At 45.1% G+C, this 61633-nt stretch overlaps 2 protein-coding genes across 2 annotated transcripts; both read right to left on the bottom strand.

Moving 5' to 3' along the window:
- Positions 1–15296: 15296 nt before the first annotated feature.
- On the bottom strand, positions 15297–15629 carry LOC124684788. Its single transcript, XM_047219039.1, has one exon. The coding sequence runs from the start codon at positions 15627–15629 to the stop codon at positions 15297–15299; it is 333 nt and encodes a 110-aa protein (XP_047074995.1).
- A 781-nt stretch (positions 15630–16410) lies between these two features.
- On the bottom strand, positions 16411–23250 carry LOC124660824 (GDSL esterase/lipase At4g26790-like). Its single transcript, XM_047198665.1, has 2 exons — positions 22828–23250; positions 16411–17094 (listed from the first exon to the last, which is right to left on the bottom strand). The coding sequence occupies exons 1-2, from the start codon at positions 23248–23250 to the stop codon at positions 16411–16413; spliced, it is 1107 nt and encodes a 368-aa protein (XP_047054621.1).
- Between the last annotated feature and the right edge of the window lie 38383 nt (positions 23251–61633).

The raw sequence follows: 61633 nt of genomic DNA, 5'->3' as shown, positions 1-61633 counted from the left end.
CTAGAGTAAAGTCTCGCCTTGGTACTCAAATACCTCGTGAGTCAATAAAAATACAAAATAGTGCTAAATAAAGAAGCTCTGGGGCTGATACTTGCCAAAGATTACATATTATTGCCTTGGTTTATAAACCTCGCACTATATAAATACAACGAAATAGTCACCGAAAATACTTGAGGGCTAGACAAATATAGAAATGTGATATTCACTTTACAATATAATCACAATCACGATTTATAAGGAAGAATTAGTTACCAAAGGAAAAAGTTAGTCATGGTTCAATATATTGTCAAGGGTAATCCATGTCTTCTTCGGGAGCGGCACCAAGAAAATCAGCATAATGTCCATCCGCAAAAAGTCGGCATCCATACGAAGAAGGTCTTCAATCATTTCCTCAGCCTATGGGTGAAACCTTCGTGTTAATACGGTCGACACCAACTCTTCGGCGCCGCACCTTCTCATGGACTTTCGCAACAACCCGAGTCGATCAAGTTTTGAATGGCAGATCCGAAGCATGATGAGAGCAAATCCGGCGCCAGCTACCGCTTGAGCTTTGACAAAGTCATGGATCTTGTGGGCATCCTTAAACTTTTCCATTAGCTCGAGAAGAGTCTTTGGTTGAGCGTTTCGAGGAAACATGGAATTATAAACCATAGACAAGGTCTTGGTACAGAAGTCAAGGAAGTCGCGAGTTTGGGAGGCGCGATCTTGAAATCCGACAATTTGGCGGGTCCTTTCCGGGTAGCCCGTAACGTAGAACCATGATCAAGAGAAAGGTTAACAAGGAGGTTTGTCCTAGTATTTACCCTCTCTTCTTCGGCAACAAAGATCAGCAAAGGGACCTATTAAAACAAAAGAGCGGCAAACTTTAAGAAGACGTAGCATGAAGACTGAAGATATTGAAGACGAAATAGACATACCCGACATATCCGCACCGGCCTCATTCATTAACTCGAGCATGAAATTTTCTCGGTAGTCGCCTTTTTCCGCTTCGGATGCAGCAATTTCCCTAGCTGCTACGGCCTCGCGAGCTTGCCGTAGCGCAATTTCTTCGGCTTCGGATGACTTACGACACTTTTCCATCATCACAAGTGATTGCTTCTTCACGCATCGAAGTTGGTGCCGAAGTTCATCCAATTCTTGCGGTAAGGAATCTTTGACAAGTGAAGCGTCGCCAGAGTTCTCCTTAAGTGAGAAGAAGGCGAAATATTGGAGGGACCAGGAGCTGATGTATAATTGTCAAAAATTAACCGGAAAAAAGAAATATTTCGACATCAATCACCGAGCAAAGATAGATTTCCATTCATCTCCAAAATATATACATGTCTATTACAAAAGAAGGACCTTCTAGAGACCTATCGAAGCGCTTATCGCCAAAAACACTACGGCGACAAAGCCAAAAGAAAGAGGTACGCTAAAAAGAAAAAGCAAAGAGGCATTCAACTAGACCTCCGGCTTTGATGAGCTAGGAGTTGCGTGACGTACTGGATGCCGAGATAAGCCAGGATTTTCTTCGTGTTGGGTTTAGCTGCCTTGATCAAAGATTTCCACCTCGACTGTTCTATCTGTTCAGTATCTCCAACTTTCGCCCAGTCGATAGTTTGTTGGCTATCAGCAACCAAGGCAACAGTATTTTCCACGGCAACCTTCATATTCTCATGACGCACTCTCAGCCCAAGATCTTCAGAGGGATTGAAGCACTTGGCGAGATTAAGGAAAGTTGCGGGTTCCTCTTTCTTTGGGAAGAAATAAGGAAAGAGCCGCGACAGCCCTCGCTTTAGCCTGATCAATGCCTTCGCGTGCCTCTGATCCATGAAACTCGAGGAATGAAAAGGCGTCAAGTAGAGGATCATTGGCGGGATCTTCAAGTTCAAACTCTTGAGCTGTTCTCACTGTCAAGAAAGAAACTTATTGAGCAACAAACGAGTGCAGAGAAGAAAATACAAAAGATACGAAGTGGTACAGATACTTACTAACGAAGCGGCGACTTTGCGTCCTTATACGCTTAAGGAGCGCCCCTCGCGGGCAGATTGGGCAGCTATGTGATCGCTTAGTGAAGTTTCGGCAAGTGTGAAGTTTCTTTTTAAGATCTTCGACACCAGCAACGGTCAGCCTTGGCCTTGTCGCCTCTCGCTCTAGCTTCAATAGCGTCCAATTCAGCCTTTTTGAGAGCCTCTTTACTATGCTCCAATTGTTGAGCAAGTGTGTTGGCACGCTCATTGGCTTCCGCCAGCTTTTTCCGGCAAAGAAGATAAATATAGTTAAAAATTTCGACAAAGAAAGGAGCAAAAGGGCAGAGGCAAAAAGCAAAACATTACCTTCAGCTTTATTAGCATATTCACGGTACCCAACAAATTGGGCACCGATGCGAAGAAGATCCTTGATCATAGGCTCGTTAAACAAAGGAAAGGAGAAAATGGTGGTATGAGAAACATACGATGGTACATCGAAATAAGCAAAGAAAACATAGACAATGACAAGAAAGTGAAAAACTTACATCCTCCAAAAGAGGGTTAGAGGAGCTACTCGATTGGAGAGTAGGCTCCGGATGATCTCCGCCCTTGCCCTTTTTGGTGAAGGGGCTCTGGGGCTCGAAGGAGGAGTAGACACGCCGACGTTTTGTTGAGGAGGCGAGGATTCCTCCCTTCAACTCGCGGCTCGAAATAACTAGGGTACGTGACGTACTCGCTCGAGCAGCCACATCCAAAGTTGGTGTTTCTTCGTCATCATCACTATCGAAAAAGGGTGACAGCATAAAAAGCAAGGCAAGCAAAAATTTTCGAATAGAAAAACAAAAAAGACAGGGAACTTACGAACCGATGAGACTCGCGAGATATGGATCGTAAGCTGCCTTTTGCGGTGAAGGAACAGCTTCTTCGGGTTTAGAAGTCCCGGAATCTTCGACATCATCCCTCTTCCTTTTGTTCTTTGGAGAAACAAGCAGGAGGAGGAGATTGTGCAGAGGTGGTACCTTCGTAAGCAAGCATCCTTTTCAACGAATCCCGCAGATTTTCGAGAATCATGGGTTCATTCACAAAAGAGGGGGCCTCTTGGTTATCATCAGTGACAACAGCCCTTTCTTCGACATCTCCACCTTCAGGAAGGGGAGGAAGAGAAACAAGATTCGGATGATTCTATATAAAAACAAGGGAAGCTGTCAGCAAAGGAGTTACAAAAAAGATAGTAAGATAGCAATAAAACAACTAGACAAAGTCTACCTTGGGAAGCGCATTGTCGGCACTGTAAGGTTTTACGCGACAAGAAGAAGGGATAGGATCTTTTTGCTAAGAGAAGAGATTTTTCGGACGAGCTTTTCCAAGTCCTTAACCTCCAAATCCGCTGATAGTCGATCTACGTCTTCGTCGCCAGTATATTTCCAGAGAGGAAATTTGCGAGCTTGAAGAGGTTGCACTCTACTCTTAAGGAAATACACAGTAATCTGGGTACCTGACAATTCTTTGCCGCGAGTGTTCTGTAATTCATGGATGCGAGTCATCAGGGCCTCAGTCGAAGATCTTTCTTCTTCGGTAGCCTCTGCATCCCAGGAACAGCGACGAAGAATCTTCTCGGCACCATCGAACGGAGGAATGTTGTCCTCTCGCGCACCCGTGGTTTTCTTCTCGAATGTACAACCACTTCTTGCGCCACCCTTGAACGGAGTCGTGGAGTTTCACATCGAAGTAGTCGACGGTGGAGCGAACAGAGATAACAACGCCGCCTATATTATAGGCGACATTGGGAGAACCATTGCGGCGACGAAGAAAATGCGCTTCCATAGCGCCCAATTGGGCGAGACGCCAAGGAAGGCTTCACAAAGAGTAATGAAAATGGAAATGTGGAGGATTGAGTTTGGCGTGAGGTGGTGAAGTTGAAGACCGTAGACAAACCAGTAATCCACGGAGGAAAGGATGAATGGGGGCGGACAAACCGCGGATGAGATGGTCGACAAAACTTACCCGGTACCCCATTGAAGGGGCTGGGTAGCTTTCTTCGCTTGGGAAGCAGAGCGCTTTGGGCTTCTTGCTAATCCCAAGTTTCTTCAAGAGGTTGAGGTCTTGATTGGAAATCTTAGACCTTTCCCACTCCGCCGTCCCAAGATCCGCGGCGGCCATGGAGGATTCCGGCGTGCTGTGCCTCGTCAAACGATGTGGTGGCATCAACAATGGCGCGGAAGTGTAGCTTGGAGGAGAAAAGCTCAGGGAATCGAGAGCGCAAGAGGAGGTTTTTGCAGAGGAGATAAGGAGAGCGGCGCGAGCGGAAGTGCTCGAGGAGGAAGAAGATGATCTTATATAGAGGTGCGGTGAAGCGACGGAACCGTTGGATGAAAAAAAGAATGCAGCAGATGATCACCACGTGGCAACAAGGGTAACATAGTATTTCAACATTGACGAGGTTACAGAACGTGCACCAGGAAAAGCGGAGGACGTGTGTCCCCCACTTGCACGACGTGTCAACGTGGTGGCAACAATGGACCCATAAGGCAGAACAATCTCGACCATTAAAAGAGCTGAAGAGAATTTGACAAGGGAAAATATGTCGACAAGAAAAATAAAAAGAGAATGGCGACAGGATAAGTTATTTGCATACTTCGGGAGCCTTTGATCAGAAACAAGTTTTTGCCCAAATGCTCGGGGGCTACTTCGATAAAATAAAATTTCGACTATGGCAAATATAGAAATTGTGGGAGCCTACAACCAAGCACAAGTTCTTGGCAGTAGCCTCGGGGGCTACTCCCATCGGGAGCGCTGTTCGCGCACCCGAGAGAGAGAAAAAAAAAAGAAGAAAAAGGGAGAGAAAGAATATCGGGAGATAATGGCAATATAGCGACAAGGTGGACTAAAATGTTGAGCCTACAACCAAGCACAAGTTCTTGGCTGTAGCCTCGGGTTACTCCCATCGGGAACGCTGTTCGCGTGCCCGATGAAATTTAAAAAAAAAAGGAAGAAGAAAGAAAGATAGAAAAGCAAGAGAGTATATTTCGAGTTATAATTAACTCTACATATACTCCCATCGGGAAAATAATATAAGTCATATTTGACTCGATAAAATGTGCCATTCCAACAGCCGGAAAAGCACTCGACAATATATTCTCGAACGCCAAAGTTGCGATCAATTTCTGAATGCCGCAAATTTGCGAAGGTAAGACCCCAGCATCCATTCTGCCGGGCGTGGCATCGCCGAAGATCGCGCTCTGCTACTTTTATCCGTATCAACAGATACGAAGAAAAATCCTAACTGGACGCGTTAGGTACTCGATAAATTTGACCGGGACTCGACTGAATGGTAAGACCTTAAGCGGCACCTCGTCGAAGTTTACACCCGTATCCCGAGATCATGTCCAGGGACGTGATTTTGAAGTAGGTTTTTGCGGATTGCCACTAGAGCAGTTAACTAGTACCCGATCCGTCGGATGAACTAGCCCCAACTACCAATATCCCCGTACAATATAGAATTTTATGAGAAGAAGTATGGAAGTTAGAGCTTCGAGTAAAAATAAACAATGGAGATTTTCCCCGATTCTATGATTCAAGCAAAATCTCGGGGCTACCGACATAGGCATCCCAAATGGGCCTGCCGGATATAGTACCCGGGGTTTATTGAAGGCCCACTACTCGAAGAATAAGAAGATTCGGAAGCCCAAGATATATTTAAGGAAAAGATAGAGTTGTAATAGGAAGTGTTATTTGTAATCCGGCGGGATGAGTTAGAAACCGTCCCGGACTTTGTAACTTGTACAAAACGAAACCCTCGGCTCCACCTCTTATATAAAGGGGGAGTTGAGGGACGAGAAGATCATCGAATCATTGTTCACAAACCCTAGTTTTCATAATCGTCGAGTACTTTTCGACTGAAACCTTCGAGATCTACTTGCCCTCTACTTCTAACTAAACCCTAGCCTATAACTCGTAGGCATTGATAAGTTAATCCCTTGTCACTCGAGTAGGTAAACGATAAAAAGAATAATTTCTTTAGTGACATGCTACTTACATAACCTTGATCATACTATTATAAAGCATATGAGATGAATGCAGTGACTCAAGGCAATGATCTATATTTGCTAACAAATAGATAACATATAGCAAAACTTTTCATGAATAGTACTTTCAAGACAAGCATCAAAAGTCTTGCATAAGAGTTAACTCATAAAGCAATAAATTCAAAGTAAAGGCATCGAAGCAACACAAAGGAAGATTAAGTTTCAGCAATTGCTTTCAACTTTCAACATGTATATCTCATGGATAATGGTCAACACAAAGTAATATGATGAGTGCAAATAAGCAAATATGTAAGAATCAATGCACAGTTGACACAAGTGTTTGCTTCTAAGATGGAAGGAAGTAGGTAAACTGACTCAACATAAAGTAAAAAAAAGGCCCTTCGCAGAGGGAAGCAGGGATTAAATCATGTGCTAGAGCTTTTTAAGTTTTGAAATCATATAGAGAACATAAAAGTAAAGTTTTGAGAGGTGTTTGTTGTTATCAACGAATGGTAGTGGGCACTCTAACCCCCTTGCCAGACAGTCTTTCAAAGAGCGGCTCCCATGAAGGACGTTATCTCTACCAGCAAGGTAGATCATCCCTCTTCTCTTTTGTTTACACATGTACTTTAGTTTTATTTATGGATGACACTCCTCCCAACCTTTTGCTTACACAATCCATGGCTAACCGAATCCTCCGGTGCCTTCCAACATTCACATACCATGAAGGAGTGTATATTTGCAAAATTAAGTTGCTTACTGATGAATCAGTGCAAAACATGTGAAGAGAATTATTAATGAAAGTTAATTAATTGGGGCTGGGAACCCCGTTGCCAGCTCTTTTTGCAAAATTATTGGATAAGCGGATGAAGCCACTAGTCCATTGGTGAAAGCTGCCCAACAAGATTGAAAGATAAAACACCACATATTTCCTCATGAGCTATAAAACATTGACACAAATAAGGAGTAATAAAGTTTTGAATTGTTTAAAGGTAGCACATGAAGTATTTACTTGGAATGGCAGAAAAATACCACATAGTAGGTAGGTATGGTGGACACACATGGCATAGGTTTTGGCTCAAGGTTTTGGATGCACGAGAAGCATCTCCTCTCAGTACAAGGCTTTGGCTAGCAAAGTTGTTTGAAGCAAACACAAGTATGAACCGGTACAACAAAACTTACATAAGAACATATTGCAAGCATTATAAAACTCTACACTGTCTTCCTTGTTGCTCAAACACTTCTACTAGAAAATATCTAGACCTTAGAGAGACCAATCATGCAAACCAATTTTCAACAAGCTCTACGATATTTCTCCACTAATAGGTTTAAACTACATGATGCAATAAACATGATCTACTTGAGAGCTCAAAACAATTGCCAAGTATCAAATTATTCAAGACAATATGAGGCATTTTCTGTTTCCAACCAAATAACAATAAGTGCAATAGCTTCCAACTTTTGTCATTGAACATTAAAAGTAAGAGCGAAGAACACGAGTGTTCATATGAAAAAGCGGAGCGTGTCTCTCTCCCAAACAAGGATTGCTAGGATCCGAATTTATTCAAACATAAACAAAAATAAAAACACACAGACGCTCCAAGTAAAGCACATAAGATGTGGCCAAATAAAAATATAGTTTCAATAGAAGAAACCTGATAAGTTGATGAAGAAGGGGATGCCTTGGGAATCCCCAAGATTAAACGCTTGAGTCTTCTTGAAATATGTAGGGATGAACCATGGGGGCATCCCCAAGCTTAGACTTTTCACTCTTCTTGATCATATATCATCCTCCTCTCTTGACCCTTGAAAACTTCCTTCACACCAAACTTCTCATAAACTTCATTAGAGGGGTTAGTACTCAAAAACTTTAATCCACTTTAGTCCTGTAGTGACACATTGCAAGAACTCAATAAAACATTATCTACAGCTCTCCACGTCTAGAAAGCCTTACTTAAAGTCCACAAGAGACAATGCAAAAAACAGAGACAGAATCTGTCAAAACAGAACAGCCAGTAAACACGAATTTTTAAGAGGTACTTCCGTTGCTCAAATCAGAAAACTCAAAACTAATGAAAGTTGCGTACATATCTGTGGATCACTCACGTAAATTGGCAGATTTTTCTGAGTTACCTACAGAGAATCATACCCAAATTCGTGACAGCGAGAAATCTGTTTCTGCGCAGTAATCCAAATCTAGCATCACCCTTCTATTAGAGACTTCACTTAGCACAACATTGAAATAAAATAAAGATAAGGAGAGGTTGCTACAGTAGTAACAACTTACAAAACACAACAAAAAAGTGGCAAAATAAAGACATGGGTTATCTCCCAAGAAGTGCTTTCTTTATAGCCATTAAGATGGGCTCAACAGTTTTAATGATGCACTCGCAAGAAATAAGAGTTGAAACAAAAGAGAGCATCAAAAAGCAAGTATGAAACAAATTTAAGTCTAACCCACTTCCTATGCATAGGGATCTTGTACACAAATAAATTCATGAAGAACAAAGTGACAAGCATAGAAAGATAAAACAAGAGCAACTTCAAAATTTTCAGCATATAGAGAGGTGTTTTAGTACCATGCAAATTTGTACAACCATATTCTCCTCTCTCATAATAATTTTCAGTAGCTTCATGAACAAACTCAACAACATAACTATCACATACAACATGCTTTTTATGATTCATAAACACATAATTTTTATCAAGCTCAGAAATAATAGGATTAAAACTTTCAAACCCACTTTTATTAATAATATAACAAGATGGTTGATCATTCTCAAGAGATATGGGACTCATAGATAAAGTCAAGAACTCTCCAATCCCATTTTCATTAGTAGTACAATTAATAATATCAAGTAACATAGGACCATCATCTAGAGATTTATCATAAACATTTGCTAAACAAAACTCTTTAGTACCATGCATTTCGACATCAGGCACAAACAAAGCATTATCATAAGATTTATCAAAGTACCATGGATTATCATAGATAACAGTAGCATAATTATTCTCACAAGTTTTACTCATAGGGAATATTTCAAGAGAATCCACAGGAACATAACATTCATCCTCCTTCGGTAAGCATGGAGGACAATCAAATAGTGTAAGAGATAAAGAGTTACTCTCATTAGAAGGTTGGCATGGGTACCTAATCCATTCTTCCTCCTTTTGTTCATCAGTCTCCTCTTCTTTTTCATCCAATGAGCTTTCAGGTTCATCAATTTCTTCTTCCACTGGTTCCTGCAAATTGTGAGTGCATTCTTGTGCATTAATGAGTCTCTCTTTATAATCAATGATATAAGGATTATCACTGTAGCTTTCTATGCAAAAATTAAGGATAGAAGAGACATAATCTTTCAGGTCCTTACAAACAGCACAAGTTTCATAATTTTTAGACATGAAGGATTCTATCTCAGAGGCTCCCATAAATATGACAAATTGTTCTATCTCTTCGAACCCAAAATGAATATAGCTATTCCAATTATAGTTCTTAATTAAAACTTCCTCACTAAAGCCACATTGAAATTTAAGATGTTTAGTATCATGTTTAGAGCAACAATTTATATCATGGCGTTTAAGCAAGATTTTAGCAATTTTATTCAGTTTTTCTATCACATCACTCATAACTTTACCCGTTCTTGATTCTCTATAATTATTATATAATTCAATAAGCTCCAAATAGGTTGTAGGTTCTCCCATAGCAACAGTTTTTAATTTTTCGGTTTTTCAATTTTTTATGGATTTTCGGGTATATGAGAAAAGTAAAACAAAACAAAAACAAACTAAACGAAAGTAAACTAAGCAAAATAATACTAGACAGAAATAAACTAAGCACAAATAAACTAGATAAAAGTAAACTAAGCAAAACAAAATAAAATAAAACAGAGAGAGAGGTAGAGTGTACTCCCAAGGTGAACTTATGAGTAGAGCTATGCCTCCCCGGCAACGGCGCTAAAAATAGTCTTGATAACCCACAAGTATAGGGGATCGCAACAGTCTTCGAGGGAAGTAAAACCCAAATTTATTGATTCGACACAAGGGGACGTAAAGAATACTTATAAGCCTTAACAACTGAGTTGTCAATTCAGCTGCACCTGGAAAAGCACTAGTAACAGGGGTAATGTGAAAGCAACAGTAATATGAGAGCAGTAGTAACAGTAACACATCAGCAGTAATAGTAACACAGAGGCAATGGCACCAGAAAATAGTTGATACTACTTCCAATGACATATAGAACGAGTATATGATGATGAGAGATGGACCGGGGTTCCCACCTATCTACACTAGTGGTAACTCTCCAATAACAAGTGTTGGGTGAACAAATTACAGTTGGGCAATTGATAGGATTGAAATAGCATTAAGACAGAACATCAAGATTATTAATCATGTAGGCATGTTTTCCATATATAGTCATACGTGCTCGCAATGAGAAACTTGTACAACATCTTTTGTCCAACCAGCCGGTGGCAGCCGGGCCTCAAGGGAATCTATTGGCAATTAAGGTACTCCTTTTAATAGAGCACCGGAGCAAAGCATTAACACTTGGTGAAAACATGTGATCCTCATACCTAAGCCTTCCCCTCCAGTTATCCCGATTGTTGTCACTCTGGGGCCTCGGGTTCCGGACATAGACATGTGCAAACAATTTGTAGATACAATCTAAGCAATAAGTATAGAGCTTAAATCTAAGATCATGCCACTCGGCCCCTAGTGACAAGCATTAAACACAACAAGATTGCAGCAACAATAACTTCACAAACTTTATAGATAGACTAATCATAATGTAACAATCCATCGGATCCCAACAAACACAACACCGATTACATCAGATGAATCTCAATCATGTAAGGCAGCTCATGAGATCATTGTATTGAAGTACATGGGGGGGAGAATACCAACTAGCTACAGCTAGAACCCGTAGTCCATGGGGGAACTACTCACGGAGCATGATGGAGGCGATGGCGTTGATGGAGATGGCTTCCGGGGGCACTTCCCCATCCCGGCAGGGTGCCGGAACAGAGACTTCTGTCCCCCGAAACGGATTTTCGCGATGGTGGTGGCGCCCCTGGAGTCTTTCTGGAGTTTCGTCAATCGGTGTCGCGTTTTTAGGTCGAAAGGGGTCTTATAGGCGAAGAGGCGAAGTCGGAAGGGCGCCAGGGCTCCCTCCCCATAGGCCGGCGCGGCCAGGGTGGAGCCCGCGCGGCCCTGTCGTGTGGGGCCCCCCTGGCCCATCTTTTTCTCCCCTTCGGTGTTCTGGGGTCTTCCGGGAAAAATAAGATTCCGGGTCTTTGTTTCGTCGAATTCCGAGAATATTGCCCGAACAGCCTTTCTGGAACCAAAAACAGCAGAAAACAGGAACTGGCACTTCGGCATCTTGTTAATAGGTTAGTTCCGGAAAATGCATAAAACATTATAAAGTGCGAGCAAAACATGTAAGTATTGTCATAAAACAAGCATGGAACATCAGAAATTGTAGGTACGTTGGAGACGTATCACGTACCTTCTTGCAAAGAAAGGGAACACGGGAATACATCCTCTCCTCTGCGTGCCTCGGTTATTTCTATACCCGAGCTCTCTTTCCTTGTGATAGCCATCGTGCTTGAAGTACATATATCTTGCTATCACTTGTGCTACATATATCTTGTGCCTATCTTGCTTAGCTCTAGTTGCCATTGTTACACTTAGTTGAGCTTAGCATATTTAGGGTTTGTGCTTGTAAACTAAACGTTAGTTTAATTCCGCATTCTTACAAGACAAATCCGCAAGAGTTTGTAATTGCCTATTCAACCCCCCCCCCCCTCTAGGCGACATCTCGATCTTTCAAGGCTGCACACAGCCGTTTTGTTGTCTCAAGTCAAAAAGAATAAATAATAAAAACTAGGCGAGATACATATCAGAACGATGAATCATATGATGCCTAAGGTGTAGGTGGGGCATCTATCCGTAGACTATGCTGCCACCCATGTAGGAAAAAGGTATCCCTCGCCGTAGCCTCCAACCGTGTACAGACCTCCGTAAATAGGTCTCGGTTCTCCACTCGCTGAAGAGGTAACCAAGAACGGAGAATACCTGTACATCTGTAGATGACCTGCAACAAAGAGCAGTTTTTGTCATTAAAGATCTTGTCATTTCTACATAGCCAAAGCGCCCAGATAACTGCTAGCGCCCCACCCTAAGAAGCAACTTAAACCTTGAATCGATACCATGAAGCCAATTGCCAAAGACGTTGGCGACACTCGTCGGAGGATACAGGGTAGACGCTACATGGATGACTGACCATATAGATCTCGCGAACTGGCACTGGAAGAATAAGTGTTTGATGGTTTCGTCCTGATGACAAAAAACGCACCGTGTACTTCCATCCAATTCCGCTGAACAAGATTGTCTTTGGTGAGAATAACCCCACGATGTAGATACCATCCAAAAAAAATATTTTGAATGGTATCTTCATCTTCCAAATCTTCTTATTGTTATCAACTGGTAAATCAGAAAGAAGGATCGCATTGTAAAACGATTTTACGGAAAAAGTACCATCTACATGAAGATTCCATCTAAATTCGTCTGGTTGAGGTGATAAATGAATATCTCTGAGCCGGCGAATTAGGGTATTACATGCCACAAGTCTTTGTCCAAGTAAAACCCGTCTGAACGTCACATTCGGAGGTGAGGTAGCCATTACAGTGGCAATGGTATCACCTTGGCGACGAGCAATCCTATACATAGGAGGATACTGTTCACTTAAGGGTGCATAGTCTAGCCAAGCATCTTCCCAGAACCGTATCTGTGCTCCATTCTTGATTGAGAAAGTACCATGGCGAAAAAAGACATTTTTTATCGCCATAAGACCAGCCCAGAAGTGTAAATCTCCAGGTTTCCAAACCACTTGGGATAATGTCTTCAAACCGACATACTTTCTCCGAAGAATAGTTTGCCAAGTCCCATCCTCGGTAAGTAGCTTAAACAGCCATTTACCCAGTAGAGCTGAATTCTTGACCTCCAGGTCATGAACTCCAAGCCCTCCTTGATCTTTGGGACTACAAACTATACTCCATTTAACCAGTAACTTAAATAGCCATTGTGCATGTCCTATGGGCTCAAATAATGTTTGTGGAAGTTTCCGCAAATCGGGGTGGGAGTGAAGTGGATGAGAGCCTAGGGATAACGACATGCCCCCATTTAAGAAGGACCGTGAGGTGGGTGCAGGGCCGGCCCATAGGCCGGGCAAACAATGCGCCTGCACTAGGCCCCAGCGAGCCTGGGCCTCGGCCCAGCTAGTAGTTCTATTAGCAGTAGTTGAAATTTCTGATTTTTTTGATGTTCTGAATGAGATAAAAGCCCATGTGCAGATGTCCAGCCCACCAGATCTGCATTTACGAGACAAGACCGGAGAAAACCAATCGATCCAGGAAGGGCGATCGATTTGCTCGTTTCTCTAACTTGACTTCTCCTCTCTCCTCTGTACCGCTCCAGTAGCCAGACGAAACAACCCATCTCTTCGACTCCTTCTTTCCCAAATCTGAGGTTGCCGTCACCCATTAATGGAGACCAAAGACACTGCTCCATGCCTACATCCTTCTCCAGACTCCTCCCATCAATTCTCAACGGTTCTATGTTTCCCCAATCAAACAGTCGTTTGGGATCTGAGAGGTAGACGTTGCTCACTGAGAAAGGGGAAGAATCTTTCAGTTAGGTCTGCTTTCAGACTTTCAGTTCATGAAGGTGTGGCCTTCTTGTTCATACGTATCGAGCTCCGCCAGGTGCTTCCGTTTCCTCCGTTGTCCCTTTTTAGGAAACTTGTATTATTTGTGTTGTTGATGTCTTCTAGGAAGGAGTTGTCAGGTTGTGAAAAAAGGATTAAAAGAAAAAATAGAGATGTGTTGTTAGAATATCAAAGAGGAGCTATTCACAAGTTTCTTAGAAATGGTAGTTCTTCAAGGGACCCGGACTCTCTGCAATTAGCCTTAGTAATTGTTGAAGGGCAACCAACTGAGAATGTAGGTGGGGATGATGATATCGATTAGGTTGATAATAATTCTAATGAGCAGGAAAACCTATCTTATTCGCCAGATTTAGAACATCCAAGTGTCGATTGAACAACAGCCTTTTATTGTTAATATTTTTGATCTGCGAGAATGGGACAATATGGATTATAAGGATAGGGATACGTAAGTTGAGAAGGGGCCTGCAAGAAAACAAAATGTTGTTTTTAGAGTCATGTTCTGTTATTTTGATAGTCAAAAGATCATGGATCTATGCCATGTACTGAATATTTTTTGTTATTGAAATATAGGGATTTTTAGGTTGAAATATACTGTTTTGATAGTTTGTATGTGTGAATAGGGGGCCTTTCTTTCATTTTTGCACCAGGGCCCCGAAAAAGTATGGGCCGACCCTGGTTGGAGATAGAGGTCATGCCGGAGGAAGAAGCGTGGCGTCCGTTGGGCGCGGCTGATGGCGTCGCTGCTGCAAGTTGTCCTTGCCCTCATGGTGCTGCAAAGGACGGATGGCGAAGCTGCAAAGAGTGTCTGGGAGGGCTGCAATTGGTCAGCGGCGATGCTGTCAATTGCGAGCGGCGTAGCTGCAAACTGTCATCGGCGGTGCTGCAAATGTTTACCTACGGTGCTACAAATAGTCATCAACGGTGCTGCAAACAGCCAATGACGGTGTTTCAAATGGTTAGTAACGATGGTGCAAGAAGAAAATGACGATACTTCTAGCCGGAGTTGGGATGTTGCAGGCGGTGCGCTGACGAATAGTTGATGATGCTATGATAGTATAAACTTTTTTGTTGTAAATGTCCTGCTAGTTTGCTACATTAGTACACAATTGTTGCGACAAGGTCTCCGGTAAGGTCTACGGTGAAGTATGATGCTCTGACGAGTCTTGAATGAGTCTTTTTTTTTTCTTCAGTCGAACGGCTTTTTGCTTCAATGAAGCAAAAGTGGGAGGTTTTTTTATGCGACGAATCAAAATTTGAACGAGTCACAACTCCCCTCTGGTATTTTAGTAGAACCCTTTTTTTTTGCTTCAATGAGGATTTCTAACACTGTCCTACATGGATTGACGTGCTACTAATTCTCGCCGCAACTCGCGGGAAATCATCTATTAGGGATTAATTCGTGTAACCAAATCTTACTGTACGAAAATGCCCTTTTCAAAGTTCTAAGGATCGTACAATAGCATACCTCTGAACAACATCATGAGCGCAACCACAAATTAGCTGAAGAATTAAACAGCACATGCAAGGCCAGCCCAACATACAAGCCGGCCGGCGCCAAGCGTGATCGATCGTGCCGGGCAGGCCCGTGGATCGTATGGTTCAGTGGCCGAGAACGACGAGGTCGTCGTCGTCGGGCTGGTCGGGGTCCTTGGGCTGGTCGGGGTCGGTGTAGTCGTCGTCGCTGTCGGTGTCACCCGCGCCGCTCGGGGCCCTCGCCTTGACGTTGAACATGCCCTCCTCCTCCTGGTTCTCCGGGTCGCGCGGCAGCGCGCCCACGCGGCACGGAGTCTTGGCGCCCGGAACGCACACGGGCTTCTGTGCCGGCGACGCCGTCGTAGGGCCGGCTGCCTGCGCATCCGCCGAGCGCAGCAGCAGCGTTAGAGCACACGCCAGCGCCGCCACCACCAACCATGCGCGCATGGACGACGCCATCGGTGCGCCGCCTTGACGATGATACGAGAGCTCTGCCTAATTTCTTAGAGAAGATGCGAGGATTATTTTATTCCTGCGAGGGGTCGATCGAGAAGGAAGTTAACCAAGGTTGGGGCCAGATAGATTTAACGAGAGATTTGCGTGAGGCTCTGCATGTTCTTGGGCTTGCATGCGGTGGAGCTCAATCCAGCTAGCCGTCCCCTAACTCTGAGGAGACACCACAAAACGAGTTCTTTTCCTGCCATTTCTTCTGGCTGGTCACCCGGGTTCTTCTCAAGGAGGAAGAAACGAGCGGTCCTCGGACCGGGAACGAAATGCCTGCACTCGTTAGTGTAAAGCCCAGCAAAGGCCCAAGGCACTAGAGGTCGCTCACCGCAAGTATCGTCTTAGCTTTCCTGATCAAATCTAGCTAACTCCGGCACCCACGATTTGTTTCAGATTGATCTCATTGAGCACCATTGGCAGAGGAATGCTCAATAGTGTGTCAGTTTTATTTATTTTATTTCAGATTCATTTCTATGGAATTTGAACCATTATTTGTTTAGTTAGGATTTGAGCTACTGATGTAATTTAAATTATTGTTGCAATGTGTGATGTTTAAAACATTAAAGTTTAAGTTTATATTTAGGCCATTATTGCACCTTATAAACTAGGTATGTGCTGAAATGTTGCATATGAGATTTAAGGTCCCGCGAGAGGTGCGGCACTGCGCGACGCATTTTCAGTCCTTCAAACGCATTTATCGTCCCTTTTTTCCGTATATTTGAAGGCCGCGGGATAGCTAGAGTATCTCTAGGAGAGCCTTGGTGATCCCTGTGGCGAAGAAGCGGTTGAGCTTCTCGGTGGGATGGAACGAGTCCCAGAAGAAGTACTTGCCAGCATCCTGGCATGTGAACGGGGAGACGTCGTTGCAGAGGTAGGCCATCTCGACCTTCCCCGTGGCGCAGCACCCTTCGGAGACGTTCTCCAGCCCGAGCTTATCGGGATGGCTGATGACGTCCACCATGCTGTCGTAGACGTCGATGTAGGCGAGCCTGAACCCTTGGAGCTTGGCCCGGAGCATGGCCATCATGGAGTTGACCCTGACGTTGTACTCCCTAGCCACCGTGTTGTACTCCTCGTTGCAGCCGCCGCCGCGGATCACGTCGAGAGTGCGCTCCAGCGGCAGGCACCCCATGGCCGGGAGCCCCGCGAAGGTGACCCGCCGCGCGCCCAGCCTGTAGATGGTCGTCAGGAACTCCTCGGCGCGCGCGACGAGGAAGTCGGTGTACTCGGACACGCTGTACTGAAGGAACCGCCCGGTGACGAGGAGAAAGTAGTTCTCCAGGAAGTCATTGGTGCCGACGCTGACGATGTAGGCGGCGTTGGAGACGATGTCCTTGGCGCCGTCGGGCCCGACGTGCTTGGCTAGCCGCTGCTGGTACTCCTTGAAGTACTCCAACTCCTTCCACATCGGTAGCACTGCCTGCAGCCTGTGTTCATCCGTAAGGACAAGAGTTAGCGTGTACGTACTCTCAGCTCTCAGCAGCATTTCAGGTTTTCTTCTAAAACTGAACAGCGCAGTGAATACTTTTTTGGCCGATGCTGCAATTCTGAGAAAAAACGATTGACCTACAAATTTAGCTGAAATTGGGAGGAGACTGGTTTTTTAGCGCAGGTGCGGGCACGCTAGCTACAGTGTTGTGCATGATTGCTGATCCCTTTGCATGGTATTCTACTATATGCACATAGATACAAAGAAGTAAAGACAAAAAGGAGGGAAGAAAAGGTGAGTGGAGACATTGCATGTAGGACTCACATGTAGTACACTAGTTATTTTATTTGCTGATCCATTGCAGCGCCTCTCTCTTTTCTCCCTGTAAACTTTTTATTTTTTTCTCTGTAAACTTCTCATTTAGTACTTTTATTTATTTTGTTGACTAAGAAACATTAGTGGCAGCCCAGTTTGTAAGATAAATCAAATCAGTCGCATAAAGCCACTATGTAATGCCAGAGAGAGCCCTAGACCCAAGAGGGGATTAATCAACAAACATAATACTAATGAGGACAAGGGAATAAATCGAATATCCAAGACATGTGACAGAGGTGCTACAAGATAATTCCAAAACGAGTCAACCACTATACTATAGTGCCTATGCCTACTAGGTAATCAGCAGTAGGGGTGGTACCAAAGCAGCGACGCTGCATGCAGTTTCGAATTCTCTAATCTTGAGGTAGCATGGACGGCAGCGATACCCGTCGCAGAGCGCAGGTGCGCTACTCCACTTTTTCCAATTGGGAGCCACGCGAAAATAATTATCCTGAATTTCTAAATAGACTGCTCCTTTTTGCATATAGTATAGCACAGTACGATATTCGATTCGGTTAGCACGCCAGTACATTCTCATTGTGCATAGATTAAGATTGGTGCGGCTAGCTAGTTGATGAGAGCAACTAATAACCGAACTAACAGTACGATGAGAGCAACTAATGACCACCGTTACTATTTGACTCATAAAGATAAGAATACGATGGCATTAAATAGAGTACTCCCTCCGTCTAAAAAAGCTATATATCTAGAAAATGTTAAGCAGATTAGTTGAAGACAGAGAGAGTGGTACTCCTACTGTAGAATCTATTATATACTAAAAGCATAACACGGGGGTCTAAAATAGAGGCACCACATTGATCCACATCATCAGAATTATTTTGACCGTTAGATCTCTAATTTTAATGGACAAGATTTTAAAAATTATTACGTAACATGTTCGCACATATATTATATGGACATACACTTTGACATGTACGTGGCAGCCTCCCTAAAAAGAAACATAAAAAGAGTAGTCTAAAAACGTTACATTACAAACCCTCTCACGTGTTCTAATAAAAAAAAAGATCACCACATGTATTGCACGTGAAAGGAAAGTCGAAATTGCCTTTAAATTAGCATTCTAATCTAAACTAATTGTATGGTAATAATTTAGCGATAAAAATATCTAGATTTTAATTAGAATATAGATAGAGTGGCCGAATATATAAAACTTTTTTTAGAAACACGGTACAAACGCAAGCGCTCACATACATGCGCATACACTCACCACTATAAACGACACATGCACACACGCATATCCTACCCCTATGAGCATCTTCGGAAGACCGAGACGGCGGATTGGATCTTAAAATTGACGAAGTCACCACAGGTGTCTCGCTGTCGACGGGAACGTCGCCTCTCACTGAATGAATATTCCGTCTTTATGAGACACACTGGGATTTGAACTCTGATGGGTTGGGGGTACAACCACCCTTCTAACCACCCAACCTTAGGTTGGTTCTCCGAATATATAAAACTAATACCAATACTAAACAAATTTTCAGAAAATTGATCTAATCAATATCCAATTATCCCCGTGCAGTATGGTGAAGCTATAAAAAATAGATTCGTGTTTTATTTAAAAAACAGACAGCTGATTGGATATAGGATTAGTCATCATAAAAAAGACAACATGCCAAGCGCTCCAAGATGGACATCGACGTACGGGTGGGTATGCACGGAGTATTCTAAGAAAAACCTTCGGCAAAATCTGGCCGGCAACATACATGCTATTAGGCAGAGGGTGCCCGCCCGAAAAACCATAGCATCCGGCATACATTCCTGTGACGTTGCCTCGCAGTTCCGCCAGCCTGACGGCGGTAGGTGTATGCCGCCAGTCAATACCCAGTTATCCATGTATGTATCATGTGGCTACAAAAATTCGATATACACTTTGTTTAAAACACATACATGTGGCACATTATAGGGGTCGCCGGCAAACATGTTAACATGTCGAGTGCTCCAAAATGATCGTCGGCAAAACCTGGTTGTGGCATACATGTGGGTATGCAGACGTCGACATACATGCCACTATCTGAAGGGTGTTCGTCAGTAAAACTATAGCCATCGGTATACATTTATGTCAAGTCTATGTAGTTTCGCCCACCGATGGAAGCCTGCTGGCAGTATGCGTATGCTGACAACCACATTAGAGGCCCTCGACGACATACCTTTTTATTTTAACTTTTCATTTAAACATGATTTTCTCCTACTTATTGCGAGGGCCATTTTTCTAGTTTATGGGTAGTACAACTATTCGTTCCCCACCATATGGACATCGCCAGCCAGCAGGAGGGAGCGGAAGGAAGAAACAATGGTGTCTGATCATACAGAAGTACTATATATTGGCTATGGACCTAACTAAGTCCTACGAGTGCCTAGCAAGAAGCTTCTTAGTCAGAGAACATAGCCCTGATTGGCTGACTATGAAGTATGAACCACAGCTCCATGCAGCTTGTTGGACCAACCGGCAACGGTGGATCGCCCATTCCGAGCACTGAATGGAAGAGAGTGACTCTACATGCAGTTAGTTACTCGTTGGGGAAGGGGGAGATGTTTACTCAAAGTCTCTTGGTTGTTCATGTCAAGAGGGAGATGTATGATGTCCCGCTGGGGATCTCAATAGGAAACAACAACCAAGAGAACTCTCGTGTTCGAGGACAAAAAAAACAACCAACGGGATGCTTTGGTCTTATGTACTTGGTAATTCATGCGCATGGAATGTGATTAATTGGCCGTCAAACCTGATGGTGGATCGATTGAGCCAGAGTTGTTGACGAGTCTTCCTTCTGTCGTTATGCAATGTCTAATCAAGGTCCAGGAAGCCCGGATACAGCGCTTTGCCGCCGTACCGGCATCGGATACTACAAGGATACCTGGATACCGCACGGATACCCGGATACTTCCTGATATGTATCCACATATTTTTGAACTAAAAATTAAAAAAATAAACAATGATAACGGGATACTAGAGGGAGGGACACAGGAAAACCTATGACGCTCCTCCCCAAAACGCCCACCTAGCTCCCACTTGAATTGGGGGCTCAAGTTCAAGCACAACGGTATCAACTTTCTGAAAATGCATCTCAACTATAAGCTGTTGATGAAAAAAATCTTTATTTTCTATATTTTTAGCTAAATAATACATATATACAAATGTATCCTCGTATCTGTGTTTTTAAAAAATTACTGTATCACATATTGGATATGTAACCATGTATGTGTTCTTCCTAGTCCAAGGTCTGAGGCAGAAGAAATGGTCTCAGAACAGGGAAATGCACTTTGGCTCATAGGAGCATATGCTCCCATTATGTGAATCCACATTTTAAAGTATTAAAAAATTTTAAACTAAATTTTTACATGTACATCTAGACATTTTATGTTGGTACACAAGTTTTTAAAAGAAAAAATATTTTTTTGTGACTCCTGTAAAAAAGACAAATTTTAATGCTGTAACACGACTACGTACAGGACATTTTTTTGTCTTTTTTGTACACATCACATAAAAGGAACATAGGATGTCACAATGTATAAGAAAAAAATTATGTCAGATTTTTTTTGACATTTCTAAAATTGTTTTTTTATTATTTTCTATAATGGGTGCATATGCACGCGTGTGCCAAAATGCCACCTCCCTCAGAACATAACAATTTTTTTAAGAAGGGGGAGAAAAAGACAGTTAGTGTTCATCTGTATAAGTGTATCTAAGCCAGGGTCTCAAGTTTGAGTCCTGATTTTCATAATTTATTCTGTAAATTATTGTACTAGCCTCAAGAGCAATACGTCTCTGTTGACTTGTCTCCGCGTCTCACGTGAGGGGAGTGTTAAATTGTATAAGTGAATTACCTAAGTCTTTCCACTAGATTGGTCTTTTAAAATAGTTGGTTAGTGCATGAAAGCTTAACAGTTAGTGTTAATATAAGATCATGGCCTATGTTTTCCGCAAAAAACATGCCATGAATGATCCATATGGAGTATGTTGCGAGGACAGTTGCGTGTCCTGCAGCAGACATGCATGAGAATAGCATGATGCATACGACAGCTGGTGGACTCGCCATTAATCCAGATTATCGATCCTTACACATGCTATTAGGCTATCCATAGTGCTACTAACATAAGTAGTATCATATACATTGGTCTCACAAAAATGTTGATGTGGCAGCTAATTAAAGAGAAGAGAAGATTAAAGTAACATAGGTGGATACTGTATCATATCGCAGATCACGAGAAAAATTTAATACCAAACAAATCTTGTCCACAATTTTGCATTGAGATGCTACAAATCATTAAATATAACAAGATTATGATACCACTCCATGATACTATCCACTATAGAGATAGTATCATATAAAAGTATCATATGCATGATACTAATACATGATACTACCCACTATGACCAGCCTTATTGATATGTGTGGTGTATGTCTTTCTTGCCCACGCATCTAATGTTCAAAATTAAGAAAAAGCAGACCCTTTGACACAAACTTAGACAAGAAACTAGTAGACAAATTTCACTCTTAGATTCTCACGGTAATGTCATCCTGCACATCTTGAAGCAAATCATCTGGGTGCCGGCAAATGGCTCCCTGTTACTCCCTTAAAATGCATTTTGTAACAATATATCAAATTGATGTCATATATATTGCTACTTTTTCCTATAAAATTGACCAAATTCTAAAAGATTTGACTAAGTATAAAAGTTAAAAATACCCTTATTAATGGATCGGAGGAATCAAGGTTTTAGAAGCGCATTTGGCTCAGTGAATTTCAGTCAACTCACTGGTCCCTTGAGCTGTTTGTAAGGCTTCATTAAAACATATGGGCGAGACGACTGACTAAGGCTTTAAACGAGTTTTTTGTCATAGTTTATTGAAACAATTTTGCTAGCTGAGAACTAATTTTGTGCTAAGTCAAGTTCTACATCATCATCGTGATTCGTGTATATAAGTTGCAAGTTGAGTTACAACTAAGTTTTTTCAGTTGCAAGTGAGAAGCAACTGAAAAAAAATAGTTATAAGTGAATGCAACTAAGAAAAATGATCCGAACCTTTATATTTGCTTCGTGATTCGTGCAAATTATGAGTTAAACATGAGTTATAACAACATGAAAATGAAGTTAGTTTTCAGTCGACTGAGTATTATTCACACCCTTACTAAAAATTACTGCTATAGAAATGGATTTTCTAACGCATGCATGCATGTACCTATATATGGACTTGTACTACAGATTAGTGAGAAGTTTGTTGAGGTAGAAAACAGATTTGTAAGAAGTTTGCTAAAGAGATATTATATGACCATGGACGCGGCAGCTGCAGGTTGATACATGGATATGGGCGGGCGCGTACGTACCAGGACGCTGGCAGTGCGGACGTCGAGGCCGGTTCCGGCGGATGCGAAGACAACGCCGGTGGCGAAGTCCTTGATGCTGTAGGCGGGGTCGAGGTACGCCGGCACGAGCGGGGGCAGGCCGAGCGCCTCGGAGACGAAGTCCGGCGGCATGCGACCGTTGCAGAACCGGCCCGTGGCGCCGCCGCCCGGAAGGTGCAGGTCGCGCCCGTACGGCGGGAAGTTGCTCTTCAGTACCGTCTTGATTGCGTTGTTGTTCCCCGTGTCCACCGTCGAGTCCCCGAACACGATCACCGCCGGCACCACCGGCTTCTTTGCCGACGCCGATGCTGCGTCGACGACGAGCATTTGTACCTCTACCGCGGCCACGAGCAGCAGCAGAAGCGCCACCGCCGTCGACGACAACCTTGCCTGGCGAAACGCCATCGATGGCGCGCGCGCTGTGGCTGCTTATGTGGTCAAGGTGCGCGGCTTGCAGTTGCAGGTGCGCCTAGGCTCGCCATTAAATAGGTACGAGATGTCAGGTGTGGGCTGGGACGACCGACGAGGAGGCTTTCAAAGTTGCATGCGCCAAGCTAGATTCGCATTACCCTGCCCCCACTGTTCGGAAATATGTACCTGAAACCGATTACTTGGGTCTTTTTCAGTGGTTCTATCCACAAATAAGTATACATTCGGTTTTCAGTGGTTCATCTATCCACAAATAAGTATACATTCGGAAATGCCTGCTCTTTTCAGCGGGTCTTTTCAGTGGTCTCTCTCGTTCGATGCGGGCTTACGTTCCGGCTACTACCTTTGCATGCATACTGATGCAACAGAAACGGCCAATTAGCAGCAAGGAGTTAGTGCATGCATTGGTAATTTCCTATACAGCCGGAGTAGCGCATGCGAGGAGTTAGAGGTGGATATTAAGACGTGTAATTAATATCCGTTATTAGAGGCATGTGTTGTAGTATCGGTTTGAAAACAGATTAGTATTGAAAAAGTAGTACGTCCTCCATCCCAAAATGTAAGTTGGTCAAATATATAAAAAAAAATATTTAAATCTACAATATCAAATTGATGTATTAAGAAAAATATATTTTAGGGTGAATCTATTGATAATAATTTAGTATTGTAAATATTAATATTTTTATGTATAAACTTAGTCAAATTTTAAAACGTTGACTTTTGACTAATCCTTAGACGCCTTACATTTTGGAAACGGAGGAGTATTTTTAAAGCCAACTATTATACTTATTGGCTATAAATTATCTATAAATAATATAGCATCTTGCTTATAACCAATAACCAGCTATATTATTAAAGTTGCTCTTAGACCGGTCACAATGGTCATCTCTTCAGTGCCGTTTCTAAAGTTACCACATCATATAGGATAGTGGAGACTTGAAGAGTTCAAAGTGCACCGTTTCTTTCCCTTGTATACACATTAAATTCACTGTGGGATCTTCTATAACTGTGAATCAGCATAGCAACGACAGAAACCTGCAACCGCGAGCAAGAGGGCATCTCCAATGGGACCCTGTCCAGTTGTGACTGTTTGGGTGGTTGTACAAACACGCGGACAACGAGCCTATCCACGTGTCCATTTGGGTCACAAGCTGCACCTAATGCGGCGACCCAAAAAGGCGTCATGTGGTTTGTCTTCCCTGGACGGTCCTATGTCATGGCAGACCTCAACGGGACAGCAATGGCGGGCAGGAGAATACGTAGGAAAGTTCCCGAGCACGAAAGGGCACTAGGGCGCGCGCTCGCGCCCAATTTTTCCGCTGAGGCCGTCGGCCATAAAAGGCACCGCGCGGCCTCACAGAGCTCACAACAGCCTCTGCCGCCCTTCTCTCCCTCTACCTTCTCTGGCGCACTCTCCTTCTCCATCACCATGCCGCGCATCCTGCAGACCATGTGGGTGAAGCCCTCCCTCGCTGCCCGCGCTAGGTTCCCGCGGACGTAAGAGGAGGAGCGGCAGAACGTGCGATGGTTCACCGACGACGAGGCGATCCGCGTTGTGGCCGAGGGGGCGGCAAAGATGGCAGAGGACGCAGAGAAGATGGAGGCGGACGAGGGTGGCTGGTACGAGGCCACGGAGGAGGCGCCAGCGCCCGACCCCGGGAGGAACGCGGCACGACTCGCGTTCCACCACGCCACCGAGGAGGAGGAAGGCGTCGTCCACCACCGTGAGATGGTGAAGCTCAACGCCGCCATCGAGGAGCGCCTCGCTGAGATGACGCGCGCGAGCACGGAGCACGAGGCCTCCGTCCGGGCCGGTCGTCGCTGTTTAGGCGACCTTATCGGGCAGAAGAATGAGCTCATCGCCCAGGTAGCTGCCCGCCACCTCCTCCATATGCCCTCGCCCGAGCGGCGCGCCCATGAGGCAGGTGAGGAGGAGCTCCGTCTCGAGGCAGAAAAAAGGCTGGCACCAACATCTGCGTCCCCAGCAAGTTCCCCTGCATCGCCCGCCTTGACTCTCGAGGCACGGGAGGCTGTGGAACGTGCCGCCACGCGTGAGCGCGAGATGAGCAGCACCCGCACCATCACGCCGGCGGAGGCCGAGCGCGCCCTTGCCCTCGCATTGAGGATGGATATGAGGACGGCGACCGCGGAGGAACATCGGAGGAAGGACAGCAGCCATGTCCCATCCAGCTGCTAGAAGCTGGAGTCGAATCCCATCGGCGTCGGGTGAAATCCAACGCCCAGCGTCCTAGGTAGCTAGCTTAGGTAGTAGTATTAAAAATATGTAATCTACGTAATTTTAATGTAATATGAAATATTAAACTATGACACACGGATCAGGGAAGGACCCGAGAGGATAGCTCTCAGTGTCCGCGGCCTTGCAAACCAGGCACAGATTTGAACCGGCTTTAGATCGCTTCGAACCGTCACAGCCATCTGTTTTTAGATGCGTCCGCGCGAGGCCGTGTTTTTATCCGGTTCAACTCATTCAGACGCGCGGACGCGGGATGGATCCACCTGTTGGAGATGGCATAAGGGAGAGGCGCAATAATTTAGCGCTGCAAAACCTACTTCGCGCGCGCTGCAAATGCTTAGCGCGCGCTGTGCCGAATTCCCCTCCACCAGAGGCGCTATTTCGCAGCACGGGTGGCCCGTGGAAAAAGGTACAATTAACATAGATAAACGACTAGTCTACTTGTCGTCGGAGGTGGTCTCAGTCCAGACGTCGTCCTAGCGAGCGTCATCGTCAGCCCAAGTCGTGTTTGGGTTGACTAGCTCGCGGTCGGCGATGTCCCGACGGCGGCGCCGGTCTACCCTTCGCTGCGCCCTGAGGTCGGCGAAGAAGGCCTCTATGTTGTCGACGTCGCGGGGGAACTGCGCCCTCCCCTGACGCATCAGCTCCTCGTCGCGCTCGGCGATGGCGATCTGGGGGTGCGCCTAGCGGTGGCGGCGACGGTCCTCCTCGTCGATGAGGCACGGCGCTGGTGTGAGGAACTCCGCCTCCGCCAGGGACTCGACGTCCGGGAATTTGAGGTCGCATCGTGACCGCCGGAATCGCCATGCGACCGCGAGCTCCAACGAGTCGTACATGCCGAGGGTGAGGCGGAAGCCGCCGGCGTGAAGCTCTGCGTAGAACCTGTTGTTGGGACGCGCTCGGACGCTGCGGAAACCGGACGACCTGCAGCGGCGCGGCGGCATCCCGGTGACGAAGGAGCTGTGGGGGCGCGCGTGGAAGAGCGACGGCGACGCGTGGCGCGACGAAGCGGCGTGGCGTGGCGAGATGAAGGGGCGACTGAAAGTTTGCACGTCAGTATGTTGCGCGCGCTAAGCGACCTGACAAGTTTAGCGCTCGGGATTCAGCTATAGTGCGCGGGAAAATATTGTTGTTTCCACGCCGGTTTGACGCGTCCGCAAACGAAGTGGGCGCGACCGCACAAGCAGCCCGCACGGGATCAGCGCGTATTAATTTTCCCTAGATTCGCGGGCTAAGAGGGTTCCTGCTTCTTCATTGAGTATACCTTCACGTCAGCTCCAATCCTAGATGGCAAGGCTGACTATGACCATTATGAACCCCAACACTGGTAGAAAAACGGCTATTGGTCGCGGTTCGCAACTGTCATTGGTCGCGGTTGCGCAACCGCGACCAATTAGGCGCGACTAAAGGCCCCCCCTTTAGTCGCGGTTCCTTACGAACCGCGACTAAAGGCCCGTCCACGTGGGCGGCAGGCGAGCGCCAGGCGGAGGGGCCTTTAGTCGCGGTTCTTCCGGCCAACCGCGACTAAAGGCCTCCGCAGGGTTTAGGGTTTAGCCCCCTCCCCCTAAATCTGGTTTCTTTTTAATTTGTATTGTTTTATTTCTTTTGGGTTTTAATTTTGAAGGAGTTTCACATATTCTACGGTACTACATACATGCATATGAATGTACAATTTCAAACAAATTTGAAATTAGAACCAAAAAGAATTCCAGAGGAATATACAATATATATTCAATATCGGATGACCATATACAATTTTGAACAAGTTTCCATCCATAATTTAGTGCATATGAAGTTCTACGTCCTCTACATAGTGTTCTCCTCTAGGATCGATGACTTCCCTCGCGAACCATCCAGCTAGTTCCTCTTGAAGTGGTCGGAAGCGAGCTTCCGGACTAAGCGTCTTCCGGAGGTTATTCCTCTTGATGTTGTTCTCGCACCGCTGGTCCCGCTCATTGGTGTATCTCCGGATCCTCTCACAAACATAGTATCCACATAGATTGGTCCCCGGTGGCTGAATATCCCCAGCTTGTCCGCACCGCCCTTTTAAATTGTAGCTCTTTTTTGAATTCACCGACCTTTTCATCTACGAACCGTCTCCAAACCCTACGAGGCAAAGAAAATTAAATGAACAAGAGAGTTATTAATTAGTTACTTGATATTAGGAAATGATGAACGAAATAGGCCAATCGATATAGAGCGCAAATGAATGAAAATAATTACTTTTTCATCATTTTTCTCATGTCGGCCCAAAGCGCCGCATCCATATTCAGAGAGTCGTGGACGAGAACTGTGGAGGTGTGAAATTGAATTACCATCGTAATCCGATGGAACCTCGCGGACACGATACATGCACAATCATGCATAACTCATCGATTAGCCACATACCATGCATGGAGTAAACAAAAGAGAATGTGCTCAAGACAGAAACACTCACCCAAAATGGTAAGGAAATAGAATATCACTTTTGAGTTCCTGTTTTCTAAAAAACCGCGACAGGTCTTCCTCCACGTCGGTGGGGTGGTGTTCTAACACATATGAATTAACGATGTGTGGGTCAATGAACCCAACATCATGGATGTTCCTTATTCGCATTTCCCGCTTCTTCATTCTGCATAATAGCGTACACAACAAGATAGTTAGGACAATATATATATATATATATAGTGCGGCAATGAACGAGATGGGGTAGAAATTAATAAATCACTTACGTAACGTAGCAACCGATGATAGATTTGTCGAGCTCGCGCAGATTGAACAGCTGGAACAATTCACTCCGATGAATTGTTATATAGTAATGTTTGAAGTGATGCTCATATCTAACTTCCGCATAAATATAGTCTTTGGCATTTTTAAGTTTTATGTAACCCTTGTACCAATTTAGCAGACCTTTCATTTGTCGAGGTAGATCCTCTTCCTGCGTAGGCTCGACGAGAGGGCCATTCTCCACATATGTAAATACTACGTCCTTCATTGGCGCCTCATCAAGGCCTAACAGTGCACGAAGAGTGATACCTAAGTTGGCCGCTTGTTCTCTGGCACTCGTTACAGTCAATCCATGTGCTGCCGCAGCTGCTATGATATCGGGGGCATCCGGACCGGCGGCTTGCACTATGAGCGGGGCGATCGATTGTTTACTTTGTTCCCCGAGCTGGGCAACTTCTTTCTCCCCTTTTATACTTTCTAATTTTTTCTCGGCCTCCTCCAAGGCTTTCTTCTCCTGCTTCTCCGCCAACTCTTGGTTCCTCTTGAACGCGAGTGCTTGCCTACGAAGTTCACGTGCATAGTCGTCAGGCAGATTCTTCGCGGCTTGGGACGGTGTGTTCAAAAATGACTTAGCCCACTGCTTTTGCTTGTCAGAAAATACTGGCTTGGGCTCGCCCTCTCTTTTCTTCTTGCAGTCCGCCTTCCATTTCTCATGCTGAGCAGCCACGGCCGCTGCATTTTCCTCGACACTAAGTTCCCAAGGTCTCGGGATGAGAGGCTTCAGTGATGGCTCTGGTATCTTTGTGGTTCTAGGTACATAAGGGTCCGGGTTAATAACCCAGGACTGCTTCTGCTTCTTCGCCGGAGGTGGATTGGGGGGCGGCGTCTGATCACCCGCCGGACGAGGACTGGGGGGCGGCGTCTGCTTACCCGCCGGAGGTGAATTGGGGGGCGGTGTCGGCTGACGTGAAGGAGGTGTAGGTGAACCACCACCACCGCCGCCGCCACTACCACCACCACCGGAGGGGGGTGGACTTGTTTGCCTTGGCGCCTCGCCTGGAAACTTGATAAACTTCTTTTTCCATAGAATGAACTGGCGCTTGACACCTCCAAGTCTTCTCTCCCCTTCGGGTGTAGCAATGTCAATCTCCAGTTCCTCAAACCCCGGGACTATTTCCTCCACCGTGACACGAGCATAGCCATCTGGAATGGGGTTGTTGTGGTGGAGTGCTCCAGGCTCACATGGTAAAGCACTGCCGATGGCTACCTTCATGGACATGTTCCCAATTGGATAATGCAGATGACATTCTTTCATCTCATTTACATCGTCCACGGGGTAGCGAGGAGGCTCCGGTGTAGTAATTTCGACCGCCGTTGCATTATCAGTAGCCGGCGGGTTCTCCGTGGAAGCCACGCTGCTTCTCATCAGCGGCTGGCTTCCGAGATCCGCGGATGATCTTCATGCGCCCCAGCTGCCGATCTTTCTTGTACTAGTATACTCACGGTTTTCTTCATCGTATCGAATTCCGATACCAACCGCGCCATAACATCTGCATCCCGATCCATCTTTCTCTTACGGCTTCGTAACCGTACGGGTCATCTTTCCGGGAGAACCCTATTTTCCACGGAATGTTCCCCATGCCTCGTACACGTCCTCCGTGTTCAGGTTTCCCGAGGGCTTTTGTCGCCGCGTCGTTCTCTCCGTTGAACTTGATCTTCCTCAGCTTGAGCATCCCTCATTGCGTCAATAAGGGCTTGGGTGGGTTTAAACTTTTTGTCACGGTGAACACACTCCCCTGTCTCCGGGTCTAGCGTTCCCCCATGCCCGTACTCACCAGCTTTTGGCCCTTGGGTCCCATCCCTCCGTACTCGGACGGATTCCTCGCGTCCTCAGCTCGTTCTCCATCTTCTCCCACCTAGGCTCCCAAAAGCGATACCCTCCTGGCCCCATAATATGATTGTACTCCTTCTTAGCCGCATTTTCCTTATTTTTTTCGATATTTCAATGAACTGCTCCGATTTCTTCTGCTTCACAAAGTCTCGGCCAATCATGTTTCAGTTTCTCATATTGTCCCGTGAAATTCGGAGTCTTGTTCTGGTTGACATAGTCACGGGCTAGATTTTGCTTGAATTTCCGAATGTTTCGGCCATCTTATGAAGAGCGAACTCTTTGACTAGCCTCCTCCTCTTCTTGTTTTCCTCAATCTTGTTACCCTCCTCATCGAACTTGTGGTATTCCGGAGGTAGGATGAAATGTTCCGAAGCTTTTTCAAGCAATCTTTTTTTGTTCTCTTGTCGACAAAAGTGAAACCAACACGTGCCTTCTTTGGCTCATTCCACTCCCGGAGGGTGATCGAGACGTTCTCTCTAACAACGGCTCCGCATTGGTTGATAAACTTGGTGGCGTGCTTGGGGGCTCCAGCGGCCCGCCGGTTGCACCGTCGACAACCTCGATGGTATATGTTTCTCCTTGTTTCAGCGTCTTGGTTGCGCCACGCTTTGACGACGTACTCGATTGTTTCGACGATCCGGCCGAGGGCTAAAATAAGAAAGAGAGTCGCGCGCGTTAGTACACACATATTTATTCAAATCATGGTAAGTTTGTATCACCAGAGGCTCAACGTATATATATACCTCGGCGCCGGAGCTGGTTGCTACTTGCGCTTGAAGTTTCTTCCCCATCATCTTGCTGACGGCCTTCATCTTGACCGTCAAGATTCAGATAAGAAGAAATATCCTCGAGGTCTTCTTCATCTTGTTCGGTCGGCACATAAATAATATCGCCTTTGATGATGCCAAATATATGGTCTTCAGCTGCTTGATCATAGTTGTCCATAATCGGGTCAGCTCTATCGTCCGCCATATGTCAGTCCTGAAAACATGTAGTAAAAACTAATTAATTAAGTGAAGAAGGGGGCGGTGGCAGTGGTGAAAGGGGGGCAGTGGCGGTGGCGGTGGCGAAAGGGGGGCGGTGGCGGTGGCGATGGCGAAAGGGGGACAGTGGCGGTGGGTGATCGGCGCAGCCTCAATGAACAGACGACACACCTATCTATCTAGCCAATATTATTATTTTTACTTAATAACATTCCAAAGTATTATATGTTAAGAAAATAACATTCCAATATTATTATTTTTACTTAATAATTAACATTCCAAAGTATTATATGTTAAGAAAATAACATTCCAATATTATTATTTTTACTTAATAACATTCCAATATTATTATTTTTACTTAATAATTAACATTCCAAAGTATTATATGTTAAGAAAATAACATTCCAATATTATTATTTTTATTTAATAACATTCCAAAGTATTATATGTTAAGAAAATAACATTCCAATATTATTATTTTTACTTAATAACATTCCAAAGTATTAATATGTTAAGAAAATAACATTCCAAAGTATTATATTTTTTATTTTTACTTAATAACATTCCAAAGTTTTGGTTAATTAATTAAGTAGTTAAAATTAAAAAGACAAAAAACTCAAAAAATAAAAAAAAACCGGCTGGGGCCCTTTCCCCTCCCCTCTCTCTCCTTCCTCCCCTGTACTGGCGCGCGCGCCGCCGCCCGGCCGGCCCGATCTCTCCCCGCGCGTGCGGCGGCCGGCAGGCGCCCCGGCCTCTCTGAAGTCATCCAACGGCGCGCGGCGGCGGCGGCGCGCGGCGCTGCGACGGGTCGATCGTTAGGCGCGCGCGCGTCTTTGCAAAGCAGGGCCGGCGGCCGGCGGCGTGTGATCGATACGGTGACCAGGGTCATCGCCTCTGATCTTATAACGCAATGCAGTGCATACCGGGCATTCATTCAAATTCTCGTATTCACCACGGTAGAGGATGCAGTCGTTGATGCATGCATGTATCTTCAGAACTTCTAAACCTAGAGGGCAGACAACCTTCTTTGCTTCGTACGTACTGGAGGGCAACTCGTTATTCTTTGGAAACATATTCTTCAACATTTTCAGCAAGTTTTCAAATCCCGAGTCAGCTACACCTTCCCGTGCCTTCCATCTCAAGCAAATCCAGGTGTGCAGCCCAGCTTTTTCAGACCATTATCGCATCCCGGGTATAGCGACTTTTTGTGATCCTCTAACATGCGATCCAAATTCTCCCTCTCCTTTTCAGTTTCGCAGACGGCTCCGTGCATCAGCAATGGTCCGACCAAGATCATCAGCGGGCTCATCACGTGCCTCTTCTTGATCACCTTCCCCTTCACCTTCCCCTTCACCTTCAGCATCCTCCATGAAAGTATCACCGAAATGATCAAGATAGTTTTCATCGATGAAATCATCCCCTTCTTCATCTTCTTCCATTATAACCCCTCTTTCTCCATGCTTGGTCCAACAATTATAGCTTGGCATGAAACCGTGCCGAAGCAGGTGCAGGTGAACTTCTCTTGAGGAAGAGTAACCCTTCCGATTCTTACAGTCAACACATGGACAGATAACAAAACCCTTCTGCTTGTTCGCATTAGCCACTACGAGGAAATTTTTCAAACCCGTAGTGAACTCGCCGGAGAGTCGGTTACCGTACATCCATTGCCGATTCATCTGCATTATTATAATATAAAATATATAATTATCCATCATGCATTTGTTAAACTAAATAGAAATTAAACAATGAACTACACACATGCATATTTTATCAATGACACATGAAAGGTTCAAGTTGCTAACCGCGATCGAGGAGGAAAAAATAAATGAGGAAGCTCGATCAAGTGTGGCTCCGACACTTCATATCATGTTGGTTTCATGCTCTTGGGGCATTTCATCAAACACCTTGTGTGCATAAGAGGAGCCAAAAGCAAACCAACACCCCCTTGTGAAGTTTGTGAAGAGAAGTGGCACCAAATGGCTAAGTGCTGTGGGCTGGACGGTATATATAGGGGAGGGGCGGCCAACCGCGACTAAAGGCCTTTGGGCCAGGCCTGAGGACATTTAGTCGCGGTTGGCCTGGCCCCTCCCGTCCACCAGCTGGCCACCTAGCGCGCTGGGCCTAGGCCTTTGGTCGCGGTTCGCCTCCCGAACCGCGACTAAAGACCCCATTAGTCGCAGTTCGTATAATTTCGCGACTAATGGGGCTGGACGGAAGCCCTTTTTTCTACCAGTGCAATAAACCAATACGCCATGGGCGAAGCTTCCAATAGGGCAAGTTAGGGCAGCCGCCCTACCTTGATTTTTGGTGAATACATTCAGATGCGCGTGTTTTTTCTGAAAATTTTGAGTGGTCATACATTGAAAACAAACTTCGTATGAGAAAGTTATGCTTGTTTCAGTGAACACTGCGCAAAATCAACTGCAAATCAAAAACATGTAGACTATTATCTCCAAACATAGACTCATATTCTATGTTCAATATGAATAACATTGCTTGATAACATAGATTTATTATTGATCGGACCTTAGTATATACAAGATAAGTGCTAGTTATTTATTATTTATACTCGCGAAATTGGAGACTTTCGAGATTTCTAGATATTTAAAAGGCATGGCATATTTTCTTCGATCGCATTATCACTCCATTAAGATGACATTGGTTTTACACATTGTGGCATTAACAATTGAAAGGAATTTTCCGCAACAAAAATAATCAAGACCGAGTTATGCATCAAATGAGAGATAATCAAACGTCTTAAGTGTTTGAATTACATTAGATTTTTCAAAAAGAGGTAAAACTTAGTCATTGAGTAGGCATTATTGGTATGTTTTTTTAGGTCCTATTTACAATAAAATATATTTTTATTTTTATTGTATTTAGTGATTGTGTTTGAACCATATGCATCATTATTGTTTTAGGACTATTTTGGCATTTGCATTCTTAAAAGTTCGCCCTACATCAGATTTTTTTTGTCCTTCGCCACTGAATACGAAGGGAGTATCGCTAGATTCATCCTCACATGTAGTTTTCAAATAAATAAAAATCACGGCACGTAGTATGTTTGCTACTTTTGTGTGAAAAAATTGATCAAATTTAATAAAGATTGACTTAAGACAAAGCTAAACATACATTAACTTGAGTACCGAGGGAGTATACCTCAGTCACACAGTCTACGTCTATTCTCTGCCAAACTGATATGCTAGTTGCTAGTTGGCCAACATATATACACTGAATTTGAGTATTTTTACAAATTTGGATTATTCTTTAAGTGCAAGCAACGCTTTCCGTTGATGGTGAAACATTTGCTGACCTGCACAATTTTAATTTTTTATATCTCAGAATGCGTACGATGGCGGGAGTGTATGCACCTAACTTGTACTCAAAAACAAGATAGTGATGAGTGTCTGGGGAAAAAATGAGCAACTCTAGATGCAATAGAGACGCGACTGGGGAGCTGTTACCAAGGAGTGCATGGTCATCCGCATGACACCGGCCGCGACTGGGTGACAGTCGATGATCCCCGTTGTGCAGAATTTGTGGGTTTCCTCCGATAGAAGCACGAGGCTGGAGGAAGTGCACGCTAACCCTGTTGAGTCTTGTCCACTGATTTCCCTTTGTTTGTGTTTCATGTGGATTTCGGCTATCAAAGGAGGAGCACCGAGGGAGCGACAGAGAGGCAGTGTGGGGCGAAGAGGTTCAAGCTGGTTGGCTGGCCCATGGATTTTCCTATATGCGCGCTACATCACCATGACGCGTCAAAGACCCCATTACATGATGCACCTTCGGACCTTCCTTCCTCACAAACAATACTATGACAAACTCCGTTGGAGGTAGGGCAGAGAATCAAATTTTATTAATTTGACCTACCTCATATGTAACAATGCTTATGACACTAAATTAGTATCATTAGATTCATCCTGGCATGTAGTTTCATAATACAAAAATTCATATCATGCATGTTGCTATTTTTGTGTCAAAAAATTGGTCAAATTTAATAAAATTTAACTTAACATAAAACTAAATGTACAGGGAAAGAGTATAGTCAATCGCACAGACGCACAGTGTCCGTCCATTCTCTGCCAAACTGATACGCTGGACCACTTTCCCTTTCTACTTGGCCAACATACACTGAAGTTGAGTACTTCCAACAAATTCGATTATTCTATAAGTGAAAGCAACATTTTCCGTTGATGGTGCAATATTTGCTCACCTGCACAATTTTGATACTCTAGAATGCGTGCGATGGGCGGGACTGTATGCATCTACTTCCTCCGGTTCATATTAATTGACTTTACTTTGTCTAGATTCCTATAGTATCTAGTTAAGTTTTAGTCACATACATGTGTATCTAGATAAAATGGAGTCAATTAATTTGAACCAGAGAGAGTACATTATGTTTGGTGCTTGCAATTTTCATCGTTCAAAACCAATATAGTGACCATTGCAAAAAAAAACATAATGAGGGTCTGGGAAAACATTACCGACTCGAGATGCAATACGACAGACGATTGGGGAGGCGTTACCAACGAGTGGATGGTCATCTGTCGGTGTGGACCCACGGTGATACCAGTCGTGACAGGGTGACACCCGATGATCAAGTTGTGCAGAATTTGTGGGTTTTACTGTCCCGCAGAAACACGCGACCGGCCGAAGTGAACGCTAACCCTATTGCCTCTTGTCCACTGATTTCCCTTCGTTTGTGTTGGATGTGCATGATGCGGCGGATTGTCATGAATATTTCAGCTATCGGTGGAGGAGCACCGAGGGGGCGACCGAGAGGCAAGGCAGGGGAAACAGGTTCAAACTGGTTGCATGTCTTATGGAGTTCCCTATCTTGAGCTGCAATACATCACCGTGACACATCAAATACGCCATTACATGATCCACCTTCCTTCCTCACAAACAATAGGACAAAACCTGTTGGAGCTAGGGCATCTAGAATTATCACAATATCAGAGGGGTGTGTGTAGTGTTGTCCCAATGAGTCTCCGGTTCGAGATTGGTCTTTGTGGCATTGCAAGTCGACTAGTCGACTCCAGGAAGATCTTGGAGGCAGGGCAGAATCACTACTAGGAAAAGGCCTATAGCCGCAAAAAATATTGTCGGCGCACCAAAAATTGTGCCTGCCGGTGCTAAATCGTACCGGCGTACCATGTTTCCGCCGCGCCAGTGGTGACCCAATACCGCCGGCGCAGAAAAAACTTAGTGCACCAGCGATAAGGGTGTACCAGGTTTTAGGCGAAGTTGAAAATCGAGGTCATGTTACTGCCGTCGCACCACCATGTAGGTGTTTCGGTGTCAATTTGCTTACCACCGGCACAACTACATGGTGGTGCGCCGGCAGTAAGGGTGAAAGGATCGTATGCCGCACCTAGAGGGGGTGAATATGTGCTAACCAATTTTTAGTTCTTTTTCAATTTAGGCTTGACACAAAGGTAATCTTGATATGAAACTATGTGAATTTATCTATATGACAAGGTTATCAACTAAACAAGATATAGCTATGCAAAATAGGGAGATAATATGATAGAGGTAATCAAGAGTGGAGCATGCGGAGACACGAAGTTGATTCCCGTAGTTCTCTTCCTTTGCAAGAAGGTACGTCTACGTTTGACGGAGTGTGGACGCTATGAAAGCCAGACTAACCCACGAAGGCTTCACTCAGGTCTCTTGTGAGCACCACCACGAAGGCCTAGCCCACTTCCACTAAGGGATTTCCTCGAGGCGGAAACCGGGCCTTTACAAGGTTCTTGGGGCACACATCCACAACCAAATTGGAGGCTCCCAAATCTGTAACAACACAACAATCAACAAGAACACATCAATAACAAACAACTAGGGATTCCAAAGAGGAACACTAGCAAGGGGGCCCTCAACAAAATGAGGGGAAAATGCAAATCGCTTTGGTGAAGATGTAGATCGGGGTCTTCTCCTTCGATTCTCCAAAGCACAAGGGATTTGGTTGGTTGAGGGCGGAGATCTGACGATTTTGGTGTTCTTGGTGGCTCAGCAATGGTGGAGCAAGACTTGAGGTTTGAGCAACTTTCAAAGGTAGGGGAAGGGTCCCTTATATACCCCACCAAGTATTCTGCCCATTGGAACGACTTTGGCGGTAGTGCCGGCCCTGAATCGGCGGTAGTGCTGGCCCCTGGAAAATGGTCTCGGTTCGTCGACAGAGCAGGCCGGCAGTGCCGGGGTGCATCCACCGACAGTGCCGGCCCTTCTCCACCGGCACTACCGGCCACAGGAAAATTCCAGCCACACACATTTCTCTATTTTGAGGGGTCCGAGATTATGAGATGTGATACCTAATCTTTATCTATCACTCACTTAGCACACGGTTAGATTGTGACCGGTGTTGTTAACAAACACACAAAACCTTAGGGATCATGAAATGTTCTTTCAAAGGGAGATGCAATTTTCCCTCCCCACCCCACCCCCCGGATCGCCTTTTCAGTTTTCGAAAAAAAAGATAGAAAATTAAAAACATAAAATCCTTTCAACTGCCCATGTATTATGTAATCTAGTTTTAATGAAAAAATTAAAAAATGAAATTCAATATATTATGCAAAATGGCGTCATCTTTCGCAAAAAACGGGATTTCTAGTTGCATACGATCTCCGATGAAAAACTTTCTATATCAAAATGTATCTAGGCGGAATTTCCTATCCGTTTTCAATGACCACGGGTTGTTTGGAAAAAATTAAATTTGTCAAATTCAAAACAGAAACAGGACTTTTTTAGCTTTTAGATTTTGATGAAAAAAAGGAAAAATTTACCCCCGGCGCACCACCATACTAGGTGCGCCGGCGGTAACCAATGTTATATTGGCACAACTCGGTTGGATCCTCCTCCTCTTCCACTTCTTCTCTCCTCCTTCACTTCTCCTTTCCTCTTCCACTTTTCCTTCTCCTCCACCTCCTCCTCCTCCTTCACTTCTCCATTTCTCCTCCTCCTCCTTCGGCCACATTCTCTTTTCCTCCCTCCACTTTTCCTTCTCCTCATCTACCTTCTTCATCTCCCTCCTGCAAGAACCTTCTCAAGATACTCACTGGCGACCACCTCGGCGACCACCTCCTCGACCTCCCTCCGATGAGCTTCTACCTCCTGTGGCCTCCCTCCGGCAAGCTTCTCCGGCGACCTCCTCTCACTATGGCGGCCACCTCCTTTCACTCATATGGACACGGCCACTGCGAAAACCTTGGTGATGGTGCCGACCACGGTGATGGAGGTGCCACAGTCACGAAATAGAACTTGACCTAGATCAAGATCTAGATATAGATCGGACATTTTTTTTGAATCCTGAAAAAAATACCACCGGCGCACCAGGCAGGTGCGCCGGCAATAACTCGTGTTACCACCAGCGCACGGGCTGGTGCGCCGGCAATAAGACATTACCACCGGCCCGTTCCCACCGGCGCGCGCTAGTGCACCGGGTATAACCGATTTTGGTGCGCCGGGGATAAGCCTTTTCCTAGTAGTGAATATATCCTCACCTCAATCCTCTGAAAAAGCTTTTATGGCAGATTAGGTGATTAGAAAGGCGGTGGGAGAGGTTATTTGGTGGAACCAAAGAGATTCAAGTCTATCCGCCCATGAACTTACATGGCTTTTTATCTGGGCCACCAAGTGTCGTGCAACCAAATTGGCGCCTCTAGAGGAGGAACCACACCCCTGGTTCGCACGCACGTGCGGCTCCTGGGCGATCGAGCCTTCCACCCAATAACTAGATCATCGTCCTCCATGGCCACCGCCGTTGCCGGTGTCGGTGGTGGCGCCCTGGCCGGCGAAGACGGTGACGATGAGGATGGCGTCCTCCTGGTTCTCCTCTTCGCGCGGAGAGGTGGAGAAGATGGGACATGCTGGACTTGCCACGACACCCGGTGTTGTAGAGGGAACCAGTGGTCGAGACGCGACCTAGGGCGCGGTGCACGGTCGTGTGGGCCACGGCTAGCGGCGGTCTGGGTACGTGGGCCGAAAGGTTGCAGTCATTGCGCCCCCACCATGGCCATCACTGCCCTCCATGGTCGCCGATCTTCTCTGACACAGTACTGTTAGTTCTCGTGCGGGCTGACAGCCAGGGTCATCCTTCATCTACCGGATTTGAGCGTCGAATCGGGCGGCCTTTGATGGCCGGATGGGCAGGGGCTCGGCCTAATTAAATGTTACGGTCCTAGGGTTCCTCTCGCGCCATGAAGAAAATTCACTTGATGACTGTCCTCTAGGATCAGGCCGGAGTGTCGAGTTTTGGAAGGCTCCGTCGAGGAACTCGCTAGTGCACCTTATGCTCGGAGAATGCTGGCTCAGATAGGATTCGGTCGTGTGCGCCCGTATTTGTTTCCCAACCGTTTGGTTCTAGAGGGAATGGCATGAAGCTTGCTATATGTTGCCATCAGGGGATATTTTTTGGTCTATGGTGAAGTCAGAGGCGGAGAATGTTATGAAAGCTAGAGTTAAGGACTAGTAATGGTGGTTCGAGTTTTTGCGACCACGAGGAATTGGCTTGGTTTTTCAGGTTCGTATAGTAGCGGTATGCAAGTTGGGGATAACACATGTGAAGTTCAATGTCTTACCTTTTACGATGAAAATTCAAGGTGTGATCTTAATTGGTTGTACATGGTAATAACCTTGTTGAAAGCATTGTTTTGAGAGCAGATACTATCTTAAGTGTGAAAATCTAAGATCTTGGATCAGGCGACAATGACATTTGTGCAATGTTTTTTTTCTTCTCGGAGACGTTGATTTTGGAGAACCTAGATTTCATGTGTTATGTTGGTGATGCTTGTGCTGCTTCAAAGACTGGTGGAGCACTGTAGAGGGACTTTTCTTTTTTAGCTTCTTTTTTTTAGATGTGTGCATTTGTGCTGCCATTAGGGTAGTGCATGTTGCAGAAGCTGTGTGTATTTTTATCTTCACGATATTAATATATTTTCTTTATCGAAAAATTGGTGCCTCTAGTGATTAATGTGAAAAATGTGTGACTGCTGACAAATGAAGTTCTGATACAAATTCTACCATGATAAAGGTGTCGCGGTCTCGAGGACACTGCCCCAATGCAGTTTGAATCTGTTCATGTCTGTCTCTCAAGAACCGTCATCCAACTTCTGAGAGAAAAGAATTGGCCGCCAGAGCTATTGCAGGAATGAGAAGAATGTGGTTCGATTGTTGGAACAAAATGCACGAAGCTTTGACAGATAAAGCACTGATCTGGAGCAGCTGGTCTCACTCGTTAACGAGGACCTCTGACACTGGAAGCTAAGCACTTGTTGGAAGAAGAACAGCGGGCCTAATAGAGTAGTTTCTTTTATCTAGTTGTAGCGGGAGTGGGTGGCTGGTCCATATTTCTCTGTCTGTAAATAAAAAAAAACCTTTCTGTGTCTTGACGAAAAATGACAAGTTTGAAAAAAAAAGTTTAATTCAACTTTCTATCTTTCTCAATACTGTGTTTTGGTTGCCGGTCCTTGAAAAAAAACATGTTTAATTCAACTTTTCTATCTGTCTCCACACTGGAAATTGTGTTCTTGGTCAGTCACTTGGGGCGCGTTTGGTTGCCCTGGGCTGAATTCCTGCATGACTGTGCCAGTAAGATGGGAGCCATTGCGCGTCGTGAATGGGCCATGGGCCATTTTTGGCGGGTTGGTAGCCTGTGCGGCCTTTTGCGCGCCGGAGAAGGAACCCATGCCCCATCGTTTGGTTGCCCGTTTCTAGCCCATCTTGCACGTCGGAAAACAGGAATCAGCTGTTTGGTTGCTGAAATCACAGTTCCATATCCTTACCACAATTCAAATAGGGTGAGATTACCATGTCATGGAATATTACATAAGATCATAGACCACTCAGAAGAACACTATCCTCACGATCACCACGATGAGGAAGGCGATGATGTAATCTTTGAGCCGGCTGGGACGTACCTCCGGCGGTGCTCCTTGTAGAGCATGTACTTCCTCCGGCGGCAGCTGTGCTAATGGCACTGCATCATCGATGGCCTGATCTTCCAGGAGCTCCTCTTCCAGGAAGGTGAGGTACTTTTGCTGTGCCTACTATAATGTTGCATATCCTCGGTAGCTGTTGTTGGAGTAGCCATTGACCTGATCTTGACAGACTCTCCATGAGCTGTAGATTCCTCGAACCTGCCCGCGAAACACCACATACCACTAGCATGGCATAAGAAGTTAGCGATCACAACAATGAAGCAATTCAGAAAAGAGCAATAGAACAAGATAAGTGTTGACAGTAAATCTTAAATGAACAGGGGCATGCATGATCATTCCAAAAGTCGATCAGAAGTTCATCCTACACTACCATGGTGTCGTCCTACCACCACAACAAAAGTGGGTGTCTGATCCTAACACCGCAAAGTTCACCATCACCTGAGGGGTTAGTATATACCACCTCATCATACTTACAAAAGGGGGCCATCAAATGTTTTTCATCCTAGCTACTGCCAGAATATACATCATCATCATCATCATCATCACCATTTCCATGCATGCATCCCTGAACCACCCCTCAAGGGCACCACTACACCTTACCGTGGTCAGGTCCGGGCGGCCACATGTGCTGAGCGTGCACCTCGTACAGGGCCCCAGAATTTTAAGGACCCCAAATTTCTATATAAGCCCATATATTTATATAAAAAAAGCAAAAAAAAAGGTATACGAAGGAGCTTACCTGGGCCTTGGAACGCTGCACGCGCACGACTTCGTGAGATGAAGCGCACGAAGCGACACAACGGGGAGGTGATATCCACCGAGCTGGTCGGTGCCAACGGGGTTGCCGCACACCCCGCGCGCCCCAGGTTACTAACTGGGCCGCAGCCCAACATGAGGTAAGCCGTTTTTTCTTTTTTGTTTCTTTTTGTTTTCTGTTGTTTATTTTTTTTAAAGAAATCTTTTTTTAAAACCTGAACATTTGTCAAATTTAAAATATTTTTCAAATTAAAAAGAAATCAGTTTTTAAAAATCTGAACATTTTTCAGATTTGAACATTTTTAAATTTGAACAAAAATGTATTTTTTTTCTATGAACAATTTCCAAATTTGAACAAAATTTATATTTGAACAATTTTCGAATCTGAACGATTTTCATATTAGAACAATTTTCGAATTTGAACAAATTTCGAATATGAACGATTTTCAAATTTAAACAATTTTTGAATTTGAACATTTTCATATTTGAACAATTTTCGAATTTTAGTAATTCTCAAATTTGAACGTTTTTCTAATTTAAATATTTTTCGAATATAGACTTTTTAAATTTGAACAAAAGAAAAAATAAACAGAAAGAAAAGAAAATAAAACAGAAAACGGAAAAACAAAATAAGAAAAAAAAGAGAGAAAACGAAAACGAAATCCAAAAAAACACTAAATGGGCCAGGCCCAATACCCGACCAGGGTGTGCGGCAACCGCATCGGCACCGACCTGCTCGGTGTATAGGACTGGCCACACAACGCGGGACACGAGTCACGAGGCAGCCGCCAGCTAACCCTGCTCGCTTAACGCCTCGGGGAGCGATGCTGAGTGGCGGACTCGCCTCTTCTCCAGTTCTCCTCCTCGCCTCATCTGTGTGTTCCGATCTATGGAGGAAAAGGCAGCGAGCCGAGCCAGCAACGAGCGATCTCTGTTCGACCAGTCTCCGTTTACAACCCGCTCCTGCGACCCCGGATGACAGCGACGGAAAGCTCAAGCCGCCCACGCATCCCTATTCCGTATTTCCGTCTAACTAGTAGACGAGGTAATTCAATTTTTCCTTAATCCTCATCCAGTAGGTTCTAGGCTGATCGCTCATCATCAATGTTGCATGTGTCTAATTTTTTATTTTGTTATTTAATTTTCAGTATGTAGTGTTTTAGAATTAATGGGGCGTGATTCCGGTGCCAAAAACGCAAGAGAAAAGAGAAGGAACAGACTCTAATTCTGGTACTCCCCCGATCCATATTAATATGAATCAAAGGGAGTACCAAAAAGCACGAAAATAATGTTTGTTTATTCAACCAGCAGTGAAATAGGTATGGTTGTTAGTATATCCAATTATTGTGTAAACAAATATTATATTATCAAATATTTTAAATTTAATTGTAAAATAGGGGCCCATTTTAAAATTTCGCACAGGTCCTGAATTTCGCCGGCTCGGCCCTGGCCGTGGTACTTGCCAAGGTAGTTCCTCAGCCAGAGGACGCGGTGTGGCTCGATCATGCCGACGAAGTTGAATCCCTGGGCCTTGTGGTCGACGAGGTGGCTGAGGGAGGCCATCAGATCATCCTCGGCGAAGCCAAGCATGTCCATGACCGCATAGTACAGGTCAGGGTGCATGTCCGTGGGCTTGTTGTCTCTGATGGCCTGTGCGACGTCCTTCACAGTAACAGTCATGTTGGTGAGGGGGCACCAGCTTGTCGTCAGTTTAGGCACCTCTCTTCCTCTTGCCGGCGTTCAGCTTCTCAGGCGCGTCGCCGGGCTTGTCAGCATCGAGGTTGACCGTGTCGGACTCCTGGGTGTCAGCATCCTCATGTGCAAGATTTGCTGCAGACGAGCCCAGGGGCTCACTGGATCCCATGGCATACTTGTCGGTGGTGAGGCCGAAGGAGAAGATGGTATGCATCTCGTCGTAGTTGGCGACGGGCACATTCAGGAACTCCGCGTCCTTTGGGTGATCCTACGATACGAAGGGACAATGATGTTAGTTTCGCTCGTGGCTGATCACAAAAGTTAGTGAGGAGGACTGAATTAGTGAGGTGCTCACCGCGACGTGCCCGCAGTAGTGCTCACCCTCAAGGACGATGCATTTGGTGTCCTCGCACCACTGAGCACCATTTAGATCATCGTGGAGCCTGCTAATGGTGAGCCACCCCTGCCTGCACTTCCTCAGGTGGTTGTACACCTAAGTGGAGCAGACGGTCACACCACAGTGGTCAGCTAGGCCCTTCGCCACATAATTGAGATGGACTTCCTTGAATCCTTTGTCAGTCCTCACTCTGCTCTGGATCAAGCCGCACATCTTCTCCAACACGGAAGCTGGACATGAATGGAAGCCATTTCATGGTGGCATTCCTTTCCCGTCTGGTCTTCAGGGCCCTCTCCGCTTCCCTGTGGTTCTTGTTCTTCTTAGTGGTGGCTAGCCTAGCCGCCACCTCTTCCGCTACCTGAGCCACCAGGTCAGACACAGGCAGAGGGGTGACCTTGGAGTCATACGTGGGCTGCGAATTGGGAACTTGCGAAGGGATCTGAGAGTCCCCAACGCAGACAAGCGTCTGGCTAAAGTCATCGCGAAAGAGTCCTACACACATCGTAGTACAACCTAAATCTGACAAGCAGTTCATTGCAACTGTGAATAGCACAAACCATACCAACAATCATCCTAAATCAGACAAGCAGTTCATTGCAACGGTGAATAGCACAAATCCTTGTAAGATCATGGCACGTGAGCACATTTTGGACTAACCCCTGCTACAAGAAAAAAACCCTAGGCAAGATCATGGCAGTAGCATACGAAAATGTCGAATCGTAGCTAGATCATGATAGGTCACGACAATCCGAACTAACCCCTGCTGCAAGACCAAACCCTAGGCAAGATTTGACTACTTCTAACCTAGATCTAAACAATACCGCGGTACGGGGATAAGGGATGGCTTACAGTCATCGCCGGAGGTGAAGATGCGTTGGACCAGGAAGTAGATGAAGCAGCCTAGATGTACTCGCCGCCGCCGCCACCGCCGCTGCAACCATCGCCGACCGGAGATGCGTGTGCCTCTTACCTGCTAGCCGACGGGAGGAGGAGCTCGAAATTTGGGGGACAGTGGAGGAGGGGGTAGAAATAGGCCATGGGGCGCGGCGGGAGGTGGCGGAATCCTTCCCGTCCCCCTTTTCACTTTTCGCCGATGCGATCTCCATTCTCGTCTCCGCCCGTGCGCCGAAGATTTCATTTTGCATCAGCGGGCGTGGAGATTTGCCTGCACTGCTGGAAACTACCGAACCGGACGTTCCTCCAAGGTCTGGTCCGACACTGCTTTGAGAAGCGGTTCATGCAAGAACGCGGTTCAACCCACGCAACCAAACAGACCGAAAATTGCTGGCCCGATGCGAGCCAAGGGGATGCAGGCAACCAAATGCGCCCTTGGCGCTTGGCTGGGCGAAAGTCAGAACCGGAAACTCCCGTGATGGCCGGAGCAAGGTTCTGCATCTTCTACAAAAATAATCGCCTGCGTCATGTTCCCACTTCAGGTTGCCTACTTTACCAACAACAATGGCGGCTCATCGGACCCCCAGGCGCACGAAAGGCAGCGATGCCTCGGCGTTGGGCAGCGGCACTACCCACAGCAATGCTCCATTTCACATGGCCTTTTTCTGGTGTGCATTACTTGGAAAATAGTTTAACATGGCCTCAGTTGTGCTGCCGGTGTGGAATACTTACTAGTTTGCTGCAACTTAACTAGTTGAAACAGGCATTGAGGGGCAATCAACCTCCATTAGAAAGACAAGATCATCGGTAAAATATAGGTTTGATAGGGTGAGACGCATATTCATTATAAGTAGTGAACCTACTGCATTGAGTTCCACATGATTAGTGATGTTGACAATGAGAAGAGATGAACAAGCCAGCAGCAACAATTAGATCTAGAGTACAATACGCAGGAGAAGATAAAGAGCTATAACCATCCATCAGCATCGGCAAGTTCAGGAATTGGGTCAGAGTGGATGGCCATGTCTGGTCCATGGATTCTATCAGTATGCATATCAGGTCCCTCCGTGCTGCCCCTTCGCAGCATCATTAGGATGAGGCAGTACGGGAATTGGTGGCAGTTGATCGGTGCGACTCCTGTTGTTCTGAGAATCCACAGGAGCAGCAGCAAAGGCAGATGCAGGAGCATGCAGATTTGACAACAGTGACAGTCGAGGGGAACTCCGCTCGACGAATTCTATCAGTTCCATTGCCGTTGCATTCTCTTCTTCAGCCATCTTCTTCATCTGCTCCTTCATTGTCGCCAAATTAGCGTTAGCCGTTGTGTTTTGTTCGTTACACATTCTCACTATCTGATCTACCATTTGCAACACCTGACCATGCAAAGACTCTATTTCTACCCTTGTCTTGTCTTGAAATTCTGCAATCTCCTTAGAATTTTGTTCCTTCAATTCTGTACATTGTCTGATCAAATCTGCCCTCAACTTCTCAGTAGACAGAGATTTTTCCATGTACTCATCCATCGCAGTTTCCCAATGTCTATTCATCTCATGAATCTTAGACTCGTAATGGGCTTTTAACTCCTGCAACCGTGGGTTGTTGGAGAAAAAATTGTGAGATGTAATAAGAAATTCAGCATGCATCATTAAAGAAACATCTTCGACAGGACAGCTATATAGACAATGACCTTACTTTTCAATTAATTCCATTGATTCACGTGTAAGTAATCAACACTTCCAATTATTAGACGTCTGACCACTGATGAAAAACAGGACAGCTATATGACTAGACGACATGAGAGTGTATCAACACGAGCAGGTCAATCAATTCCATTAATGCTGGGTATGATTATCTCTGACAGTGTGGGTATTATCTGTCTGCTACCTATACCACATCAGATTGTTGGTCAGGTGAATGAGAGCAAACAAAAAAGACAACCCAGCATGTAATGTGTGGGCAAGCATTTTATGGTTTAGATATAAGAGAAACAACCATTGTCTGTACTGTTTTGACGGTTTTTCTCTAACAATGGTAAGCTATGTTGTGGAGTTGTGATAGAGATAACTACTGTTCCGTGTTGCTCCACGGAAAAAGTGAAACTATATTTATTTATTTTAACTGGAAAACTTTATGTTGTTCCTATCGATCAAGATGCCTAAAAAGCAACGATTCATAATTTGGCACGTATATACAAGTACACCAGAAGCAACAGACATAACCTCTAAGCGGCAGCAACCGTCCCACAGATTTCCTGGCGCGTAGAGGTTTATGATAAGCTTATCTTCAAATTGTTCACCACACTGAGGGCACTGGGAAAAAATAGGGATAAGTTCAAGATTAAACTCAAATACTGCATGTATACACAAAAATTCATGCATGGTACCTTCGCAGTGTCATCACCGCAACGATGCAGCCACTTCACTAGGCATGACCTGCCATACACATGTCCGCAAGGAATGCAACTGTGGCAGATAGGAGATGATCAATGGTAAAAGAAAATCACCAGCCCCATAGTTCAGAGTTCAGACACAACAAATGCATAAACGGATCATTCATGAAAAAATAAACATAGTTATGCCTCAAAAAAAGAAAGAAAAATATTGGTTGGTATCATCATAAGATGTGATAAGCACCTCCGTCAACAGCCTCCACTTTGCTACCACCCACTGCCACCTCCTGGCACCTCTAAAACTGCAACCTCTCTTATCCTTTTGTGATCACCACTCCTACTGATAATCACCCGAAAACTACTACAGTTGATGTTGTGATGAAAGGAATTGCTAACCAATTTATTAGTGCTTATGTTATGGATAACTTGTAACCTAGTGAATGGTTGCACGATTAAATGTAAGTCTTATCTATTACTAAAAAACAACCTGTCTCTTACGAGGACAGAAGAAAATTTTCCAAATAAATAAAATAAAATATCATGAACATTGGCCGCAAAGTTGTTGCATTGGAAAAAAAATCTTCACCAGACCTTAAATTTGTGACTAGAAATTGAGACAGAAAGCATTACTGCTGTGCAGATAGCCTATAGCATAGTGAACGGTTGCAAAATTAAATAAAAGTATTAACTATACGAGTATGGATTTTGTACACGCAGGGATGGGTGAGGAAGCAATCTGTACCGTCCAGAATGAGTTTGCTTTAAGATCCGGAGAAGAGTAGGGGAAAAGGAATTCATGTGCGTGCACTTGTTCGTCGTGTGGGGTCGCTGCTTTTCCCCTACTTTTACTCCGGCAGACACGGAGATTCTGTCTCGGAGGAGACAAGAAAGAGCGACTGCGGCGGTTGTCATTGTCCATCTCCCCCTCAAAAACTGTTGACTCTGTGGCCATTGCCCAGATCTCCCTCGAAAATCTCTCGCTCAAAAAATCCCCCACTCCAGATCCTGTATCGCCGCCGCCGTGCCTGCTCCGTCGACGACCCTCTCCGCTGCGCGCGTCCTTTCTTTCTGGCCGGGAGCGGCTGATCTGCGGGCGCCGGCTGCTCTGTCTCCCGGCCTGTCCGCCACCAGTCGCCGGCGTCGGGGCTGCCGGCGTTGCCTCCTCTTGCAGGCAATGTCAGGCGGGCCAAGTCCAGGGGGAGTACCCTCCAATCCCTTGGTGGGGGCAATCCACAGATGATTTCTACCCCCTGCCCGAGTACGTGGCCTCTCTGATACCTCCCGCCGGCGAGCTGGTATCCTTTGGCCGTTCTGTGGCCGAGCATGGGGTTGAGGACGAGAAAGAGGAGGCCTCCTTCTTCGCCGGGCCACAAGATGGCAGCAGCGGCGTTGATGAATGAGGCGACAAAGGAATTGGTAGCAGCGTCGAAGACGGCGGTGCAGAAGAAAGGGGCAGCGACATCGACGACCCATGCGCCGAAGATTTGGGGGGCATCGCCGGCGGCGTGCACAATTTGGACAGTGGCAGCGACGTCCCCCAAGAAGGGAGCCTCGGCGTCGACGACGCTGGTGTCGGATACAAGAAAAGGTAATGAGGCATTTGGAATTAGTATTGCGGCAATTTTTGTTGCCCTCGCTTGTTAGCTTTTCGTTCATTTAGCTCTGCTTACAGTTAACTAAAATAGTTTGTTTGCCCTAATAGCTTGTTAGCCTCGGCTCGATATGCTTGTTCATTAGATAATCATTTTCCTAATGCCTCGTGTGGAAATTGTTCTAGAAATTACCTTGCGATGCCTCATCGCTGTTGGCAATTTTTAAGAGTTAAAAAGCTTAAGGGGAGGGGTTGGTCTGGACACCATTTGTTAGACGGAGCCAGTTACTTTGGATGTGCAGGGAAACTACTTCGATCCAAAATGTACCAAAAACCTTAGCTCAACCTGACAACCATCCTGTTTTGGAAGCATGTTGATGCTGTTCGATTATTTAAAAAGAGATTGGAATTTTCAACTGCAAAAATCCCTCCCACCCCAGCAAAGAATGGTTCTGATAGGTTGTAGCTCTCTGAATAATCCAACTGTAATACCGGCAGTTTCTCTCCTATTTTTAGTAGCATGGGTGATGTGTAGGTGTAGCATGGGTGATGTGTAGGTGGAGTTAGCCCTGCGGAATTCATCAACAAGGGGGACGAAGTACATTTTGGAGCCAGTTATTGGCACTTCGTTCGACTCTCTGGCGGAAGCCTACGAATTCTACAACCTGTACTCATGGGAGGTTGGTTTTGGTATTCGATATGGGAAAAGCTACACAAACGGGAAGCATTACCGGTCATCGCAAGAACTGATTTGTCATTTGCAGGTAAACACATATCGTTTCCATTAGTATGACATGTTTACAAATCACGATAGAGTAGCTGGCCGAGATAGAAAATTCCATTCCTGTTTCCCCTTTTTTGTCCAGGACGGAGGCTCATGGGTTTTTCTTTTTGCAGGGGTTTGACAACAGGGACAAAAATGATCCCCCCCCCGTTGTGGGTGCAAGGCGATGATTCGTCTGCACAGGCAGATGATCATGGTTGGTTCGTGGAGACGAACCGCCCTGATCACAACCACGTATTGTATGACAATTGCTTTTCGTTTTGATCTTGATCCTGAAGGCAGAATCAAGAATCTTATATGGACGTCTGGGCGCAGCAGGCGGCAGTACACATGTTTTGGAGATGTGGTGGTGTTCGACACAACTTACACCACAAATCTGTACAAGATGCCGTTTGGGTTGTTTGTTGGCGTCAATAACCACTTCCAACCAGTGATATATGCTGGTATCCTGATGTCAGAGGAGACAATAGAGGGATTCAATTGAGACAATAGAGGGATTCAATTGGGCATATAAAGAATTTGTATCGCTCATGGGAGGCAAGGCTCCCTTGACAATGTTGACAGGTACTTGCTGCAACTTTGTTTTGCATTTCTTTGTATATGCAAGCATTTTTGCTACCATTGTTGCTACTTTCAGTTGACGAAAAATTCCCCTACCCTGTAAATGGTGTGCAGATCAGTGTCGGGCCATGGAGGTGGATATCGGCATGACTCTTCCAAGTACTGTACACCACTGGTGTAAGTGGCATGTTTTCCGGAAGGCTAAAGAAGAACTAGGTGGCATTTTTAGTAAGCAAACAGGTTTCAAGGACGCCTTCAACAATGTTGTTAATGAGATGCTGACTATTGACGAGTTTGAGAAGGCCTGGGGTAGGCTTATTGAAGATTTCGGGCTTGTTGAGAACAGTCTCATGATTCGGGCGTTCGAGGCTCGACACAAGTGGGCGAAACCATTTTTCAAGGACAAGTACTGTGCAAGGATGACTTCGACTCAGAGAGTTGAGAGTGCAAACCACATGTTGAAGACATATGTCCCTCGAAATTCTTCAATGAACAAGTTTGTGTCCCAGTACAACAAACTACTTAAAGATAGGAATGAAGCTGAAGATTCAGAAGAACACAAGAACAAGCAGGTGCTAGCACGAGTTCTTAGTTATAATTTGTGTTTTTTTTTGTTTTCCGTCGACGCGGCTGCACATCATTTTTTTTAATTTGTTCGTTGTACGCAGTGTAACCGGAAGGAGAGGGGTGGCTGGCCGATAGAGAAGCATGCCCGCCGTATCTACACCCGGGCAGTGATGAAACATTTAAAGCTGAGCTGGAGAAGGGGCAGAATTTCAACCCGCCTAAGGAATTGGAAGCCCAAAGTTTGTATGAGCTGGAGCATTCGTATGCTCACCTCTGTCCCAGCTGGGCTCGGACAGTTTTTTGTGTTCGGGTTGAGCAAAGCCAGCGTTTTCATTGTGAATGTGGACTGTTCGGTCATTTCGGGATAATGTGCGGCCATGTTATCAGGGTGAGATTTCCTGTTTGTTTTACCATTTCTTTGTATGTTGTACATTTGCTGCAATATATTTACTGGAGCTGAGTAAAACCATATGTTTACTTGCAGCTCATGATACACCTTGGTTTGAATCAGATCCCTGACTTCCATATAATGAAGTGGTGGACAAAAACTGCTAGGGACATCCTTGGTCCAAATGTTGAGGGCTCTGTAGATACGGAGGTGTCCTTGCCGAAGTCTTTCCGGCACAGCATAATGTATGTAAGTGCACTTGAGCTTGTGAAAATGGGTGATGTATGAGAGAGTAGGTACCGCATAGTCATGAAGCACATCACAGCCGCAAAGAAAGAACTCCGGGAAGACGATACTCCGGTTGATCCGTTATATTATTCCAGTGGTGGCGAGGACGAAGGGGACGCTCGGAGGTCTACAGCTAGAACAACCCATCTCGAAGGTCTGGATGACAGTGGCGCAATGACAAGTGATGGGTGACTATTAAGGAGCCATTGGTTAGAAGGGGCACGGGTAGGCCTAAAGTGACAAGGTTCAAGTCATTTATGGACCCAGGTGGTAAGCAGAAAGGAAAGAAGGAGAAGAGGGACGCCAGTGCTCGTCCTGATGGTCTTTCCCAGCAAACAACATTTTGCAAGCGCTGCACGAAGCCTGGACACAACTCTTCTACATGCATGGTGATGCCTGATGGCTGGACTGGCACTGCTGATCATGTTCCGGGGAGTCTTCCAAAGAAGCCCCGCAGGCAGAACAAATGTCGGAAATGTGGTGGTTCAGGCCACAACTCGGCAACATGTACCGCAGGCTTTGAAGAAGAAGATGCAGGATTGGAAGACGATGATTAGTTCAAATTACTTTCTGTATTGTAACGCCTCGAGATGTCTGTAATGTTGGCATTTTGTCTGTTTGAATTATTCTGATGAATCGAATTGCCAGTATCTGTAGCATTTCCCCCTGACAAATCTAGCTTGTTTAGTGCCTCATTTTTCTGTTTATGATGCTCGTAGCTGTACAGAAAATGGTGGCTGTCACCAGTTTGTTCCGCTGTGTTTCAGATTGCCTGCGCAACTGCCCATGGACAGTTCAAATTGTTGTAAAAATGCTGGCATTTTCTGTTGAACTCTCTCTCCTTTATTATTCTTGTCAGTTGTGAAATACAGGATCGTAAATTTGGTGTTCAAAATTCCTGCAGCTCCCCATTCTGTTCCATTGTACAGAGTGGTATAGATGAGCCTACTATAGAGTGATCCTGGATGGGTCCATATGCTTCAAAAAGCCTAGTGTGCATTTAGAAGCACCTCGTATCTAGGGACCCACGTTTTCAAATTCAAAAACATGCCACAGGTTGGCCTTGGACGAGGCTGCTGGATTGCCTCTTTCCTATAAGAAGGGTCCGTAGTGTTCTAGTCAGGCCACAGCTAAAGAATTCCACTCATCCCCTTACGGTGGTCAACAAAGAGCCCAGAACAAAAACAAAGGAGGAAACCAGATGTCAGTCTCTGTTCCTTCCGGCGTCGACCTTGAGCATGCCTCATGCTTGACTTCGTTGTCTGATGGAACAGTGTCGCAGGGGACTATGGTTCCAGAGAGTTCTTTGGAGATAACATCGGTGAGTTAATTTTCAGGACTCTGTCTTTGAAAACTGCTCCTCGACCATGTGCCATTGTCCCCGGTCTTGGCTGATGCATAGTGTTGTTAATCTGTCTTAGATCCACCAAGGGGACTCAGGCTATGACGCGGACGGCGAGGATAGTGTCGGATACGATGGTCACGGCAACTAGAAAATCGGTTTGCTAGCTGGGGTTCTAGTCTGAGATGTCTATGTTGTAACCTTTATTGGCCGACGACTTGTATCAAGACAACTAGGCCCTGGACTCGTATCCTGGGCTGCAGTGTCTGCGCAGTTGTGGCGGCATGGAAAAATCGTGGGAGGTCGCCATGCTTGTCTGGGCGGGAGCTGCGGGAGAACCGCTGGATCCTGGGCTGCACGGGCAGTTGACGTGCACGCGAGAATCCTGGGTTGCTGACGAAGCAGTATGGATACAGAGTTGTCCTGTCGCGGGCGACCAGGGTGCACAACTGCAATCCTCTCTCATTCATTTTTTCCGGATCTCAAAGCAACTCCCCACTGTGAACGGTACCAATTGCTTCCTCACCCATCCCTGCGTGTACAAAGTTATTTCCGTTAAACTATACTAAACCTCAACTTGTTTCTTACCAGGAAGCAAGCAGCTCTCACTTATAAATAGAGGATTGGTAACACACTAACACTCGCAGCAATTGGTGCATTGTAAAAGACAATGCACTACTTTTGTTTCTCTCTCTCTCTGAATTCACTGACGAAATGAAAGCTAACGAGAGACGGATGCTTTTTTCGTGCAGTGTAAAACATTACTGCTTTTCTGTTCTTCCTTGCTATTTATTCAGAGATTTGGACGTGGTGTTTTACCCCAGCAGGATAGTGCCATCTAATGATCTGAGGCGTGCACCGTGGCCCTCCTACGCACAGACTGCGTCCTCGCCAGGCTAGATGATAACAGAAAGTAACTGAAAAATCGCTAACCGAACCAAAAAGTGTCTAAACAAATTAACCCCAATGGGTTCAGACTACTAATAACTGAACTAACTGAAGTAAATGCAGGCATCAGGGTTTGATCAACACTACTGTACATTCTATGATAAACAATTTCCAGCCACATCATGGAGAGATACTAATTGCGTACCAATTAACTAGGAATCTAACACGCGCACACTAAGAAATCGCACATATTTTCTCGATGCCACAGTGAATAGCGCATATGCACGCCATATTCTGAACTTGAGCACAAGATATGGAGCAGCTGGCTCAGCGGTAAACACCAAGGGCAAACGTAAACACAGACGAGACAGTCTCCCTCACCAGATGCGGTGGTCGCCGTTGCAGGTCCAAGGCTCCATACAGACCGGGCAGGTGGGCGCCGGCGGCGGCATGGTCACTGCGCCGTCGCCGTCGCCGCCTCCAGCCGCCGCGACCTCCATCTCCGTGGTGGCCGGAACTCCCGAATCGGACGGGATTGGAGCAGACATTGGTGAGGGATTTGGCAGGGGAGTGGGACTGACCGAAGTCCACAGCGGAGTAAATGGCGAACGGCTTTGGTTGGTTCCTCGGGTATCGCGCCAAAATGACGAAGCCGTGGGCTGAGGGCCTCAGGCCCAGCTATAGACATTGGCGTGCGTTTTCAAAAGGTCCTACTCAATGTTGCAGGTTTTGAATTTAGACGATTTCCGAAGAACATGTTCACTAGTTCCTCGTTTTAGACATTTTGTACTAATCTAACATATAATTTGTACTAAGTCATCAATATTTATTTTGAGTCGAAGGGAGTTACTCTTTTTTTTTTGGAAAAGGTCTAAGACCATATATATTATCTAAAATCAGCTCTTACAAGAACATCCTTAAAAGAGAAATAAAAAGCGTTACAAGAAAAGCTCGATATCAGCTCTAGATATAATCCCAACTCCGGCTAGACAAAGACAACACAAAACACGCAAGTTCCCCGACGAAGCCGCACCAAGTCGGAACTCGAGGACACTAGTGCGCTGCGACATCATCCCCTCCATAGCACGCCGTTGTGGTGACCGAGCATAACATTGTATGAAGTATGCAAATCATTGGCATAACACTAATAAAATACTGTTCCACTAGTATTACATCGCTTGAAGTGGTGTTTAGCAAAAACATCGTAAGTCCAAGGCATGACTATATAATTACAACTTTGGTTCATACAAAAGATCTTCAAAACCTCCTCGGTAAAATGAGGTAAGTCTAAGCAAATAAAAATCCAGAAAGAACAATTAGCAAACTAAAATATATCCAAATCTACATCTAATGCTAATGGGATTGCTAATTAGGTTCTAGGATCAAGCAATATGTTTCCTTCTACTCACCTTCAATGTTTCCACCCCCGTCGATGTAGAAGTTGACTCATTTGGCATCTTTGGTTCATCGGTTGCGTCTCCATCTTGGTATTCAAGCAAGGGTTCATATTTTTCAACTATGTCAGCATGTGCCATATTTGTATTTGATGAGGTGGAAATGATAATGGGCCTAACATATGGGCTCCAATATTGAAACTTCTGGACTCTGTTGCTAAGTAGACGGTTGTTGTCGTGCTTGCGTGTGTGTGTGTGCGTGCGTGTGTGTGTTGTGCTTGTTTTTCTTCATAAAAGGTTAGAATAGTTTTTTTTTTCAAAATGCAATAACAAAATGGTCAGGAACGTGCATGTGCTACTACATGCATCGATCCTAGTTAGCCCTGCCTATTTGTTGTTGATTGAGGCTTTTTTTAGACAAAAAATGATCCATGGAGGTAAGATTAGAATTGTGTGCTTTTTTTTCTTGATGGACAACAAATCTTTTTTCTAGCTCTAGTGGGAAAAAGAAGAGGCATTGCATTTAAAATCCTTTAGGATTTGAATCCGCATGTAAGTGTGTTTTCGTAATGCACGCGAAATGCTTTTTGGTGTTGTAGGAATGTGTACCTATCCAGTATGCTAGTTTCTTTTTGTTTCACTTGGTGTTTCTTCTCATTTTGCTTCCAATAATTCGACTATTCAGAAAAATTGTCAGCATATGAATGTCATTTTTATCTTCGCAGTCATGACAAAAATCGAGATGGAAATTGTTAGTCTCTAGAATGGTCAAGCCAAATTGCATTTACTGTACAATAAGCCAAACTTGCTCTCGCGCGTGGCAAAGGATAGACTATATTTTTGTATGGCTAAACAGATAGCTTGAAGAGGAAATTATGTGGCATAAATTGCATAATTAGGCAAGCAGTGACAACTACAATCAACCAATACGAACTTCATTAAAACTAACGAGTTGGATTTAAAAATCAATTACATAATTATACTATATAAATATAGAGCAATCTACTTCAAACTGAAAAGGCTAATAGAATAATCAAGTAATAAACCTTTTAGAAAATTCATGAAATCATAATAAGTGTTTTTAACACTACCAGCACCCTTTTTTCTTTATATGCTACTAAGTTCCTTTTGAGCAAACGTGATACTTTTTTTGAGGAGATGAAAAGCATGCTACTAAGTATACATTAGTTGGTCGTTAATTTCATATTTGGAAAATAAAATAAAATGATTCTTCCTGGACCTATGCGGTCCCTGCTCAAGCCTGATGTGGCCCACAACCACTTAACATTCCGATGTTGAGAGAAAAAGGACCCAGGCCCAGTCCGCGAAGCAGTAGAAGAGAGAACGGCCCGAGCTTTGTCTCTCTAAATGCTTCGCCTTTCTTCTTCGTGAAGATGCAGAAAAACTCGAGTACGTTAATGGCGCCTCGGGTGACTGCTTTGCTGCTCACACATACCTAGGCTGGGCCCCCTCACTTGCGAGGGCCCGGGGCGGCCGCCCCTCCCGCCCCCTAGGACCGGCCCTGCCTAACTTGAGCTTAGCTTGGTCAGGACTAGGCTCCACTTCCTAGCCCAAGAGCTCGAAAAGGCCTATTTTTGGTAGAACACAATGTTCATTAATGTGATAAATGGTGAGGGGTTAAAAAAAACGTTTATGGTCCCAAAAATAATGTTTACAAGGTTCAAAAAAATGATGTGTTGAAAATATATTTTCATGGGATTCTAAAAATAATCCCCGTTCAAAATAATTTGTTCATATGGTTCGAAAACATGTTTTTGGGGTTCAAAAAATATTTGTGACAAAAAAAATGTCTACCTGTTTTGTACTGAATTAAACAAACATCCATACGTTCAAAAAAGTATTTTCATCATTAGTCCATATTGCACTGATTTAATATTTTGGAAAAGAAATATAATATTTTTTATATCTATTTTTTAAACAAATATTGAAAAATAGATGTAAAAAACTCACAAATTAATGGCCGCAATAGTGTGGCCCATTAAGTGGTCGGTGAATAGGCAGGAGGGGTTTGTCGCGCCTCTAAGGTCGATGAATAGGACCTTCGCAATTACACCGGGGGTGGGAGATTTTGTCTCCTTGGGGCCTCCCCAATGTACACAATTTTCACATACTTTGCAACGAAAAGATAATTTACCAAACTCGTGACCACATGCTACTAGGTTTCGTTTCGAATTTTTCCCTATTGCACTGTCCGTGTAGCTCGATCACGCGCGCAGACCGGGCGGTTGATACGCACACACGCGCGCGAAGAACAAGACACAATCATGGTTTTGTCACGTCGATCGTCCCCTTAGCTAACTGCACAATAACTCGTCAGTGATGGTGATACGAAACCAACCGAACCAATACCGCACGCACAAGGTCCCGGCCGGGTCCTTCATTTTGCCACAAATATGTGCGCAAGGTCCCAGTTGGTTTGCACACGCTGCTAGGCATAGCCAGATCGATGGAGATTTGTCCTGGCTTGGTTCCTGTCGTTTCGTTTCAGCTGATGCGTGCTGCTTTTCTGTTCTTTCTTACTTTGGTAGTTGGCGGTCTCCGGGGGCAAGCGTACCGCTCCGTGTCGTTGCCAGTATTGAAGGCCATGCAACTGGCGGGTGCGCGAGCCATGGAGTTATGGACTCCATCGGCGAGGGAAAGCGAACCGTTGATCGCAAAAAAAAAAAAAAAAAAAAAAAAAAAGAGGGAAAGCGAACCGCCGTGGCGTTCGTCACCTTGATCACGTAGAATGCATGCATGCAGACAGCAGACTTGCGAATCTTCTAGCTAGTATTACGTAGGGCACATCAGTGCTAGGACCGTATGAGAGTATCTAGTGAACTGGAAATAGGGACTCGAAATTTTGTGAAATGTTAGAGCATCTCCAGCCGCGTCCCCCAAAGCGTCCCCCAAAGAGATTTGGGGCGCGCCGGACAAAAAAATCGTTCCAGCCGCGTCCCCCAAAGCCCATTTTTGTCCGGCGCGCTCCCATACGGTGTCCGGCGCCCCGAGCCCGTCCCCGTCCCACAGGGGACGCACCGGGGACACCGGACACAACGAAAAGCGAGACGGGGAGTGGCGGGGCCGACTCGTCGGCGGCACAATAAATTTTTAACCTAACCGTCGCCTACCTCGTGACGGAAGTTATTGGCGGTGCGGTTCCCGCGAGCGACGCAGCGACGGTGCGGTTCCGCAGCGACGCGGCCGACGCGTCCCGTCGCGCCTAGCTCTGCGTGCCGGCGTTAATGCGTGCCACCGCTCGCCCGCCTCCCTCCGGCCTATAAAAGGGTCGCCTCTCATCGTCCCTCTCACACACAAACCCTAGCGCCTCTCTCCCAAACCCTAGCCGCCACCATCTCAACAAGACTCGACGCTATGTTCGGTAGAGGCGGAGGCCGACCTCGCGGCCGTGGTCGTGGTCGTGGTCGTGGCCGCGGCAGAGCTGAACGCTCGTCGTCGCCTTCCACGCCGCCGGCTTCATCATCGTCGGAGATGGACGTGGAGCCGGACGTGCGGTTCGAGTTCGTCCTCGTCCTCAAGGGCGACCCGCGCGGCATCTAGAGGCTGCCAGACTCCTTCGCCGACTACGTCGCCGGCGACGATCGCCCGCGCACGATGCATCTGCGGGAGGCTGCGTGCGGCTACTACCGCTGGATCGTCGACGTGATCTACAACGCGCGCGGCAAGATGTACCTCAACATCGGCTGGGAGAAGTTCGCGCGGCACGACAGCCTCCAAGCCAGATTCATCCTCCTGTTCTCCTACTTCGGCGACAGGGACATGAGCGTCAAGGTCTTCGACGAGACGCGGTGCCGCCGGGACTACCAGGGCGACAGCACCGACGAGGAGGATGACTGATTGTTCTTTCTTCGCAGCGAACATGTGCACGGAGGTTTCTGGATGTTCGCCTCATCGGTAGAACCAACAAGGGCACCATCCTCCCGCTGGATTTTCCAGTTTAGGTGACTGGGTGTGCCCTCGAGTGTTCTTTCTTAGCAGCGAACATAGGAAACCTTCGATGCACGGTCTAGTTAGGTTTAGTTTCTTTGCAAAATTTTATATTTGTGTCCACGACGGTTCAAACTATGTATTAGTTTGTGGAAAACCATGTGCCTAACTGTGTTTTCGTGTAAACCACATTCCAAATTATGTATTAGTTTGTGGAAATTGAAATAAAAAAATCAAAAAAAGTATTTTAAATGTTTGGGGGCGGCGTTTGGGGGACGCAGCTGGGGAGCGACGTCCCCCAAAGGCGGCACGAACAAAACACGTCCCCCAAACGCTCAATCCGGCGCGGTTTGGGGGACGGTTTGGGGGACGCGACTGGAGATGCTCTTAGACGACAAAAAAGCACTTATATAAATTACAAGTTCCACTTAAGATTAAAATACTCATGTGATTCCTCCATTGAAAAGGGAGTGATGTTTTGGCACATGGGATCATATGCTCTCTCTATATATTTTGAAATGCATGTTACACATATTTTGAAAACTTTAAAAGTTGAAACGAAAAATTCTCACGTACATCTTCACGTGTTACACACTCACAAAGTCGTTTCATGAAAAATCAACTTGTCGTGTGGCATGTGTAAAAAAACAAATTTCAACGCTAAAAATAAGGTTTTTCAGAAAAATAAATTTTCTCTTTTTTACAGACCACACAAAATATTGGTTTCTCGCGAAACTTGATGAACACACATATATTATGGAGATGTACATGTAGAATTTTTTGTCAAAATTTTTCGACATGCCGAAATATTTTTTTTTTGGTAGAAGGAGCATATGCATCCGGGAGCCAAATTGAATTTCTGCATTGAAAACTCTTACTTACAAAGGATAATATTGCTAAGCGTAAATGTGACGGGATTAAAAAGTGTTGTTTCTTGATTCTGAGGAAAACATTCAGCATTTGTTTCTCTCATGTCCATTTGCGAAGCTTATTTGGCACATTGTTTACTTTACATATTGTATCTGTCTAAAAATATGTATCTCAACTTTTTTTAAATATGGATGTTTCTACTAAATAAAATATGTCTAGATACATTTGTATCTAGATAAAACTGATTCATTATTTTAGAACGGAGGTAGTATAATATTTCTCTCCGGCCAGTATTACGAATATATTATAAAACTGGTTAAATAGAATGGACAAGAATACTAAAGCTAGAATACACATTAGGGTTTCAGTTTCATGTTGCCAATAGGGAGATGTGGGGACAATATAATTTTTAGCAACACAACTGCTTGAAAATGTTTGCAGGTTACCTGCATGGCTATGCACTGGACCTAGCTTTGATCTGGACCGCTCACGCATGATCAGCATGAACTTATGGATACTAGATGTTATTGTGTGCTGACGGTCACTTAGGATATCTACAACAAGGCTGGTTGGTGGCATACTAGTACATTGAAGTATGTTTAGCCTCGTAATGCTTATTATTTTCCGTTGGTTTATTTATGTGTTAATCTTATGTGATCCTGAGATGTAATACTCCGAATATTGAACTGGGTATTTCCCTTTCTTACATATTGTTTGCGATCGATGTACTTTCTACAAAACTAGCAAGGTGGCCCTCGCAAATGCGAGGGCATCATCTTTGTCATGCTGATTATGTTCATGGAAATATTTCAAATATTGTTCAACCTAACTCTAAATCTAAGATTCTCTACCGCAAATACCTTGATAGGTAAAAAATCACATGTATGATGAATCATTTAATTTTGCGGTGAATTGCAAGATATTATTAAATAACTGCCAAATACTCTAGAGTCCCATTGATTGTGAAATGTAAGTACTACTATGTTGATATAGATTTTCCCTCTTCATGCCATCCCATGGTTCACTCTAGGTGTTCTGATCTCTCAAGGATTACGTGATTCTTTTTGGTGTCACTATAATGACTACACCGAATTGCTTTTAGTATAATTCTTTAAATGGAGGTAAAATTAATTAAGAAGAGAGTGTTAAGTTTTTAGGAGCAAACTGAACGAAAACCCACAATAACAACATCAAGTCCACAGAAACAGCACACCCACACACCCACCAAGCCTAACACGGACCCGAACTACAATGCCGCACAAACTCTAGCCAACATGAGACCACAACGAGACACGAACGAACACTCCAAACATGATACTCCAACACCACGTCGACAAAGACATGCCATCAATCAACTGCGGAATTAGGGTAGGCAGTAGCTAAGGTGGCGAGAAAATCGCAAATCTCTCTAGCGATGACAGCTCTCTAGCGACGACAACTATCTTTCAGTGCTATGTTGATCTAGTATACACGACGAAAAATGCTGAAGTGCTCTGCTCCGGCTACATTTAGAGACTGAAAGAATGACAGGTACGTACTAGAACGATGGCTTGCCATCAAGTTGCTATGATCATTGATTGTTAGATAGAGATAATTACATATGCTTTTCTTCTAATTATATCTGTACAGTCGTAATCAAGATACTAATCAACAACTAGGCATTTTTGCGGATCGATGGGTGACAATCAAACCAAGCAGTGTAGCAGAAAGATTCATTTACCCAAATCCATGCTGCGGTACAGCTATAACGTCCTCTAGTATTAAGTTCCCATATGAAACACGTTCTCGGATATCTACACATCCCTATAAAAAAACTGTTTAATGTTGTTTACAGAGAT

Source organism: Lolium rigidum, chromosome 1 (genome assembly GCF_022539505.1).
Source record: "Lolium rigidum isolate FL_2022 chromosome 1, APGP_CSIRO_Lrig_0.1, whole genome shotgun sequence".
NCBI classification, from domain to species: Eukaryota; Viridiplantae; Streptophyta; class Magnoliopsida; order Poales; family Poaceae; genus Lolium; species Lolium rigidum.
This window is presented reverse-complemented; position numbering and strand designations above follow the sequence as displayed.

Bases quoted from the DNA above. Each gene is read 5' to 3' on its own strand.
- LOC124660824 (XM_047198665.1), bottom strand. From the start codon at position 23,250: ATGGCGTTTCGCCAGGCAAGGTTGTCGTCGACGGCGGTGGCGCTTCTG. The intron at 17,095-22,827 runs GTACGTACGCGC...CACAGGCTGCAG, and splicing joins TCCGCACTGCCAGCGTCCTG to GCAGTGCTACCGATGTGGAA.
- LOC124684788 (XM_047219039.1), bottom strand. From the start codon at position 15,629: ATGGCGTCGTCCATGCGCGCATGGTTGGTGGTGGCGGCGCTGGCGTGT.